Source organism: Aotus nancymaae, unplaced genomic scaffold, assembly GCF_030222135.1.
Source record: "Aotus nancymaae isolate 86718 unplaced genomic scaffold, 86718_ANA_hifiasm-v0.15.2.pri h1tg000057l, whole genome shotgun sequence".
Lineage (NCBI taxonomy): Eukaryota > Metazoa > Chordata > Mammalia > Primates > Aotidae > Aotus > Aotus nancymaae.
The window spans coordinates 40,049,744-40,121,832 of NW_026988471.1; positions in this window are offsets into that span (position 1 = coordinate 40,049,744).

The window sequence follows — 72,089 nt, forward strand, 5'->3', positions numbered from 1 at the left end:
TACAGAAGTAATCAAGTTAAAATGAAGTCATTTGAGAGGGCCTAATTTAATAGGTGTGGTATCCTTATAAGAAGAAAAAGATTCAGATACAGAGACACACATAGAAGGGAAGTAGATGAGAAGAAACACAGGGAGAAGATGGCCATCTACAATCCAAGGAGAGAGGTAGGGAAGAGATCCCTCCCTTACAGCCTTCACAAGAAACCAGCACTGCTGACACCTTGATTTTGGACTACCAGGCTCCCGAACTGTAAGACAATAAATTTCTGTTATTTAAGCCACTTTGTTTGTTTTGGTCTGGTAGCCCTAGCAAACTAATACAAAAAAAAAAGGAAAAAAAAAAAAGAAAATTTGAAACTGCTGACTAGTTTCCTGGAGGTTGCTGTAACAAATTACCACTAATTGGGTGATTAACAATAAAAACACAGTACTAGAAGTCAGGAATGTGAAAGCAAGGTGTTAACAGAGCCATATTCCCTCCAGAGGTTCCTGGAGACACTCTTTTCCTTGCCCCTTCCAGCTTCTGGCGCTTGTCAGCTTCCTTGGCTTATGGCCACATTGCTATAATCTCAGGCTCTGTTTCCACATCACCTTCTCATTTGTTTGTTTTTTCCTCGGTGTATCTCATATAAGGACTCATGTCACTGGATTTTGGGCCAACCCACATAATCCAAGATTATCTCCTCACCTCAAAATCCTGAACTTAATTACATCTGCAAAGGCCTCTTTTTGAAATAAAGTAAAATTCATAGGTTCTGGGGATTAGGACATATGCATTATGGGAACCCACCATTTAGCTCACTACTGGTGCTGTTTTTTAAATGAAAATTAAAAAATAAAAGACAGATTAAAAATATTTTTAATTTTAATTTAATTTAATGCTATTGTAGGTGACAAAGTTGGAGCATCTTGATATATTTGTTTTCTATCTGAAAATGCACTGACCTGTTATGAAATCCCCAGATGTTATCTCCCAGTATTATCACCCTTGCCAAAAGAACTCTTCATCCAATTAAAGAAAACTTTTTTTTTTAATTCCAACTTTTATTTTGGATATCGGGATATATGTGCAGGCTTTTTACATTGGTATATTGCACTCAGGTAGTGAGCATAGTACCTAATAGGTAATTTTCAACCCTATGTTTCTCCCCAGTCCCTCCCAACTTGAGTAGTCCACAGTGCCTATTGCTCCCATGTTTATGTCCATGTGTGCTCAGTGTTTACCTCCCACTTTTAAGTGAAAACATACAGTATTTGATTTTTCTATTCCTACATAATTCACTTAGGATTATGGCCACCAGCTTCATTCATGTTGCTGCAAAGGACATGATTTTATTCCTCTTTATGGCTGCATAGTATTCCATAGTGTATATGTACCACATTTTCTTTATCCACTCCACCATGATGGGCACCTAGGTTGATCCCACATCTTTGCTACTGTGGATAGTGTGATGATGAACACATATGTGTCTTTTTGGTATAATAATGGTATATTTTCCTTTATGTATCTACTCAGTAATGGAATTCCTGGGTGGAATGGTAGCTCTGTTTTAAGTTCTTTGAGAAATTTCCAAACTGCTTTCCACGGAGACTGAACTAGTTTACATTCCCTCCAAAGGTATATTAAGCATCAAAGGATATTTCTGATTGCTAATACATTCTACAATCATGTAAGTATGGGCATGTTCACCTGTGGGCTGACTCTGTGGAATTATAGACACATTACTTACAGCCTTGTCCTGATTTCTATAAAAGAAAAATACAATGATCTCCACTTAACTTTAAGAGTTGTCATTTGGGCCAGGTGCGGTTGTTCACGCCTGTAATCCCAGCACTTTGGGAGGCCGAGGTGGGCAGATCACTAGGTCAAGAGATCAAGACCATCCTGGCCAACATGATGAAACCCTGTCTCTACTAAAAATACAAAAAAAAAAAAAAATTAGCTGGGCATGGTGGCCTGCGCCTGTAGTCCCAGGGAGGCTGAGGCAGGAGAATTGCTTGAACCCGGGAGGCAGAGGTTGCAGTGAGCCGAGATCCACTGCACTCCAGCCTGGAGCCTGGTGACAGAGTAAGACTCTGTCTCAAAAAAAAAAAGTGTTGTCATTTGAAGTATATTGTATTAAATTATAAAAGAAAGCACAAATTAATACAATATTTAAAATTGTCTTTAAGTGAATTAATAATAACAAACCTCAGGCAGGTCTATAAATTAATATAATTAAGACACATTTTGTCTATGAATAGGAGACTATTTTAATTTTCCCCTGTGGTAGCCATGTTCCTTTTCTGTGAGTGTAAACAAACTTTCAAAATACACAAAATTACAGTAGCCTGCATTGATGCCAGCGACTCACATATTTTCAAAGTTTAGACTACACAGACAACTGATTTGTCCATTGGACAAAATTTATTTCAAATATCAGCCAAACTATATGTCCCTCCATTTTTAACTAAATATACTACTTGTTTAACTGATGTGATTTTGCACTTTAAGTTAGTAAGAAAGATAATGTTAATACTTAAAAAATACTGTCAAATTTATATTCTCCATTATACATAATATAAATGAATAAGCTCAATGTGTTCATGAAATAAAATGCTCAAGGTCCACATAATTGGCAAGTGCCCATTTTCCTGGTCTGGGAGATCTATGGACTTCAAGAAGAGTCTGTGAATGGGATTTATAATATGTGAATGAGTGTATTTTTTAGGGCTCTATAGTTCCCCTAAAATTATTTTTTAAATGTGTTTTTCAAATGAATATGTGCACTTGGAAAATGCACATATTCCTGGCCAGGGCTTTTGTTGGATTTTTAAAGATTTTGTGATTCAAAAAACTACCCAAAACTACAACCTAAGTTTCCTGTCTACTAGATGAATGCACTGATAAAACTAATCTGTTCTTTATACAAAACTAAATAAGACCCTTTAGAAAGAGAATATTTGTCCATATATCTTGGAAGATTGCTATTTGCAAATTTTTCATGCTTGGTCATGAATCACCTTTAAAATTTGCACTTAGGCAAAGCAATCACCAATCAAAATGCAAGCAGGGAGGCAAGAATAAAAATTCTGACTCTCAAGCCATTTCAACTCACTTGAAGATCATCAGTTATATGAAATATAAACTTCCCTCTCTGGAAAAAAATATTTAACCAACTATTTGAGTAAAATATGCCTTTGTTCCTGTTGGTTCCATGAGTAAATAACACCAACCCACACCTGTATGCATTTGGTCTTTTCTAAAATATTTGCATGCCATTATGTGGACACATTCTTCTTAGACTGCTTTGGGTGTCATGATTCACAATTTGATGTGGAGCTCAGAGCCAAAAGAGCCCTAAGTGATTCTTTTAAGTGAAAAACATTACATTTAACACAAATGCCATTCTTTATTATATTTTCTGAGTTCTAGATATATGTCTCTAGATGAGACAGAACTAAAGGCAGCTATAAAATATATACAGCTATTTTAATTGGTTAAGAAATTCTCTCTGAACAAAACTCAATTGGGTCTTTATACCTCAAAATCAAATTACTCTTCTCTCCTTTGTATTTCTAAAGTATTAATAGGAATGTTATTCACACCGTTTTTTGGCTGATTTAGAAGTTGCTAAAATCACAACTAATTACTAGATTTGTCAAGGATAGTCATTTGATTGTATAGGGAAATACAGAATTACCTCACACTGGGAAAGAAAGAAAGAAAATGAAGATTATATCAAAACTGCAGCATAGAACTCGATCAGAATTTTATAGCAGAAATGAAAGGAAGTTTGTCCCAACAACCATGCAGCAGAAGACACATGATAAGTTAGATTCATCCTCTTTACCAGGAGCACCAGGGACCAGGAATATATAAAGGAAAAGAGGAAAACAGAGTAGTCCTAAGTCAACAGACTTGTCAACAAATCTGTGAGAATTAGCTATGATTGCATAAAGGGAAGAAAGTAAAAATCAAATTAAGTTGAATGTGATGGATACAAACTAAGGAACATAGTCCAGACGTTAGGAGGAATGAACTGTATCTGTAGATTCAATATAAGTAGATCACAGAAAAAAATAGTGATGGATGAAAATATAGTTAAAGATACCTACCTACTAAAATATGTATTGAAGTGGCAACCTATGAAGCAAAAGAAAATTCTGGAGACTGAGGATAAAAGGAAAAAGACCTTAGCTAGGTGCAAGCTAGATAGATGACACATAGACAACAATCAGGGAGAGACTTTACAAAAAACATGGGCAATGTCTCATAAACAGAAATATATGAATAACCTTGGACCTGAGCTCTATGAAGAACAGTAACATTCTAATAGAAAAGAAATGGAACTGCCAAGGAAGATCCAAAGAAGAAGGGAGGTAAGAAATAAATTCTGTCGTTCTTTTTTGCCTCTAAGGTCAATTATAAGAGCCATGGGAGGAACCTAAAATAGAAATAAAATGATATACATATTCAGCCAACTGTGAAGTAAAAATATAGCTTTCAGTAAATGATCTGTTATGAGAGATGATACATTGCATGAGGTAATTACAAAAACTCCTTAATGCTTTGCATGTACTAGATAAGAAAGACACATGTAAAATGAAGAAAATGGAGCCCCAATTATTAAATAGAAATGAGCCTGAAAGACGTATTTACAGCAACGCAATTCCCTGCAAGAAAGACTATCTTCAGGAGCTCCAGATTATTGCAAACTAAATGATCACAAACTGATCAGAGATACAATTTCAACCCTAGCTCTTCAGGAATAAAAAATAGACACAAAATATACTGAGTCTTAGTTCAAGCAAATAAATAGGAAAATACTTTCTGACGAATGTACTGTCTTGAGGATCAGGATCAACTTAGTTAAAATTTAATCTACATAATATAAAGTTAAGATGTACATCCCCTACAACCATCTGATCTTCAACAAATTTGACAAAAATAAATAACGAGAAAAGGACTCCCTATTCAATACATGGTGCTGGGATAACTGGCTATCCTTATGTTGAAAAATTAAAAGGGACCCCTATCTTTCACCATACACAAAAAATTAACTCAAGATGAATTAAAGATTTAAATATAAGGTCTTAAACATTACAAATCCTAGAAGGAGAAAAAAAACCAGGAATTACTCTTCACGATATCAGCATTGGCAAATAATTAATGGCTAAGTCCTCAAAAGCAACATCAACAAAAGCAAAAATTGACAAGTGGGATCTAATTAAACTAAAGAGCTTCTGCACAGGAAAATAAACTATCAACAGAGTAAACAGACAACCTGTGGAGTGTCAGAAAATATCCCAAACTATGTATCTGACAAAGCTCTAATATCCAGAATCTATAAGGATATTAAATAAATGAGCAATCAAAACCCAAATAACTACACTAAAAATAAGCAAAGAATATGAACAGACATTTCTCAAAAGAAGACATACGTTTGGCCAAAAAACGTATGAACAAATGCCAAGTCCTCATCATTATTAATCATCAGAGAAATGCAAATCAAAACCACAATGAGATACCATCTCACGCCAGTCAGAATGGCTACTATTAAAAAGTCAAAAAACAACAGATGCTGGCAAGGCTGCAGAGAAAAGGGAATGTTTCTACACTGTTGGTGAGAATGTAAAGTAGTTCAGCCATTGTGGGAAGCAGTTTTGAGATTTCTCAAAACTTAAAATAGAACTACCACATGAACCAGTCATCTTGTTACTGGATGTATACCCAAAGGAAAGTAAAGCATTCTACAAAAAAGACACATGCAGCTTAATATTCATCACAGCACTATTCGCAATAAGAAAGATATGGAATCAATCTAGATGCCCATCAACGGTGGATTGGATAAAGAAAATGTTGTACATATACACCATGGAATACTATGCAGCCATAAAGAGTATGAAATCATATCCTTTGAAGCAACATTGATAGAGCCGGAGGCCATAATCCTAAGGGAATTAACACAGAAACAGAAAACTGAATATAGCATGTTTTCATTTCTAAGTAGGAGTTAAATATGAAGCACACATGGACATAGATGGGAAAAACAGACACTGGGAGCTAGTACAGGAGGAAGGGAGGGAGTGGGGGAAAGAGCTGAAAAATTACCCACTGGGTGCTGTACTCGCTACCTGGGTGACGGGATCATCTACACCCAAAATCTCAGCATCATGTAATATTCCCATGTACCAAAACTGTACATGTACCCCCAAATCCAAAATAAGTCAAAATTATTTAAATAAATTAATAAAATTCAACTCTTTCATCAGTTTAATTCCCATTCTATCATTGGGAAAATGTGGTTAACAATTTTTCAGAAGTGATGCAGAGAATATTTACAATTATTTTAGAGAAAGGGACAACTCTGCCTAAATACAGCTGTTCTAGAATATAACATATTATTAAGAACTATTTTAGAAGTAGAAGAAAAGACCCTAGTAGCGCCTGCTGCTCACTGGTATGCATTCCACGTTAATTAAATGGAGAAACAGATCTACTAGATTTATGGAAATGTCCCAGAGATAACCCATAATAACAACATGCACACACACATAAATACACACACACACACACACACACACACACACACACATATAGGCTGATAAAACTCTTCCACAGTTCAGTTGATAACAGAGGCATTCAAAATGTCCAAGTTAATATAAGACAGCAGCCCGAAACTTTAAAAATAAAATGGAAAGAAAGTGAAAGGGAAAGTACAGATTCTGATGACAGAGTTGGGAAGTAAAGCAGGAATTTAAAATATCAATTTCCATTGATAGCAGGGGTAAAATGAAGCGACAGCGATAGTACTGAACCTATTCATCACTACCATTTGACATTTGCCTTGGGCACTTTCCTTCTCTACTCACCACAGATAAAGAAATTACCAATTATGGCAGACAGAATTCTAAAAGTGAGTCCCCAAGATTTCCTGCCCTAATCTCCAGGTCTATAAATATACTGAGATGTCTCACCATGAATTTGTCACTTTACACAGCCAAGAAGATTTTCCAGATACAATTAAGGTTACTAATCAGTTGACCTTAAAATAGGTTTTTTAATCCTTGTAATAGAAATTACAAGGATTATCTGGAGGGACCAAATGTAATCATAGGAGCCCTTTAAATTCAGACTTCTTTCTGGCTGGTGGCAAAAAATGAAGTCAGAGAGATTCAAAGTACAGGAATGATTTGACAAACCACTGATGCCTGGAAGGTGGAAGGGGCCATAACAAGAAATACAGGTAGCCTGAGAAACTGAGACCATCTGCAGCTGACAGCCAGCAAGGAAATGGGAACCTCTGTCTTACAAACCCAAAGAAATTAATTCTTCCAACAGCCAGAAGGAGCTGAGAAGGGAGTTCTTTCTCAGAGCCTCCAAATAAAAACTCAAGCTAGTTTATACCTGAGCATAGACCCAGCTAAGCCCATCTGTATTTCAGAACGTTAGAACTATGGGCTAATAATTGGATTTTGTCTTAAGTCATTAAATTTGCAGTGTTTTTTAAACACAGCAATAGAAAACTAGTACAGCATAATTATATCACTACAGTTTTACTGTGGAATTTTTCTTTTTTAGGCAATATAGTAACATACATCTGTGTTTCATAAGTAAAGAGAGAGTTATATATCAAATGAATAATTTTAATTATCATTTTAAGTACAAACGACATGATGGTCCAAGCCAGTTCAATGACGGAATTGTTAACTAATGCCTTATAGTATTCTTATAAGAATACAGTATTCTTATGAAAAACAATGAAAACTGATTAGTTTTCAATGACTATCAATATAAAAGTCCCTTAAAGTGTCCAAATCATACTTTTCTTCCATTGAATTTTGCTAAGTATAATCATTTTGATGTCAGTTAATTTTTAAATTAATTTGAAAGTAATTATACACTATTTATTAGATATATCAGTAAGTTTCATCAAAAGCAGCATAGTGATAGTGTGATAGGAAGTACTTTTGAATATAAGAAGATACCAGCTTCAGTGCTAATTATATGAGCAAGCAACTTATGTGATCTTAGAGAAGCCATCTAACATTTGACCTCAGTTTTCTTATCTCTATAATAAGTGTAAACTAAATTTGCTTCTCAGATCCCTATGAGCTAAATTTTAATATTTATATTAGAAAAGAACAGGGTAACAGGTAAGATATATTATTGAACACAATAAAATGTCAGAAAAATAATAAATAGATTACTATAGCAGATTTAACATGTATATTTGAACAACTTTTCAAGATAAAACACTGTAATAACTGTTTGGAGCAAATTAGATCATTATGAAAGCTTAATGAAAACATTTAAAATAGGATTTTATAGAATCATTGAAACTCCTTGCACATTTTCAGTTTTAGGTAAAATATTTATGGGGAACAATAAGAATGTAGGCACATGAGGCAGAGTGAAAGGAAGGAAAATAATCAATGGAGGAAATATGACCCTACTTTGAGATTAACTAAGGTCTAAAATCAGAGAAAACCAGTTCAAAAGGGGAATGAGAAGAAAATCCTAGGCGAGGGATGTGATAGAATTTGGGATAAAATGCTGAACTAAAAGCAGGAAGGATGAGAATATTTCCCATACAAGAGAATGAGATATCAGAAAATAGGAAAGGCTTATTGGAATATAAGTAATAGTCTAGATTATGATATTCTGGAAAGGATCTTCCAGACTTCAATGGGCAATGGGAACTTTATCTATTATAACTCTATCTCTTCTAGGCCAACCTTCTGGAAAATATTGACATCAACAGATTTCCTCGAGCAAATAACAACTACCATAGATCCGTCAACCTGGTGCCAGCATTCAGAAAAAAAGTATATAAAAATGAAGTGCTTTTGAGGGAGCTGCCTGGAAAGAATGAATTTCTCAGAAGAATATCAATCACCTACTATTGGCAGGATCTGCCTATTTTGGAGAGCACTCTGGCATCTGTCAAAAATTGTAACATTAACCTCTCATCTTCCAATGGGAGAAAGAATATCTGTTGCCCTGCCACTCCTGGAAGTCCTGCCTCAGTGACAGAAGTCCTAAGAAGAAGGCTGCCATTTTACATACATCATTCACAATAAGATACCCAAAAAAGGAAAATGGTTAACAGAAGACAGCCTCTGATCCTGATTTAGTGAAGAGCAGAGTACACATTTCTAGTGGATACAATTTGCTAATTTCCTCCTGCTGGGTGTGTCTGGTTAACATGATAGAAGCAATAGCCTGAAAAAAATGTGATATCTGTGTTCATACCTATTACACAGATTAGTCAACACAGCAGCACATAGAAAGATAATAAAGAAACATATATTGTTAACATTTCTACATTGTAAAAAAATGCTGCAAGTGTAGAATTTCCCAACAGCATCAGGAAATTTAATGATTTTTAACAGGACTAAGTGTAGACACTGCATTCTCTTTAATATAAATTTTAGATTTTAAATCTAAAAAAATGGGGTTACAGAAAGTAAATACTATCCCTTTTGTAATAATATGACAAAAATTTTTCAGAAGGAGGGGGAGGAAAATAAAGATAAGAATAGGATAAGAACATTAATTGTATTTCCCTAGGATGGCATCAATAGATGGCGTTCAATGCAGATACATTAATAAACAGAATTTAAAGTATATTGTAAGGTTATAAAGAGAACATCAAGAAGGACTAAGAATGAGACTGAAACAATGAAATCTGGAAGACAGAGCGATGGAATATGTGCTCCTTCATTTTTTAAAGGGATGTGTCAGTACACACAAAATGTTGATATGATATTTTCTACTGTTGTTTGTTTTTCTTTTTTAACCCTCTCCTTAAAAAATAAAATACTGAAATTATTTTTATAAAAGGCTAAGAAATAAATATTACATTGTTTATATACAATTTTGTCAATACTGTTCCTAAGAATAATATCATAAGTAAGATTAATTTTTGAAGACAGGCTTTTAAGAAACATGACATAAAATTGGCTCTAAACAACCTTCTTGCACCCTTACTAAACTATTTGAAGAGATGGAAAATAAAAAGGAATAAAAGTCTTTTAACAGTCCTAAAAACAGGGGTTGATGCTAGAAGCAAACCACAAACTTAAAAATAAGAACAATATAAATGAGGAGATGCAATGATGTGGGAGGAGGTAAGAATTCAGGGAAACTTTACTGATGTCCCAGGAAGTATGTCCTCTGTGGTCATGAGGGAGCTATTGGAGGGCCCAAACTAGCACAATTGAGGTCACCTTCTCACAGCAAGCAGACCATATGCTAAATTTATAATAGTAGGGATAGAAAAATGGGTGCAACTGAGAATCACTTGAGCCCTGGAGGCAGAGGTTACAGTGAGTAGAGACTGTGCCACTGACTCCATCCTGTGCAATGGAGTAAGACTCCATCTCAAAGAAAAAAAAAAAGAAAGAAAAGAAAAACGGGTACAACCATTTCTACCTAAAGGACAACTTCTAATGAGTAGTACAGGATTACTCTGAGTTTGTGATAACTCTCTGTGGAAAATATCTCTAAGATAGTTCTAGGAATTAAATATAAACTACCTAATATCCTTTCTTCTTATTAGAAGCACTATGGAAATAAATTTTTTTTATTAGTGTATGTGGAGAGAATTAAAGATGCAAGCTTAATTGTATTAGTTACATTAGTTTCAAATGTTGGCCTACAGATGATAAAATGCTACTCCTTTTTTCCAACATAAGATAAAGTCAGAAAACAGGTACTTCATGGTCAGTGATACTCTCTGAGTAGATGATGAGAAAATGAAGCTCCTTGCTGCTCGGCCAAACTGAGTACATGGTTTTCATCCCCATGACCTAAGATGGCAGATCCACTTTCAGTTTCCCTATCCATATTCAATGTAAGGAGAAGAAAATGTATGGGAACAAAGGTAAAGTCATATCTCCTAAAACTAATAAAAAAATTATCTTAGAAAACCCCAGCATTTTTGGTTTATTTCCTTTTGGCTGTAGTTACAAGAAACGCTGAGACATGGTATTTCTCTTTTTTGCAGGGAGGGGAAGAGCATGGGAAAGGGGATATATTCCACCCTGATTGACAACCTAAAATCAATACTGTCAGTAAATAAGAAGTGGGGTAATAGATATTTGATAGAAAAATTAGAACTATCTTCTTCAGGCTATCGTTTGCTATACCACGATCAATCATTTACATACTTCCTTTCATTCCCATTCACCCCGTCCTAAGCTAGTTTCATCCAGTGACTCTCTCCAGCCAAAAGTTAGTGATTACTAAAGTTCTATCAGGTCCAAGAATAGTGACTTAAAGGTCTGAAAACCTGTAAATTTAAACCTTAAAGCTTATCTGACACCAACACTATTGTCGATGTCATAAAATATATAATAGTTTAGAAAAAGCAGAAAATTACAATTTTAAAAATGAGTCCCATTCAGAAAGGAAGGAATAGGGAATAAACAGCATTGGCTAATTTCTAGAATATATCAAATCCTGAGGGATCAGATGAGGAAGTACTTCCTAATCTGAAAGTGGAGGCTGTTCCTGGGGAATGAAGCTGGCAGTTCCTGGTTCCACTGAGGGGAAAGATACCTCTTGCCATCTCTACTATGGACACAGTGGCATCATGGAACATGCCCACTTTCAGAGCCCAGTTCCCCTTGGTGTTGGTTGGATATTTCAGAAGTACCTCAAAGTCTGAAGAGTCACAAGCTATTTCAGGCAAGGTCGGGGTTTTTTTTTGGCAAAAGAATGGACTTCTGATGATGTTGTGGTTAAAACATAGACTTATGAAGCTAAAGTTACCATATATCAAATCATGGCCCAGCTTTCTACTATCTCTGTAATCTCACTTTATTTTTTATAAAATGAGAGTAACAATAGTAGCCTCCTCAATGGTTAAAAGATTAAATGAATTAATACATGACAAGCAGTCACGACAGTGCCTGAATTAGAGTGAGTGCTGTATAAACTTCAGCTATTATTTTTATTCTAGTTATATTACAACAATCATCATTATTATTGTATTATGAGTAAATAATCACAGACAATGATCTGTGAAATAGTCTTTAAGATATTTGTCTTTTACATGTCGGTTTTTTCATGTTCAGCCCTTTGTCCTTTCAGCACAATGCCATTGCCTTACATTAATTTAAAACAACAGGTTTAGTTAAATGAGGAAAACTTTATGGCAGGCTCACAGTAATTGCATGACCAAATATGTTTAGCAAAATGTGCTTAAGAAAGAATTGGCACCACTATCTTACCTCCTACCTGTATTTCTACTTTGTAAATACTGACCACAGAATTAAAGAAGCAGTTCTTTTTAAGTTTTCCAAGAATCCAAATCATACAACTTTTGATCAATTTAAATGGCAGGTGAAAGATGAAAGCATCACTCCACAACACAGAATTTCATTCTATGTCTGCTTGACAATCCAATAGTTCTATTCTTACTTTATCCCTTTCTTCCAGAACTTTGTTTGTTGTGTCAAGAAATGACCAGGATTTTATCATATTTTGTTTTTCCTCACCATTCACCCCAAAGCCAAAATCTCTGTATACACATTATATGTGCCAAACATTGTATCATTTGATTTGATGTTTTGACACCATACAATAAAAGTTACTAGTTTTCCAGATGACAATTTTAAAGATATCGAAATTCGAGAAAATAATCTCACCTAGGGCCAAAAAAATAGGCAGTAGAAGAAAAGCAGATAACAAGTAATTGGGGAAGCTAGGAAAACAAGCGGATCACATACAAAGATGTTGACATTACCCAGGACTACAGATCTCTTGAAAATTACTGGACCCCATATACGAAGAAAAGGAATGTTGAAGTCTATAACCTTTACAGAGTGCCACAGCAACAGGAATGACCCATTTAATCATTAATTCAAATCTGCACTTCTGTAATTTTCTAGTAGTCATGATAGAACACTTCTTGCCAAGATTGGTATTTATTTGGGCTTCAACACTGAACATAATTTTCTTCCTTCTCTTCTTTCTCTTCTTTTCCTCCTTCCTTCATTCATCTTCTTCCTTGTTTCCTTCATTTCCTCTCTTTCACTCTTCCACTCTTTTCTTCTGTCTTTGTGCTTTGTTTTTTCTCTATTTTGTTAGGTGGCATCAGGTAGAATAACTCAAAACAAATTAATCTCCATAAGTTCCTTCTGATCAATCCTTAAATTGCCATCCTACTTCTTCTTCTTTTCAATTTTCTAGGTACCCCAGTCAAACCAAAGGTAAAATTTCCCAGACCTTATATTTCCCAGATCTGACACTGGTTTAGATTTGACAATATTTTGTTTATTTTATACAAACATTTGTTTGCTTCTTTTGCAAATGTCTCCTGATAGAATTTAAAAGGAAATCTAAAATACAGCAAAGAAAACATTAAACAAATATAGAAAAATGTGGGGAAAGAAATACAATAAATAAATATATCATAGATCCAGAAAGTATGATGAATTTACTGCATTAGTCCATACCACAGTTATTTATTGATTATCTACAGTGGAGATAGCATAGAAAACAAACCAGAAAAAAAAATCTTTCTTTCATGGAATGTACTTTATGGCAGGGGAAACCTGATCAAATAAGGTAGTTATACGTATAATGAATAAATCAGAGTAATATAAAAGATGACAAAGGAAAGCATCATTTTAGATGGAGTTCTCAGTAAGTCTCTTCTATTGTAAAGTGATTTGAGATGAGAACAGAATGAAATGAGAAGAGGTCATCTTTTGGGGAAACAGTGTTCCACACAAAAGTAGACACATTTGCAAAGGGCCTGGGATGAGGCCACATTTTGTGTGTTTCGATGGACAGCAAGAAAGCCAGAGTGAATGAAGCATGGTAAACATGGCATAAGATGAAATGAGAGAAAAAGGCAAGGTCTAATTCACCTTGTAGGCCACGGTGAAGATGTTTAATTTTGTTGGGAGAACAGGAAGCCCAAAAGGTTTGAAACATGGCAAAGACAAGATGTTACTTAAGGTTTTGAAAGTTCATTTTGGATACTGTGTGAAGAAAATAACAGTACAGGAAAGGTGAATTTGAAGTCTGTAGCAGCCAATTTAAGAAAGGAAAGACAGACAATATTAAATTATGTATTTAATATTGACAACAAGATAAAGATAGAAAGATAGCATTTCCTGAGCCTTCAAGCAGACAAGCACGCTTTAGAGGGTCTTATTACATAAAAACTGTATCTTAAACCACAGCTGTACCATTATTTTCTAAATGTCCCTGTAAATTCATTTCATGTAGGCCTTGAGCTATTTAGAAGACAGAATATTAAAAATTTATTTCCAAGAACTTCAACACCTCACCAGTTGTGTTTGGGTTATTTTCACTTTACCAAAATGTTGGAGAGATACATGGATTCTTACTGAAGATTTTCCAGGGGAGACAGAAGATTTTAGATTCTATGCTTCATAACACTAAATCTCATAAACATACATCTGACAAATCTTCCCAGATGCACCAGCACTAAGGATGCCCTCCTTCTATACCATTCCTGCAAAAAAATCTAACATCATTGGCTCCTATTAGCCCAACTCATACATTCATTGCCTAAGGCTTTATATTTCCAACAAATGTTATTATGCACAACAACAGAAGTTGATTCTAGTGCCCTCAAATTGAATAGCCTCTTATGAGCACCTAGTCAACAAAAGAACTTTCAGATACTGAAGTGCACTCTCTCTAAAAAGTAGTATAATGGGTTAAAGCATGTATTCCTGATTTAGATTTCATGGTTCAAATGAAAGATTTCCCTTTCACATGCTCTGTGCATTACAATCCCTCTCAATGTCTTAATTTCTTCACTTTTAAAATGGATATGGAGATAATGGACATAATCTTAAAATTGTAATGAAATATAATTATAATACATGCAAAATACTTGACAGAGCACCTGGCATATGCTAATGTAATGAATAAATATTATTTATATTTGTTACCATTTTTAAAATTTAGTTTATTGTCAATAAGTATAATTTATGTATATTTATAAAATCAAGAAGTTTCTTTGAAAATGCCACTGCAAAATTTTCTCTTATCATGAAAATTTTTATTTTTTGATACTTTGTTAAGATTGGAAGATATATTAACCTTCAGGATCAGTAGAAGACTCAATGCTATTCTGCTAATTGCCTTTGCTCATAAATACCTATTTGATATAAGATTATTTGAAGTTAAGATATGAGAAGGAATGTAGGGCTAAAGATAGTAAGCTGTTCCATACTATAAACTCTACAAAGCATGCCTAACAGGTAGGTGAGCCAGAAAACTAAGTTCAAATTTCAGCTCTGTCACTTACTATGCAATTTTAGTCTTGTTACTTAACCTTCAAAAGCTCTCAGTTTCATCATTTGTAAGATGTGGTTACCATGAGTAAATACCTTCCAAAAAATAAGAGTTCAACTCATAATTTCTAAACTAAATTGAATGTCATCTTTTAACACACTATCCACCCAGAATTTTTCACATTCTTTAAAAGCAACTTAAATTCTTTTTATCAAAATTATTTTCTCTTACAAGTTGAAAATAGTTTCTACAATAAGGGTTTTAGCTATTTTTATGTAGAATCTTTGAGGTCCTGAACCAAAACTCTGTAGACACATAGGGTTGCAGAGAGAGAAGCCTGCTGTTTGAGCTTCTTTTTTTCATTTCTTTCTGTAGACCCAAATGGGATATTTCCAGATTTTGCAAACAAACCATATGCTCCCAATGCCTTAATATTAAAAGCTGTCTCATCTTGCTTTTTAAAAGGTGATATTTATAGTTCTCTCTGTTCTACATGTGAGTAGTTAAGAATTTATCCATGATCATTAGCATTTATTAAAATATTTCTACCAGGTTTCATATAGCAAATTCTATTTGTAAGTTATTGCTCCTAGCTGCCATGTGTTAAAGCTGAAATTTCTGGGGATACCAAGAATTTCAGTAATCTTGATTTTTATTTTCTTCTTATTTTCTGTGGTTCATCATTAAATAATAGTACCACTTAGATTTTCAGAATATGAGTATGAACATGAGAGGAAGAAAGGAGAGAGTAGGATTAGTTTACTGGAAGACATGGGATATTAGTACAAGACAAATTGATGGAGGTAGACACAGCAGTTGCAAAATATATAAACTCCCATGCTAATTTATGTTTTTGTTTGAAATCCAAAAAAGTAGATGTTTTATATTGTAATTTTTTCCTACATGTTAATATTAAAATTATATTTCCTGGGCAAGCGACAACTCCTAGTTGAGGAATTTTGAAGTGTCAAGCTCTGAAGATTTGTTACAAATATTCCATTAAATAAATATTCCTTATACAAATAACTAAAGATTTGATTGTAATTCATTATGCACTTAGTATATTACACACTTAATTTATAACAGTAATAGTCCAAGGGTCTTAGAACCATCAGCAATATTTTATGTATGTACAGTACATTAAATTTTTTCAAAGTACTTCACTTACAGTTTCTCATTTGCTCACAGATTTTACCAAATTACCTAGACATGATTTCTATGTTAACTCTTGTCCTTATACAGGTCATTTCATAAACCATATTTGTCAAAACTGAGCACTTACTTAAATATTTAAAACTATGCTATTACTTTAGGAAAATGATAATGTCTACAAGATAAGTAAATGTGTGCATTCATGTTTTTATTTGAGTGTTAGTTGGTTTAGAACAGAAGTTGGCAAACTATGGCCAATGGGCAAAATTTGGCCTCTGTATCTGTTTTTGTAAATAAAGATTCGTTGGAACACAGCCATGTTCATTCACTGATACATTGTCTATTGCTGCTTTCATGCTACAATGTCAAGCGTGAGTAGTTACGGTATAGGCGGTATTATCCACAGAATTTAAATACTGTTTGGTCCTTTACACAGCAAGTTTGCTGAGCCCCAATTTAGAGGTGGCTGGATAGAATGAAAAGAGAATGACCTGGCAAATAAAATGTTTTATACTCTTCAGCTCCAGCAAAGCTGAAGTAGAAAACTATTGAGTATCCTAGCAAGAAACAGAATAATTTGACTCAAACGTCAAAGAAACTAAGCTTAATAAATAAACTATTAGTAAAGGTGAATCAACAAAGGATATTGAAGCAACCTTCTAGCAACAATAGGAACCCATCAGCACCCCTAGTCCTTCAGGGGTGAGGGGAGGAAAGAATGTTATTGGAGTCCAGTGAGCATGGGAGATAGAAAATAAGGGATTCCCAGCAGGAACTATCATCATGAAGAGACCTAAATAACCACTGCCAAAACTGGAGAGAGTGGGAAATAAATAGTCCTACTATCTCTTTTCTTCTGCTTCACTATTCAGCTGGTGTCATCCACTGGCCAAACCGACAATGAGAGAGTCTAGGAGACAGTGCCCAGCGTTCAGCCTATTGGATCACAGTTCATGTACAAAAGGACAGAAAATGACGTGAAAGTGAGGCAGAGAGAAACAGAAACTAGCACAAGTGATTAGCTGCTAAACTAGAATAATAGATCTTACTGGAGTAGTGTGATCTCTGAATTTCTTCTGTTTTGATTTAATCACCTAAAAAAGAGTAAAATAATGCATAAGAATATTGGATTAGAATAATAATTTTAAAATGAAGTGTTAAGAGTGAAAAGAACTAGGGAAATGAGAAAAATAGTGACAGATTAATGGCAAAGAGCAAATTTTATCATGCCTGATGCCATGAACAGACATATCATTTTAAATAAAATTATACGTTTAGTTTGGCTTATTTGCTTTTAAATGCACTTTTTACAGAAAATTCTAATTATACACTTATTAGATACATTTACTTGCATGATTCAACAAATCCAGGGCTATCAAGATAGCTTCGTCTATTACGTGCTATCAGTCCATAGTACCAACATCAGTAAAGTTGCGTAAGCCAGGAATATAAGGAACATTTTTGACATCTTCATCTCTCTTACAATTTGTCAGCAATATATATCAGTTTTATTTTCTAAATATATCATATATTTCTCCACTTCTGTCTATCTCCACTGCCAATACTCTAGAGCGACTTTCATCTCTTCCCAGAATTGCTTATTAACTGATCTCCATTTATCAACTCAGTCCTGCACAAATTGCAGAACATTTATTTTAAAACTGTCAAAACCGAAATATGTTCCTTAAAATTCTTCAGCAACTTTTGCTGCTTAGAATCTGAACCAAAATCTTATAAAATCCTGGGTTAAATCCTGCCTTCCTGGCAAGCTTCATCTCTCATAATTTGCATTTAAACCTTTGCCGCCCAGACACTCAGCTCCCTTAGCTCTTCACAGTTATACCACATTCACACCCACCATAAGGCCTTTGCACAGGTTGTTCCTTTCATCTGAAATGATGCTTTCCCAACACAGCCACCTGAGTTAGCTTTTTCTAATCCTTTAGCTCTCAGCCAAGTGAAACTTCCTCATGGAAATACTTCCTTAATTATTTCCAGATTATTTGGATTATTTTTTTATAGACCCATGCCTTTCGGTTTGCAGTTATACATAACCAAGGGGATGATTTGGTTAATATTTAGGAAGATAATGTAAGTTTCATAGAGCCCAGACATGTTTTTGATCACCAATTGATCCTTAGCTCCTAGCACAAAGTATAATATTGAACAGGTTCTCGGTAATTACGTGATACATGAATAGGTGTTTTTATGCAAGTGGAATATAAATGCTGAGTTGCTAAGAGATGGAATGTTCTGGTTTAAAGCTAGATTTGCAAATTCAAATATATTCTTCTATAGTCATCTTTGTGCTGCTGTTGAGGTTAGAGGACAAACAACAGTTTTCCTTTGTAAACTGGCTTCCTGCCAATACGAAGAACTAGAGAAAAATTGGAAGCGAGGAGAGAGGAAAGAGATATTCCCTGTTAATTTATATTTTTACTTTTAGTGGTTTTGAGATATGATTGACATACAAAAGTCTGTTTAATGCATACAATTTGATGTGCTTTCAGATAAATATACACTGTCAAACTATTAATGCCATAAATGTATCTATCTTCTCCTAAAGTTTTCTTTCACTCTTCCCATTTTTCTCCTTTTACGGTGACAGCACTTAATAATATAAGGTATCCTCTCTTGGAAAATGTTTAAGTATGTGCTTTAAACTGGGCCGATGAGAGAGCAGTGCATTTTGGGTACAGATGTTTTCCCTGTCAACATTACCATTTGTTAACTTGTGGAATGACTTACTCCACACATATTTCTTGTGATGTTTTTCATCACCACTGTAAAAGAGGTACAGCAATGGTCATTCCTAGAGAGTCACTGGTTTTACCACAAAACCCACCACTCTGAAAAAGCTGACCTGAGAAAATGGTTTTTTTTAAAGCCTGTTAAAGACTCAGTTATGGTGCTAGTTTTAAAACAAATGCCCTGAAATATTGGGCACTGGGATGATTAATATTAGGTGTCAACTTGATTAGATTAGAGAATGACTAGATAGATAATTAAGTATTGTTTCTAGACATGTCTGCGAGGGTGCTGCCAGAGGAGATCAACAGTTGAGTCAGTTCACTAGGAGAAGAAGACCCACCCTCAGTGTGGCTGGGCACCATCCAATTGGCTGTCAGTACAACTAGAACAAAGCAGGTGGAAGAAGGTGGAACCTGGCTTGTTGCGTCTTCTGGCTTTCATCTTTCTCCAGTGCTGGATGCTTCTGTCCATTCCTCCTGACCCTGGACATCAGACTACAGGTTCTTTGGCCTTTGGACTCTTGGACTTACAGTGGCTTGCCCAGGGGCTGTAGGACCTTTGGCCTCAGACTGGGGACTGCACTGTTGGCTTCCCTACTTTTGAGGCTTTTGGACTCAGACTGAGCCACTACTGGCTTCTTTCTTCCTCTGCTTGCAGATGGCCTGTGGTGGGATTTTGCCTTGTGATCTTGTGAGCCGATTCTCCTTAATAAACTCCCTTTTATATATACATATATCCTATTAATTCTGCCCCTCTGGAGAATCCTAATACAGGCACTGTTTTATGGAATATAGATTGTGTATTTAATCACCAATAAATACATAGTGCTCTTTTATCCAGAAGAAGTAAAAATGACTCTTCTTGCTATTACACCTAATAATTCATTCCGATAATTTTTATTCCTGACACAGAAATTTGGGGACTGCTGCTTTGGGGTCTTAATCATCAGAGGGAAAAGCTTTTATCAGGACACATAACAATGACTCCATTGATCTCAGAGTTAAGACCATCACTTGGCCATTTTGGGCTCCTATGTCAGTTAATCAGTACATAAAGAAGAAGATAATAGAAATAATGGTTCTTGATTACTAAAAATAAAATAGATTTTCTCTATATGATGACTTTGTCTGCACACTTGGGATTCTATCAGATGATTATTACTCCCATATCCAAAACTAAAAGTTAATGGAAAAATCACTGTGGGGGAAAAGTAATTTTTTTTTCCAGTTAATCTTCAGGTAAATAATCCCAATAATGGAAATTGTTGACTTAAGGGAAAATGGAATGACCTATGGAATGAATTATAAATATGTACTACAACTTTATGGACATTTATAGAAAAAAGGACAGCAGTAGCTATACACACCATCTTCTTTGCTTATTATATACATATATATTTGTCTATGTTAACTAATTCGATTTTTCCTATCCCCCCTCTTCTTATTATTTCAAATAAGGAGTATTGGAGGTTATTAATGTTACAATTTATTCTTTAGCTTTCCATACATTCGAGTAGAGCTGTGGCTGAATAAGAGTAATATCATTGCCTGGTGATGAAGACAGGTACTGGTGGAATTTTGTATCTATCCTGTTTGGAACGAGGATAAGTAGTACATCTCTGTTTGTACAAAGGCTAGCTGATTGTTGTTAAAGAGAAGCATACAAAGTTGTCCAAATAAATGTGTATAAATGCTGAATAACTAAAACAGTGAACTGTGCTTGTTTTTAAGCTCTTCACTCTGGTCCAAATCTATTCTTCTGTCCTCACTTTGTGATGTTGGGCTGAGATCCAGTGGTGTGATAGAGCCAAATCATACCAACACACAAGAGCCAATCGTTAAATTTTCAGGAATTTTGAGAGCTAGCTGTTAAATGGTTATTATTTTAAAATTATGTAAACCTAATATTAATACTAAATATAAAAAATGAATACTCAAAACATCACTAAGTACTACATCTTATTATTTACTTTGAGGTAATTTACATCAACTGTATTTGTATTGTATCTGAGTAAAATCTTTGTACTATTTCATCATATTGATATATTGAAATCAATTATGATGGAAATATGTACACCATAAAAATAGGCAAGCTCTAAAAAGAAAGCTTTTTCAGAATCTGTTAAACATATAGCAGTATACCACTAATTGTGACTCTGTAATAAAATTTTATTTATCAGTTAACCATCTTAATAGGTTCTGATAATAGATGCCACCAGCACAGGGAGAGTGAAAGGCGGGATGAGGAGAAGATAAATTTCCTTCTTCTTGTGTAATTGCTATTCTTGTTAGTAATGTAATGCCAATATAAGCACTTCACCCTGGCAGCAGCAGTTGCCTCTAATCTTCAGCTTATTTCAACACTGTGAGTACCACATTGGATTCCAAAGAGTAATAGTTTGAAATCTTACAGATAGGATGATAAAACTGTAGTTATATATCAGTGATATTGCAGATTCAGTTCCAGGATACCACGATGAAGTGAATATCACAATTGAGTCACACAATTTTTTTTTTTTTATTTCTCAGGGCTCATAAAAGTTATATTTACACTTTAGTGTAGCTATTAAATGTGCAATGACATTTTGTCTAAAAAATATATATTCCTTAATTTAAAAATATTTTATTGCTAAAAAAATGCTAATAATCATCTGAGTCATCAGTGAGTCATAATCTTTTTTTCCGATGGAGGGCCTTCCTCAATGATGATGGCTGCAGACTGATAGGGTGTGCTTGCTGAAGGTTGATGTGGCTGTGGCATTTCTTAAGGTAACAATGAAGTTTGCCACATCAATTGACTCTTACTTTCACAAAAGATTTATCTACAGCATGCAAATGCTGTTTGACAGTATTTGACAGAATCTCTTTCAAAATTGGAGTCAATCATCTTAAACTCTCCACTCATTTATCAACTAAGTTGACATAATACTCTAAATTCTTTATTATCATGTCAACAATGTTTGCAGCATTTTCTTCAGAAGTAGATTCTATCTAGAGAAACCACTTTCTTTGCTCATCCATAAGAAGCAAATTTTAACCCATTCAAATTTTTATCATGATTTTATAGCAATGCAATCATATCTTCAGGCTCTACTTTTAGTTCTAGTTTTCTTGCTATTTTCACTTCATCTGCAGTTACTTCCTACACTGAAGTTTTGAACCTCTCAAAGTCATCTGTGAGGATTAGAGTCAACTTCTTCCAAAGTCCTGTTGATGATGGCATTTTGGCTTCTTTCCGTGAATTGCAAATGTTGTTAATGGCATCTGGAAGGGTCGATACTTTCCAGAAGATTTTTTGCTTGTCCACCCAGATGCATCAGAAAAATCACTACCTATAACAGATATCGCCTTACAAAATGTATTTCTTAAATAATAAGACTTGAAAGTCAAAATTACTCCTTTATCCATGGGCTACATAATGGATGCTGTGTTAACAGACATATCACATGAGTCTTCCTGTACATCTCCACCAGAGCTCTTGGATGACCACGTGCATTGTCAAGAAGTAATATTTTGAAAGAAATCTTCATTCTGATTAGCATGTCTCAACAGCAAGCTTAAAAATATTCAATAAACCATGTTCTAAAGAGATATGCTGTCATCTGGGCTTCATTATACCATTATGGAGCATGGGCAGAACAGATTTAGCATAATTCTTAAGGGCCCTAGAATATTCAGAACGATAAATGAACATTTGCTTCAATTTAAAGTTACCAGCTCCATTAGCCCCTAACAAGAGAGACAGCCTGTTCTTTGAAGCTTTAAAGCCAGGTATTGACTTCTCTCTAGCTAAGAAAGTCCTAGATGGCATTGTCTTCCAATAGAAGGTTTTTTTGGTCTATATTAAAAATCCACTGTACAGTGTAGCTGCCTTCATCAGCGGTCTTAGCTAGATCTTATGGATAACTTTGCTGCAGCTTCTATGTCAGCATTTTGCTTCTTCACCTTACACTTTTATTTCATGGAGACGGTCACTTTCCTTAATTTGCATGACCCAATCTCTGCTAGCTTCAGACTTTTCTTCTGCAGCTTCCTCGCCTTCATAAAATTGAAGAGAGAGTTAGGGCTTTGCTCTGGATTAGGCTTTGTTGTGGCTGATTTATCTTCTATCCAGACTACTAAAACTTTATCCATATTTGCAATATGTTTGCTTTCATAACAGGCCGTTTTGCTTTCACATCAGGCATGTGTTCACTGGAGTAGCACTTTTAATTTCTTTCAAGAACTTTTCCTGTATATGCACAACTTGACTAACTGGCTCAAGAGGCCTACCTTTTGGCCTGTCTCAGCTTTCAACCTGCCTTTCTCACTAATCTTAATTAATTATTTCTAATATATCACTTCAACTGAGAGATATGTGACTGTTCCTTTCACTTGAACACTTAGGGTCTTTGTAGCATTATTCATTGGCCTAATATCAATGTTGTTGTGTTTCTGGGACTACAGAGGCTCAAAAGAAGGAGAAAAATGAGGGAATGGCCAGTTGGTGGAGCAGTTAGAATACAGGCATTTATTAGGTTTACCATCTTATATGGGTGCCATTCATAACACCTGAAAACGTTAGTAACATCAAAAATCAGTAATCACAGATCACTATAACAGATAAAATAATAATGGAAAAGCTTGAAATATTATGGTAATTAACAAAATGTGACACAGAATCACAAAGTGAGCACATGCTGTTGAAAAAAATGATACCTATAGACTTATTTAATGCAGGGTTGCCACAGACCTTCCATTTTTAAAACACACAATATCTATGAAGCATAATAAAATAGGGTATGCCTACACGCCTAATTCCTATTGAATTTTTCACCTTTGACCCAAATACTCAAAAAGAGACCCAGCCTGATTTTGACAGTTCTTACCTAATTGGGATTATTTTTTATCATGTTATATTTTTTGTTATTCATTGTAATTTGATATTTAGTATATAACATTTAATGGATGTTATTTGCTAAATATACTCATGCCACAAATTTCTCAAAGCTTTTTGGTCCTCCTTACTTCTTAAAATACATAGAATTATTCTATCTGTAGCTAATAACAGATGTTATCTTCAAATTGTTTATTTTTGTCATGTTCAAAATAGAGTCCATCAACAACTGCCCTTCATTTACATGAAAAAATATTTGAAAATTAATTATAACAATTTATCGATGTCAACAGATTTATATAAATGTTTAATAACCATTTCTTCATGAGTGAATATTTTAAATTACTGATAATTGAATCACATACCCACACAGTGAAACAATCACATCATCCTTATTGTGAAGTATAATAGTGAAAGTTAGGACAAATGGTCTTATTTTCTTCTGTTTTTTTCTTTCTTTTTTTTTTTTTGCTAAGATTTATACCTAGTTAGAGAAGATTTTTGTGAACTCTTATGTCCTATATGATGACCTCATTTATCTTTTAATAATCAACAATACAAAGTTAACAATAATCTTTTATTTTTGTCATACATGATGCCTTGCTCGTATAATATTTATTCAGATTTTTTCTGCTATAATGTCTTCCAGTAACAGAGCATTAGTGTGTATACATCCAATGTGTGTAAGCAGACTTTCTTCTTTTTCATATTGCTATTTATTACATTTAGTGATTAGCTATTCAGAGGGAAGCACTAGTAATAGTTACTACATTTTCGTATTTTAGAAATGACTACTGTTACACATAATGTAAATATACTTTACGAAAATAAAATAATTACAGCTTTCTGCAATATCTTGTACTTGTAAACATATAATGTAATTTACCCTTGTTTTCCTTAGACTTCATTTTGTAGTATTATTTTCCTTCTTCTGAAATGTAGAGTTTTATTAGTGTGATGGAAGACTCACTAATACATTCATCATTCATCACTTAACGACAGAGATATGTTCTAAGAAAAGCATTATTAGGCAATTTCATCCTTGTGCAAACATCGCAGTGTACTTACACAAACCTATGGTATAGCATACCACACATTTAGGCTTTGTGGACTAGACTATTGCTCCTAGGCTATAAGCCTATACAACATGTTACTATACTGAATTTTGAAGGTAATTGTAACACAGTGATAAGTATCTGTGTATCTAAACATCTCTTAACAAAGAAAAGGTACTGTAAAAATAGGATATCATAATCTTATGGGACTACCTTCATAGATTTGGCCCATCATTGACTGAAGTATCATTATGTGGTACATGGCTATATTAAAATAATTTAGCACCCATTCTTCTGACTTCAGAAAGATGTTAAACAAAACTACCCCATATATACAAACACTAATATATCAAGACACTGAAATTTTAACTCTCTAAAAAAGAAAATGCCTTACTACTGGCAGTTCAGGTAGATCAGGAGAGAGCTGGGTAAGTGCCTATAATTGATTTAAGAGAAGACTATAAAATCAAGAAGTCATAATAATATCATTTCATATATTAACATATAATATATGAGAAGATATAATGTTAAGAATTTTATTATGTTAACATTCTTATGTTAAGAATCACAAGAAGTGACTGGGAAATAGAATTAAACTAAGGTAATTAAGTAATCAAGTGACCTGGTCCATTTGTGTTTATTCAGGTTATTCAGAGATTCTCCAGGCATATCTAGTTAACTTGACCATACTTAATATTCATCAGTAAAATAATTTATTTCTAGTAAAATTCTTTTCTTAAAGATAAAAGAAAAAACCAGGATGTTATGAAGTTAAATGTCTTTGTGTTTTCTCTTGATGTTTTTAAATATGAAAACTTTCTTAAAATTCAGAGTAGATGGATTTATCATTTCTAGTATTTAATCATTGATTTTTTTGCCTAGTGCATTATTTTTAAGAAAAACTATCTTGTTAAAGTAAATTACATATATACTATGCAAATTCCCATGCAATAAATTCACACCAGATGTACATCAAAAATGGTATACAGTTTTTCAAGCTTCAACAAATGGGTGTGGTTGGATAACACTACATTCAGGATGTTACATTTCATCACCCTCAAAAAACTTGTCTCATGTCCCTATGCAGACAATCTTCCTCCTAACTCCAGCTGCTGGCAATGTTTAGTGAGTAATCTGTTTCCGTAGTTTTTCCTTTTTCCTAGGGTCATATCTATAGAGTTTGAAATTAATCCATGTAGTTGCAAACATTACTAATAAATTTCTTTAAGCTACTGAAAAATAATTCACTGTGTGGATGAGCCACAATTTGTTTATTTCATTCATCAGTTGAATGGCATGTGGATACTTTCCAGTTTTGGGTAAGTATACATAAAGCATCTCTAACATTTATATATGTTTTTCTGCATAAGCCTGTGTTCATTCTGTTGGGTAAATACTTAGGAGCAGACAGACTGGTTGGGTGATAACATGGGTTTAACTTAGGAAGGAACTGTCAAATTGATTTCCAATTAGGTATGATATTTTTCATCCCAACCAGCAATGTATGAAAGATCCACCTTCTCCAAATTTTTTTAGCACTTCCTATTGTCAGTTTTAATTTTTTGTTTGTTGTTTTTAAATAACCATTCTAAATATGTTTGTAGTTTATCTCATTGTGGTATTAATTTGTATTCCCTCAACACCTAATAACGTTCAGCATTTTCTCATATGTTTATTTCTACTTTCTGGAACATTTATCATCTGATCAAGCATTCATTAAAACTCTTCCCTATTATCTTACTGGGTTATTTGTTTTCTTATTATTGAGTTTTGAAACATTTTTAATATGTTCAAAATGCAAGTTTTTTTAATCAGATTAGTATTTGGAAATTATTTTCTGTTACTCTGTACCTAATATTTTAATTATCTTAACAATGTCTTTCAGAGAACAGATGTTTTTAATTTTGATAATATCTAATTCATCAAAAAAAGTCTTAGAGATTGTGTTTTTGTGTCATATCTAAGAAACACTGGTCACAAAAATTTTTGTATATTGTTTTCCTACCCATATTACAGTTTTATATTTAACAAATCTATGATGTATGTATGTCAAGTTATTTTTTTATTTTTTATATGGTATAAGGAATAGGTTAATGCTCATTTTGTTGGATGGATGCCCAATTATTCAATTATTTTTTGAAAAGACTATATTTTTCCATTTACTTGGCTTGCATTTTTGTCAAAAATCAATTTATCATATGTGTATGATTCTATCTATAGTCTCTCATATTTGCCTTGTATACTGTGCCATTGCTCATTTACTTAATATTCCCAGTAGCATTTTTGTGGATACTTTGAGATTTTTTTTCAAAGATGTAGTGTTTAATTTTATGTGTTGACTTGACTGGGCTATAGGGTACCCAGATACTTGGTTATACATTATTCTGAGCATTGTTGGGTGTTTGTGGATGAGTTTAACATTAAACTGATAGGATGAGTAAAGCATGTTGTCCTCCATAATGTGAGTTTGTCTCATTCAATTAGTTGAAGCCTTGAATAGAACAAAAAAAAAGTTGACCCTCTTCTGAATAAGAGGAAGTTCTTCCTGCCTGATATCCTTGAAATGAAGACATTGGGTTGTTTTCCCATCTTCATACTCAAACTAACATATTAGGTCTTCCTAAGCTTAAAGCCTGCTAGTCTGGAACTACACCATCAGCTCTCCTGCTTCTGAGGCCCTTGGACTCAAATTGGAACTCTACTATTGGCTCTTCTGGATCCCCAGCTTTGTAATTGCAGTTCTTGGGACTTTTCAGCCTCCATAATTGTGTGATCCAATTCCTTATAATAAATCTTTTTCTATATACACATAAGTGCTATTAGTTCTCTATCTCTGGAGACCCCTGACTAATACAATTGTAGACCCAATTGTAGTTCTAGAAGAACAGAATATTAAGGATGGGTTTTCTGAATTGATTGTAGAGTTTCTAGAGTTATCTCTCTAATCTGATTAGATTTAAAGACACTAATAATTCTATTCCCAGTAGTAAAGAGAGCACAGATAGCTCATCTGGCAAAGGAGATAATCCTAATATCACTATTGAACACTCAACAATCACAGATTATGAATTAATTGCTTATAAGAAGCAAGGATGTGGGTGACTGTGTAGCATCTGATAATTCCAAATGTTAATGAGATTGACTGGTTGCTCATAATGTCACTGGACAAAGTGAGCAAAGAAAAGAATATTGTCAGGAATTCAAATCTCCAGCTGAGATGTTGCATAAATTACCTGAAAGCTTCTATATATGCCCCGAAGGAGAGAGACCTTATCTGCTGAGTAGAGAGTAGAATGGTGGTTATCAGAGACTGGGGCTAGGGGAGTAGATGATGAAAGGGAGATGCTGGTCAAAGAGTACAAAGTTTCAGTCGGAGATGAGTAAGTTCTGGTTATCCACTGCACAGCATGGTGACTATCATTAATAGCATTTTTTGGTTAAAAAGCAACATTTTAGGATAAAATAAACGGAAGTAAATAAAACATATGACTATAAATAGGCATGCTTTCTCTTCTTCTAAATCTTCATTGTAGGAGTTTGAGTCTATGTATTCAAGAGTTGAACTATGTTTGGGTTTTGTCTGTCATTTCTATGATTATCCTTAAGAAGCTAACTCTTCGAATTCCTATAATTTTCCCTCGTGCTGACTGTAGGGATTGTGTTCTATCACAAGGTTTTGTTTTGTCTTTTTTCAAGGTTTCTGTTTCACCCTTAAGATTACATATTCCCTTTGAATTTGTGCCTTAGAGTCAGTCAGGTCAGTCAGTGTCTCTCTCTCTCTCTCTCTCTCTCTCTCCCCCCCCCCACTCCCACCATCCAGAGGTATATGCACTATATTTAATACACAAACTTGCAAGCCTGTAGGTTGTGAATGGGGGTCATTTTTGGTTGTCCTGGTGCAGTCTTGGATTCTGGCATGCCTGTGTCCCTAAGTCTCAGGGATATTCCTTCTCCTGCTCATCATGATAACCAAACTATGCCTTTTATATTTTTCAGAGCTTGTGCTAGATAGTTATTACTGCCCCTCCTTCATTGGTAGATATCTTGAATGGCTAGACCATTAGATTATTTTTTCTACCTCTCCCTAAGACTAGAGGATATTGCTTTTCATTTTCTTTTTCCCCTGCTGTAATGAATCTTCATTTGTAACCTAGGGGATTTAGATAGGCTTGTCTGCCCTTTGCTGGGCAGCTTCCTTTTTCTCTTGTTCAGAAGAGGAAGAGTTGTTTCAGTTTCCCCATAAAGAAAATAGGGACCCTGGGATGGCTGGTTTCCCTCACCAAAGGCTCATCAATAACGGGTACCTTTTGCAAATCTTCCACCCTTTCTCCAATCTTTTGAGCACATGGTGAGGTCTGTGGAGCATAGCCTTCCCTACAAGTGGATGCAAACTTCCTTGTGTATGTGTATCACAGGGTTCAATACATTATTATAGCCCACATTTAGCTTTAAAAATTAATTTAAAATGCTAGCTGAGATACTCTTAATTACTTCTCTGTCACTGATCTTCTTCCCATGCTCTGCTCCAAGTAAGCCAGTGTTCATTTATCTATTCCTTCTTGGAGGTGAAGTGCTTATTTTTCTTTAAATTTCTGGAAAGCTTTTTGCCCTATAACCTCATTATTAGATTCAAGACAAGCTACACATTCATAGAACATATAACTTTTGTTGTTATCGTTGTTATAATGAGAGCAAAGATCTTCCCAACTTTCTGTATCTAAAACAGAGCCAGGAGTCAATTGATTTGTTTTTAATGCCCAAAAAATGACACTTAACATTTAAAAACTAGAGAGTTTTGCTTTTATATAAAGATATGCAAAATGTATGCTCTGTTCTTCTATTGAAACATTAGAAAAAAAGACATATATTTAAAACAAGTTTCCAATGGCTGCTAGAAAATACACAAATTCATAGTTAATGCTGTGTTAGTCAAGTAATCCTATAATGGGAAGTAATCCACATGTTAATCAGTTTGATTTAGCCATTTCACAATGTATACAAATATCAGAACATCATATTGTGCATAATAAATATGTACAATTTTTCTCATTTTTTAAAATTAAAAATCTAAAAAATAAATTTATAAAAAACTTCATTAATGTATTTGTGGTATTTTAAGTTCAAATCTTAATTTACCTAATAACATATCAGTACTTTTATTCTTTTAGTTAGTCTAGAATTTCTAGAGACAAGGCAAATTAATGATGATAATTTATGCTATTAGGCCTAGTTAAATTAAATAATTAGCACATTGTTTACACAAACAATTAGCAATTCTGAAAACTCCAAAACCTTCAAGCATCACTATCACTTAATCCATATGATACAATATCCTTGAGGGTATGGGACGCAGATAAGGATGCCGAATGGAGTATTTAGGAGACTGCAGTAGGTGAAATTCAGTGCATAATTCTAGATTTCTGGAGAAGGCCATCTTCTCCACAACAGAGAATTATCCTTCATTAGAAATGTGAGATATACTGTGTCTTTGAGCCCTAGGAAAGATTGAATGCGTCTGAACTGTTACAGGAGGTAACCAAATTTTTTGCTACCTATTAGGACATGTATAATTAAACTATCAAATTTTATGACAAGCAAGGGCAGTATCAATCCATTGAGGGAAGTGATATGTATCAGCCAAGTTTTTGCTATAATCATACTACATAACAAGTAACAAGAAAATCCCAGTACCTTACAACAGCAAACACTTATTTTTCTTGACCATGGAATTTTTAGTTGGCAAAAATAACTCCAGGCTGCCAGTTAGATTTAGTTCTTCTTGACATGTCACTTATTTTGAAACCAGTAACTATCCATGACTTGCTCCTCTAATAATAAATAGCAGAAGTTCAAGGGGAAAGAGGGACAAATGGAAACACACAATGCTTCTTACAGCTTCAGCTCATAATTGGCACAATGTCACTTCTGCCTCTATTCCACCTCTGCTTCTGCCAAAGCAACTCACATGGCTAAGTCCAGAGATAATAGACTAAAGAAGCATATACTGCTGTGGGGTGCTGGAAGCAGAGCTTATGAAGAATTGAGAGAGGAAAAAGAAATGTAGATAAATAAATATCCCATGATACATTTAAGACTGGGCTGAACAAGATATAAAAGACATGACTAATTTCATGAAGTGATTCTGTCCCGCAGGTCAAATCCCTTGAATGCACCAATGCTGGTCCCTCACAGCCTATACTTTATGTTCTCATGAGACAATTCTCCATGACTAATTGGCAGGAAAGACAGATTTGGGCCTAATTCACAGATAAGTTAGTGTGACATATTACCACTATCTGGAAATAACTTGCTGCCACATTATAGCTAGACTCAGGGTTGGCTATAAAAATTTTACTCGACTTATATCACCCCTATGAGGGTAAAGGTGAGAACATCTTATTCTCACAAAAACTAAGGTCTTGTGTTTGTATATGAGAACTAAATATAATCTAAGGCACAGTTGTGAGTGTCACATAAGATGGACTATATCAAGCATGTCTTATGTGCCCTCTCAGATGCTCCTGGCCATTTTTTCTTCCGGACTCTTGATCATTGACTCCATTTCACTAAAACAGCAACTGGTTGAGTATTGGTCTGCTCAGTTTCACCATTTGTCTGACCAGATACCAACCAGGAGCCCCTAGATAATTCCCTACCACTTCCAGACTTGGATAAAGTTCTACACTGCAGACCATGGCACTTCAATCCTGCCTCTGTTTGTTTTCTAGGGATCCTTAACTAAGACAACTTTCTTACGCTGAATACAATTAAAAATTCATCTGACACCAGTATTTCTTACCTTCCCCATAGTTTGAGGAAGGTCTTATCTATGAAAGAAAAGTGAGAAAAGAATAGTTAATATGACATTTTGGGGAAAGAAGTAGAAAACTAGGGGGAGGAGATAGATCATTTTAGATAAGTTATACCAAATAATTATTCTCCCCAAGAAGCTGACACATTTTATGAATAACTCTATTGTGGCTGTATGTATATTCCCTCTTCCACATCTCCAATTGTTATTTCAAACAAAATTCTAGTTTTAAAAAATGCTCCTAATTATTAGTGAACCATTTTGTGGCACTATAGTATAGTATATACCAATAATAATGATGAATAGAAATAGTAATTAGACTTTAAACAGTATTTTAACCAACATAAATGTATATGTACATTGCCTTCAAATGTGCAGCAATTAATATTTAAATAGCATAATTCAATGGAATAACAAATTCTTTTTTTGCCTTTCAAGTTTTGTAGGATATCTTAGAGGGTGTCCTTAGAGGAAAATCATGAGCTTTGGGGTCTACCAAAATGAATAAGCTGTGTGACCTTGCTGAAGTCTTAGTTTATTCATCTGTAAAATTGAATTCTAGTAACTCCTTCACATCACTTTATTATGACATTTAAATGAGATAACACAAGTAAAATACCTAGAAGGTATAATTGCTTTTTATAAACCACTGAACATAATACCCCATAACTATTGTTAGTATAAGGAATCCTAGAGATGCTGCATTAGTCTGTTTCAACTGCTGAGAAAGACATACCTGAGACTGAGCAATTTACAGAGGAAAGAGGTTTAATTGGACTTACAGTTCCACATGGCTGGGGAAGCCTCACAATCATGGCAGAAGGCAAGAAGGAGAAAGTCACATCTTATGTGGATGGTGGCAGGCAAAGAGAGAGCTTGTACAGGGAGACTCCCATTTTTCAAAATTGGCATATCTGTGAGACTTATTCACTCTCATGTTTATAAAGCAAAGAAGTGGTCTTATGAAGATAAATAAAAGTGGTTTAATGTTATAAATAATGGCCAGGCTCAGTGGCTCACACCTATAATCCTAGCACTTTGGGAGACCAAGGTAGGTGGATCATGAGGTCAGGAGTTTGAGATCAGCCTGGCCAACATGATGAAACCTGTCTCTACTAAAAATACAAGAATTAGTCAGAAATGGTGGTGGGCACCTGTAATCCCAGCTACTTGAGAGGCTGAGGCAAGAGAATTGCTTGAACCCAAGAGGCGGAGGTTATAGTGAGCTGAGATGGCACCACTGAACTCCAGCCTGGGTGACTGAGCAAGACTCCGTCTCGGGAAAAAAAAAAAAAAGAAAGTTATAAACAGAGATCCACTATATTGAGAAAAAAAAAATACCTTTAATTTAGGAAGATATACAATTAGATTCCTGCATCCCACCATAAAACATATACCATGAAGTCTTTCTAATGTAATAGTTAAGAGCATGTTCCTTGGAACCATACTGTCCAGTTTCAAGTCCTGGCATGACTACCTTCTAGCTGTGAACCTACACAGTTAGGTAAACCTCTCTAAGCTAGTTGTGTCCTCCACAGTATGGTGCAGTTCTGAATGCCCAACTCAAGACTATTCAAAAGTCTCCTGGAATGACTCCCCGCACAATGAAAATTGAAAAGTAAAATTTCCGTTTTTCAGACTCTCTTGAAGCTGAACGTTTTGCATTTGGCCCAGCTTCCATCAAATCTGGGCAGGCTGAGATGGGCGTTGTGAAGCGGCAGGAGGATAACTTGTGTGGAACTACAGATATGTAGTCCACTACCACAGACTCTCACTGTAAGGTGAAGCAACTTTCCAGTGGCAGCCATGGCACAATCTTTAGGGGACAGTGAGCCCCAACTTTTCTAATTATAAAAAAGAGAGACTGAAGCATGCTGATTCATCAGCTCTTCTGAATAAGACAGGGAGAGTTTTTCTTGAGCCAAGCAAGATGGTGACGGCAGCAGCAATTCCCTGGCCAGGTCATTTTTGCGGTGTGGCTCTTGGATTAGTTCCAGAAGCTTCTGAGAAGCAGTCTGTGTAAACTGTATTATTAGCTGCAATAAATCCTGCAAAACTGAACCCTGACCGGTAAAGAAGAAGATGTAATAGTTGACATATAAGGGTTAATTAAGATATTATAGAGAAAGCACTTAATCAAGTTTCTGGCCCGAAACTGCATTCCATCAATATTGGCTATCATTATTCTTAGCGAACAACTTTCAAATTAATTAAATATCTCAACATATGCAATAAAAGTATAGTATTACAAAAACAGATTAATATCAACTTCATCTTCAGATAGGTTAGTTTAAGTGAAATATAAAGATTCATAAATTTCATTGCACAGCTTTTACTATTATTTCTTGGGGAAAAAACACTAAATGATGTACAGTGGCAAATGGAAAACTAGAAAATTACATTAAGAGAAAAAAGAGCACAGTATATAGACCTATAAAGTTCTCTGCAGAGAACTAAAGGCCCACAAACATATAAAATGTATAATAATGTAATTAGTAATCTGAAAATTATGTATTGTTTTATACTCATTAAATTTAAAAGGATAATACAGAATAAAACCCAGAGTGGGCAAGGTCCAAGAAAATATACACTTTATATATCAAAGTAGAATTGTAAATAGATACAACCTCTACACAGAATTACCAAAGGCTTAAAAACATGCATATATTTTGTCCTAGCAATTCCATGCTTAGAAATTTATCTTTAAGAAAATAGATTGGGCACGGTGGCTCATGCCTGCAACCCCAGCATTTTGGGAGGCTGAGGAGGGTGGATCACTTGAGGCCAGGAGTTCAAGATCACCCTGGCCAACAAGGCGAAACCTCATCTCTACTAAGAATACAATAATGATAATAATAATAATAATAGTAATAATAATAGCCAGATGTGGTGGTGCATGCCAGTAGTCTCAGCTACTTCAGACGCTGAGACAGGAGACTTCCTTGAATTTGGGAGAGAGAGCCTTCGGTGAGCCAATATTGTGCCACTGCACTCCACCTAGGTGACAGAGTGAGACTCTGTCTCACAAAAAGAAAAAAGTAAAAAAGAAAAGAAATAGTTATGTGCAATGGTTCAATCCTAATAAAGTTGACTGTAGTGAGTAACAAAAGTAAATTTTTATAAAAGTTTAATTGGTAATCAGTACAGGATTGATTGAGAAAATGGGGAGAAAAATCTATCAAGTAGAATACTATGCAGTCACGGAAATTTGACATATAACTTGTGTACTGGAGTGCTTATATCCTTTTATTACTGGATGTGTATTGGAGTGCTTATATCCTTTTATTTTACTTCTCATATTTATCATTATACGTTTGACTTATAAAATTAAAAGATATTGTAAATATAAAGTGGGGAGGGCAATAGAGATGTTTAGCTCCATATGTGATGTTTAGCTTCATGATTTTCATTTTCAGGTGTAAAGAAAATATATTACTTCTTTTGAATTGGAAAATATCTTTACATCATTAATATCTAAAAGATACAAGTCACACTAATCATTACATAGAGAAAACTATGCTATCAATGCACAATGCATTTAACAGACTGAGAAAGGATGCAAAATGTCCCCTGACACGTTCTCTTTTCAACTGCCTATGAAATCCAAGTAGGTAACATTAAATTATAAAGTAGTTCAGCCTTAGCCAGATTCTTAGATTTATATTCTCCCAACCTTTGCTTATCTTGCAGACATTTCCTACTCTGACCTTTTATTTATAGGAAAGACAAGAGATAGAGAGTCTCTACCTTGAATTTACAAAATAGGCCAACAGATTTGATCAAACAATTTCTGTAAGGCAGATTTATTGACAGCATAAAATATCTAATGTAGATGATGGAGTGATGGATGCAGCAAACCACCATGGCATGTGTATACCTATGTAACAAACCTGCACATTCTGCACATGTACACCAGAACTTAAAGCATAATAAAAAAAATTACTTTTCTTTTTTTACTTGTCTTCCTCCTAATTTGATTTGACAATTGAAACATTTATCGAAATTATTTAACTTTTTTTTATATTTTGAGACAGAGTCTCGTTCTGTTGCCAGGTGCCAGGCTGGAGTGCAGTGGCGCAATCTTGGCTCACTGCAACCTCCGCCTCCTGGGTTCAAGCAATTCTCCTGCCTCAGCCTCCAGAGTAGCTGGGACTACAGGCACGCACCACCACGCCCAGCTAATTTTTGTATTTTTAGTAGAGACAGGGTTTCAGCATGTTGGCCAGGATGGTCTCGATCTCTTGACCTCGTGATCCACCCACCATGGCCTCCCAAAGAACATTATTTTTTTATTTCTTAAATACAAAATTAGAAAACATTATGATTATATCCTATTCAGCTCACAAATGTATTATTTAAAGAAAAGTACTAAAATTTCTTGCTTATAATCACATTATTTTCTAGGAAATTACAAAAATAACTTAATTTTCTTACCAGATATTCTGTTTTGGTAATAATACACTACTAACACTTAAAACCAGACATCATGACTGAGCAAGCTGCATTGTCAACAGCAAGAAAGCTACCAGATACCTCTCATGGCATCTGTATATTGAGTTCTCAGGTCTGAGTAATTGTCTAAAGAATTAAGCAATGCTAGGGCTAGATTTATAATGTCTAAATATGTAGAGTAGCTGCTATTATAATAGAAAGCTGTCTTGTTAAGTTTTGAGATTAGCATTTCTAATGAGGGATTATGTAGCAGTGTTAGGAAAAAGAAGAGAAGTTATGTTTTAAAATGTCATCAAACAGAATTAAAAACATTTTCCAGTGAATAATTGCCAATCAGATTTTAAGCAAAGCATGCTCAGTAGCACAGTATAATTAGCTAACTTTATTAGCCACCGAACATCTAAATGTAAAAAAAAATATCAGCTACCAAAACAAGAGCAAGGAAAGTTAGTGAATACATCACATGGGCAATTATAAAATTGATTTCTACAAATACCACACATGGTTGCATGTAATAGTGATTGTCACCCAGCATGTCTTTACACTGAATTATATGTTCTGCCTCATTCCCAAATTCTGTCTAGGACAATGTTGGTTACATACAAATAAAAAACTGAAAACTATGCCCTATATAGATAAATACTTTCTCTGACTTAAAATCAAATCTCTACCAGCTGCAACATAAACTGTCACTAACCTAAAATTATGGAGCACATCTCATGTTCTAAAAAAGAAAATCTGGTTATAATAACCATGCCCAATATAATAGACATTTAAAATATAACTCATACTAACTTGAGTTTGTACTCAATCTTCTACAGCATGACATTTTCAATGACTGCTATCCTCTTGAGAAAAAGGGAGAGGACACACAGAAAGACATATAGGGAAGAGGGCCACATGCTTACTAAGGCAGAGATTGGAGTGATGGAGTAATACAGCTTCAAGCTAGGAATGCCATGGATTGCTGGTAAGCAGAGGAAGGTCAGAAAGAGTCATGGAACATATTCTCCCTCTACTTACTTGGCTTCAACATGCTCTTTTTTTTTTTATTTCTTAAATTAAGTCTAAAGACTTAATAGACTCAGGATATTTTCTGAGTTATAAATGAACATTATCTAAAATATAGTAAGACAGAACAAAGTATGAATAAATATTTCATTCTGAAGGTTTTCTTTTTAGCCTTTTGTTTTCCAAAACATTTGACTTTGACTAATACACTTTGTGGCACAACCCTGCATCTTTGCATTTTTTTCCAAGGTAATTAGATAATTGGGTAATTAGATAATTGAAGTGCAAAAGTCCTTTCAATATACACATTTAAAGGTGTGTATTGTTTTCTCTGAGCACAGCTTTAATTGCATTCCACAAAATTTGTTGTCATGTTTTAATTATCATTCAGTTTTAAATATTATCTGAATTATCTTTTAAATTCTTTTTACCTAAGGATTATTTAGAAGTGTGTTGTCTAATTTCCAAATATTTGAGGATTTTTTTAGATATCCCATTTTTATTTAGCCTAATATAATACTAATATATTCAGAGAATATTCTCTTTCAGTTCTGATCCTTGGAAGTTTCTTGAGGGATATTTTGTTGTCCAGAAAATATTCTATCTCAGTGAATGTTCTATGTACAGTGATTTCCATTCTCCACCACCACAAATAAGGAAGAAACCACTTGTCTGTCATAATGGGCATAGAGTCTTCCAGTTGTGCTTAATTTATATTTTACATTTAATTTATATTGTGCTTAATTTATATTTTACAACCAACCTCAGAAAAATCTATCCAGTAATCCTGCAATAAAGACTTAATAGACTCAGGATATTTTCTGAGTTATAAATGAACATTTTATAAAATATAGTAAGACAGAACAAAATATGAATAAATATTTCAATCAGAAGGTTTTATTTTAGTCTTTTGTTTTCCAAAACATTTGACTTTGACTAATATACTTTGTGGCACAACCCTGCATCTTTGCATTTTTTTCAAGCCACATATAATTTCTCTTTAGGGCAAGTTTTTAATTGGCTTAGTTTCTCCCAAAATAAAGTGATTTGATTCTATAAATATGAGACAGTTTGTTAAAATAATATTTATATCAAGAAAGATTACTTAAGAATTATTTCTTCACTAGCTTTATTATTATTAAATTATGGGGTTTGGGCCTAATCTGTTTTGCTGCAATTGACGATGTCAAATTTGCACTTTTTTTCTATTATATTTTTGGCCCACATGTTAGATACTTCGGTGGCAGGCACAGTCTTGCATAATGAGTCTTTTATAAGAATCGAGGCTTAGTATCTTCCTATTTTACCTCAAGGCAAAGTGGCTGGCCCTTTGTAAAATTATCAAAATATATATTTGAGAGTGAAAATTTCTTATTTCCAATAATACAGACTAGTGACAATAATATAAACATGCTCATTTTTACTGTGTTCTTAGAATATCAAATTATATAGATGTGGTGAGTAAGGCAACTAACTGCATATTGAATGGCAGGCAGATGAGGTAGAAGTCATTACAGCCCATTTACCCAGTGATGGCGTAACCAAATACAAGAGACTACATGTGCCAACTTTATAAGCCTCTTCCTATCAGGTAAAAATGATTAAGAAATATATTACTATTAGGGGATCCAAATTATGTAAATAATACACCTGTAAGCCACCAAACAACACGCTTGAGGCTACGATAAGAGTAAATTATTTTCACCACATATATCCTGTTTCTGTAGAAATTTTAAGGCATCCCTATTCTATTTTTCTTCCCATAGAGAATACACTGTGTTCCTAATTTCCAATTCATTTCTTCTAATTACCTTCAAAGGAAATTAATGTCACTGTTTTACTTTTATAGATGGTGAGAAAGAGAACTGACCAGAATAACTTATTGTTTAGGATCCAGCAATCATTCCAGAGGGATCAGCAAATGGAAGGGTAAACGAGCAGGCATCCAGGACACCAGCCTTTGAAAAGAGCTAAATGAGGTACAAGGAAGGAGTCCAGGAAGAACCACACAAAGGCTTTCAGTGTGGTGTCTGCAGGAGTTAATTTGCTTCCTTCCATGCCTGCAGTCAGTACCTTAACATTGGCTAGTCATTCCCAAATCCATTCTGAAAGTCAAAGAAGACAAGCCAAAAATACAGGAAAGTGACTCAACGTATAAGAGTGCTTTGTCAGAGTATGTCTTTATTTAGAAGAGAAAGATTGAATGGTGGGGGCCGGGTGTGCAGACTGAAATAATAAAGAAATCACTGGACCTTGGTATCAAACCCTCTCTTAGCAGCTTGAACCTTAGTTAAGCCATTTACAGTGCCTTCTATAAGCAGTATTCTGTCCCTCTTTGTTCAGAAACCTTATCTCTAAAAAAATACCTACTTCAAAGGTTTTGTATAAAAGTTTAATAATTTAAGTAAATCTTCTTGCACATTTTACAAAACAAAATAGATATCAATAGTCATTTCTATAGTTTTGGCTGTCAATCAAAAATGGTCTGTCAATCTGTACTCCTAGATATGGGATATCTCTTCACCTGAAGCATTTATCTCTTGCTGTCATCATCATTTTACCAAATGAGAAAAACTGCAACCTTTTGCCATTGTATACAGTTCTATTTCTCAGTGCTACTACTTCTCAGTCACGTATTATTTGGCAATGAAATACCATATAAGAAAAGTGGATTTGAGGACTTTAGTGATAACAAGAGTAATAATCATGGTAAACAATCTGACCTGTCCAAAATTGACACCCAACCATGGAAAAACTTATTTGAGCCCAGTGGTATGCACCAAATCACCTATGTGATGCATAAAGAAAGAATAACCACAAGTTATGCTATCATTTTGCATGGAGTAATTTTAATAATTAATTTACCTAGGTTATGTCACCTGTGTTCATTGCATTTATGTTCCTGTTGTGTTTAAACTCCAGAGTATTTATAGTTACGGGGGAAGAGCAGCGCTAACCTAATTATATTTACTCTCAGATGAATCTGTGAGATTTACAGCTCTTCAGTTGTGCTCTCAAAATTACCTTTGATTTCCAAAGCATACTGTTAAGATTTTCTTGTTTTGGAACATGTGTGTATGATAGTTTGAGCTTTTGATTTCTTTTGCATGTGCTTTCTGATTTCAACCTGAACATTTATAATGAATGATAAGAATCAAAAATATCCTTTTTAAGTCCTCAAATCCACTTTTCTTATATGGCATTACCAAATAATAATGGTATTACATATTTTGGTATGGTATTACCAAATAATAAATGACATTCTCTGAAAGGCAGGTATTTTTTTTCATTCCAGTACACACAATGAGAAACAGATGACATAACTTTTTTTTAAGCTCGAGAATAGACAGCAGATATCAGCAAATGGCCTTCAACTCTGTAAATCCTAAACCAATTTCTCATTCAAATTATCCCTTTTTTACAGATGTCACCATCGAGGAAAGTAACCTTCAAATGTCCAAGTCTCTCTGGGGACTCTCATCTTCATCTTTTTTTATTGGCTCTTGGGTACATTTTGGTACTTGTGACAGGTTATTTCCTTGTTTTAATTAATTTTTATTAGAGCATTTGTGATGTAATATGCTTTGGGCTGTTAATATGTTGCAAGATGTTCATTTACAATGTAATTGAACTCATATTTTTCTCTATCCCCTGTGCGAAGGTTAGGCTTTAAAATGTTGTGTATTAATACACTTCCACTGGTTGCCTAACAACTTAAACCCATAAACTGTATTTATTTCAAAATATGGTAATAACACTTGTATATTTTTTTGCAGGACAATTCCTCTAGTAAAATCTACAATTTCTTCCTAAGCATACTTTCATGGATGTCTAATATGGTGAATATCTCCCATAGCTAGTGAGATAAAACAGGAAAAAAAAAAAACACAAAGGAATCAAGTGGAAAGAAGGGCCTCAGAAAGCTGAGGCTAAGTTCTGACTGTCCTGTTTGCTAGCTGTGATTTAGGGCTAATCTCACTAAGCCTAAATACCTCATATGTTTGAGGTAACATATAACATCAGAAATGATAACACAGGGTCATTTTGAGAACCAAGAGAATCTGAGAATATGAAGCTCTTTTAAATTTTAAAGCATCATTCATGTGTGATTACTTATTGAATATTTTCAAAGACTGCATCCAAATGTGAGATGCCAAACAAAGCAAATCCCAAAATCTTCTTTTGGTAGCTTTTGCTTAATGTTCATGTAAAACACAGCATATTTTAAAGTGGACTTTAAAATATTCTCCATGCCAGTACTTTTTAAAATGTCCTCTATACCACTACTTTTTAAAAGGTCATGCATATAGGGATCAATTTCAGATTCTGGTTCAGTAAGCCTGGGATGGGGCTCCAGATTCAGTGCCACTCAAAGTGTGAACCAGGAGCAGTGCCTGTCATCAGACATGCTCCCAGTCCATGGCAATGACATGAGGGGCTAGTACCGGGATGTAAATCAACACACCGATTCCTTCCCAAAAAATGTCTGACTATTAAAAAATGTCAGCTGTATAAAACAGGGGATTTGGTGATACAGTTAATTTCCATCTGGCTCAAGCTCCTTATCCCCATGTGGACTGGAAAACAATTAGTTCTGTCAGGGACTTTGAGTAACACTGTTCTAGATTGATGGTGGGAGGAATTCTTATTTGTTGTAATATCGTTGTCCATGTAAAGTAATGGTGTTTTGGAGAAAGAGTGCTACTGGGGAATATTAACCAATATTGCTATTGGTTAGTCAGCAAAATGTTGACTCTGATATATCTGAGTCAAAACTCCTGTTCTGGACTTATAGCAACATGAGTTTTAGGCAAATTATTCTCTTCAACTGGGCCATTTGGAGTTGAATTTTGAAGGGTAATTAGAATGTTTTCCATGTCACTTTCTTTACCACTTCATTCCTTTATTTGGGGGCCCATTGGGCTTAGGACCTCCCAGGAGGCCCCTGGCAGTGGCATTGCCCCTCCATCTCCCGCACATAGGCATGCTGTGTCACCTTCTTCCTCCCTCCCCGAAGGAGTGCCATACACTCTGAGTCCTCTCCCCTGAGAAAACCTCTCCATAAAATCTGGCCCATTCTTCCTGATTTCACCTCTTCAAATAAACTTTGAAGTGACAAATCTATTATTAAATAAGACATTTACATTTTAACCAAATTATTTTGAAATCTTAAGAATCTCAGAGACACGAATTGTTTATCATGATGATCATCATTACCAAATACACAGTACTGCTTTCCTGTTTCAAAACAATGTTCATATGACTTTATGTTCAAAATCACAAAAACCAAATGTTGTTAAATGCCATAAAAGAAGTCCAAACATAATACTATGGAAGTTGAGCAGAGAAAGAGGTTATTCCTCCCTGGAAAAATCAGGAAGAATGCTTGGAAAAGTTAATATATGCACAGGATAGAATATGATGCTTATGGTTGGAATATTATTTCCTCAAAGTAAAAAGTACAAGATATTTTGTAAATCCATTGGGAAAAAGATTTAAACAAAATCTAGACTTTTTAAGAAACCCAGGGTTGTTGTATATATAGCCTTAGATAAGGGAAAGGGAAAGAAAAGCAGTGAAGAGGAAGAATAACTTTTACTCTAAATCATTGGAACCCTAATGTAAAATTTGAGAAAATGTAGTTTAGCACGTTGACATTTCTTATTTATAAAATAAGATATATTTAGAAGAAGATGGGGGAAACACAGTGAATGCTATTGCTGTGAGCATTGATTATATATGTCTCTTACCCAATGCAGGCAAAATTATAGCTCTTGGAAATCTGATTGTCCTCTGTTAAACACTGTAATTTCTAATATAATTGGCCAATAAATAACAACATAAATTAATTGTTGCATTTAAATACTAATGAGATTCAATTCTATTGAGCTTTAGCATATTTCACATAGACATTAACGTGCCTCAAATCAGGGGAATAAACTAAACCGCAGCAGTCTTGTGGACATTTTTAGCTTGTAAAGAGCATATATTTGTGGAAATATTTAAATAAGCCTGCTTTATAGGGAAACTTGGGTGTGTTCAAACTACTGAGTATTTTTTTTTAGTAAGTTTGGATTTTATATAATTGGGTGGCTCATTAGGCTGTGATTAATGCTGTGCTTATTTTGTATGCAATCAGAAAGCCAACATTTGCATGGACAAAGGAAAAAGAAGAGAAGCAGTAAAGGAGATAAAAAAGGCTAACAATGGAAAACTAACATGGAAACCACCTACAGAATTGTTTTAAGCATCTCTATAAGGGAGGGGAACAAAAAAACTATTATTTAATTAGCATATTTAAGACTGAGAAAGTTTTTTAATAAAATAGTCTTGTTCATCACAAATGCGATTTTATTTTAAATGCTAGGGTTTGCATGCAGAATGTGAATCTGAATTTGATTATTCTACATTTATTTATACTTAAATGTTTGAAAACTCTCTAAAAAAGTCACCAGAAAATAAGAAACTCATCACATGCAACTTAATTTATATCTTAATTTTCATAAGAACCTTCAAAAGACTATAGCCTATGCAATTTTAACTCCTCTTTTCCAAAAGTAATCAGAGAGAGCACAGGAAATACATTAAGATGGACTCAGTCACAGTATAAGAAACACTTTGGTCTAATAATGGTTTTCCCTGCCTTTTATGTAGCACTCAGCTACAGCTCCAGCTTCTTGCTATGACTATTTTATTTACAAAATGCGTATTAGGATTTTTATTGACTACAAGTACAACATAAGTGTAACTGGAATCCAAAACTGTATCTTTTCAAGGTCAAAGACTAACTTAGAGGCTGCTAAGTCAAGATAAAACTTCTTTTTATCAAAGTAACCTACTTTAACTTATTCATTGAGTTATTAAAAATGTATTTATTATTATAGCCATGAAACATGCAGTCTTAGATTTGTGGTGAATATTATTGTTCTTCAATAGTCCAAATCTTTCCAATATAAACAATTTGCTATTAAATAACTGATAAATGATGAGTCAGGCTTTGCTTGAACTCTCCTAGTGAAAAGAAACTCATAAATCATAAAGAGCAAATTCTTATCTATTAATCTTAATTTGAAGGCCTAGGGGAGTAAGCAAACAAAAGAAGACAATTTTTTTACTTCTAGATCTTAAATATTCAACTTTGTAAAGACTGCTTGATAGGATCTTAGAAAAGGATGTTTACCAGTTCAACATAACAATAGTCGAGATTATATAATCAAGCATTCTCAAAGTGTCTACTAAAGATGGCAGTGAAAGAGAATGTTAATGTTTATGAGGTTAATTGCAGGTCTTCATATTATCAATCCCTTTTTTAAGTGCTTGCCATATACCAGGTATTGCTTAGAGCATGAGCATCCACATACATGCTCTTTGCCTTCACAGAGGATTTGGCACGAGCGGCAGAAACTTTACACAGATACTTAGTTGCATGTTGGATATGCACTATTAAGGAATTGTATTATCACCAGCTTTCTCAATAACTACAATAAAACTCAAGCCCCTTCCCATGTCCAGCCTCACCTCGTGTCATGCTCTGTACTGCAGCAACAGTGACCTCTTTGTCCCACTTGAAAAATTTTTTAAAAGTTGCTTCACCTTTCTGGAATATCCTGTTCCCTGACATTTATATGGTTGGGTCTTTTTCATGGTTCAGATCTCAGCTTAAGAGGATCTCTCCAATTGCCTGTCTAAAAGTAGACCATCTCTTCAGTTACTGTCTTATGGGGCATACTGTTTATTTTCTTCAGAGTACTTACCTGAATTCTATAAGAACGTTAATTTTTAATTTGATTCTTATTTATTTTCCCCAGACTAGAATTCATTCTTTCATTTAAAAACATTTATAAAGACACTACTATGTATCAGGTACTGTTCTGGGTCTTGGGAGACAGCAGTGAACAAATAGACTTAAGTTTCCATCACTCTTGGTGTATATATTTTAGAGGCAGGAGATAAATAGTAAACAAATGAAAAAAATTATGTATAATATGTCAAGAAAGAATAAGAAGCACAAAAAAGTGGAGTGATATTCTATATAAGATAGCCAAGAATGTGCTCTTTGGTGAGATGACATCATATCCATGAAGTCCATGAGGGCAGAAACCTTGTTCATCCAAGCAACCGCAGTGCCTGGTACAGTGGCTTGTCCGTAGGAGATACTCAAACAAAATTTGATAATTGAATGAATAAATGAGAGAATTAATAAAAAATACAATCCCTAGCACATAGTGGGTTATATCCTTACATGAATCTCCCACTAGAAATACAGAATTAATTAGGCTGAAGAGTGTGGAGAGTTGACTAGAAAATACAGACTAGAGACAGAGAAAGTCAATATGAGGTAATTGAAGTAATACAAACAAGAAATTAATATGGCCCATATTAGGGGCAGTGGGGATAGAAGGTAAAAATGGTAAAGCACAATGAAAGCAAATGCTGAGGCAGAGTAGAGAAAGTAGGGAATAATGAGCCCTATACTCCTCACTTAAAATGCTGCATACACAGTTGCACTGATTGCTCATTTTAGAAACACAGAGGTAGTGTATAGATGGAAAAGAAGGTAAGTTTAGTTCTGGATATGTTAATTTTGTAGTACCTTTGGCTATTCAAGTAAATGTGTTCATTTGGCTATAAGGTCTAAAGTTTGGATGAAGGACTTATTATACTTTAAAATCACCAGTTTATAAATGACAGTAGATTATGGGAGTGGATGAGATTCACTAATACAATGAAAAAAGAAGAAGATCATTAAAAAAAAAAAAATCCTAAGGGATGCCAACATCTAAGGGTTGACCAGAGAAAAACTGTATATTATCATCTAAAAATGGAGCAGAGAAATAATAGAAGAATCAAAAGAACATCCTGTCAAGAAATGTAACAAAAATGTATAGACTATAAAGAATATGTGTGGATGCTATCTTAAAGGAGTGATCAATGAAAACATCACCTGCAATACATGTCAACATTATGTAACTCCTAATCTCATGCACCAAGAGAAAAAGGGCATATTATATCTATGGTATCATCCCCAACAACATGTAGCATCAATCATATCACAAAGACATCAAACCAGTCCAAACTGAATACACTCTGCAAAATAGCTGATCAAAACTCTTTGAAGTTATCAAGGTCATCATGAAACAAAAAGGATGAAGAACTGTCAGATTGGAGGAGAGCATGGAGACAGGACAATTCAATGCACTGTGGCATCCTGGACTGGATCTTGGGACAGAAAAAGGACTTAGTTGAAAAACTGCAGAAATCTAAATGAATTTTGTTGTTTAGCTAATAGTACTGTACTAAGGTTACTTTATTAATTTTGATAATTGCTCAATGCTTATATTAGATATTAAGATAAGGGGAAGCTGGGTGAAAGGTATACAGGTATTTTTCTGTTCTATATTTGCAAATATTCTCTAAAACCATCTCTAGAATAGGATTGCTATAGCTTGAAACCCGACTCTGATCCAACTGCACGACCTCAGGCAAGTTAATTTATCTAGCCTCAGTTTCTACATCTAAAAAAGAGAATAATAACACCTTTCTTTATGGTCTCATGAGGATTTATTAGGATAATACATATTTATCTTTATGTTGTCTGGCTTTAGAGGTTCTGTTTCCTAGAGATTAGCTGATTAAAAAGGTTAGCCAAATGTTTAACGAACAAATACTAAAAATTAGTTCTCAACTGAGCCAAAGCTTTTCTGGAGAAAAGCAAATCTGAAACGTTCTTCGATGTTTGATTATTATTAACATTTTAATATTATTAAAAGTGCTGAAAATCGAACTTTATTTTTTTTTATCTGGAACACAAAAACAGTAATTCTCAGCAACACTGGTTTCTAGATTGCTTCTGTAGTCCTTATATTGCACATTTACAACATTAAATGTATATTCATTTTAAACTGAGATTGTAGTAAAGAATTTTTTGCCTCACTGCCCACATAGAGGGTACCATTGAGGAGATATTGCCATAAACTTATTAAGTTTTTCTTTCTCTAGTAGAAAATGGCTAAAGAAATATCTCCTCTTTAAATCTCATACTTGAAGATTTTATTGATTTTTATGACAAAATAATATTTTTATAATCTTCTAAATTAAAGCTTAAAGATACTATCTAAATATTTTCAAAAGGAAACTTAAAATTGCCTCCTTCAATTTTTAATGAAATATTTTAGGATATATTTATTTTTTTCAGGAATCAATCACATAAAAAGATAATAGATTGTCGTGGTGATTTCCAACCAGCACAAGTTACATTTTATCGGAGTTTTCTCACCCATTATTTTTATAGGCAAAGTCGCATTTAGGGAAGGGTGATGATACGTCTGGGGAATCATACACTGAAACATTATAATTAACTTGCATTTTAAAGATATGTATAGTGTCTAAGTTGTAACAATTTGAAAGAGATTTGTATTCTATAATTTTAACCCTAATAATTAATATTTAATAAACTTTAATTCTGACATTATTGGTTAGTACCACATAACATTTTTATTTCCAGTATTTGTTCACGTACAACATTTGTTTACATACTTGCTACTTCAAAAAATCTCTTGAGGGTAAAAATATATTCTTCACCTTGGATCTAGAAAAGTGACAACCAAGCAAAGCAATTGACTTTCAAAATAACGTAATCATCTGTCTATTTCTATTCGCTTTTCTGCTCTCATTACTCCTACTACAACTTCAGAATTTAGCCTAGAGTAGAATGATGGGAGGATTTTTCAGCAGATAACATGTAAGAATACTTGCTCTCTCAATGCACTTGAATTTGGTTGCTTCTTCAACAGATTTCTGGAAACACATTTACACATTCTCTGTAAGGTACTATTTGTTGTAACTCCTGCTACATTGGTTGGCATGATTATCTACAAAGTTTTTTTTGTTCAAGCAGAATGTTAATTGTAATAGCAGTTAAACATCTTTAAGCATATGACACACTGGTTGCTAAATCTCTTACGTATCTTATAGTTTGTTCCTAGCTGAAGAAGAATGATGAAAGAAACCCACAATCTTTCTGCTTGTGGCATGTAATCTCATTCCATTACATGGTGCTATAATTACTTTCAGAGCACACAACTGTAGGATGGGGATAAAATATGATATGCTTATAATTCATAAATCATTCAAAATCCTCACCATTTTTGTTCAATGGCAATGAAACTGTATGGCACTTTTCTTATATTCTCTTCTATAAATATTTCTTCAGTTAAATTCACTGCGTTGCTGGCTGCTTGAGACCAAGAAATCACGCAGCAAGCAAGTTAAGTAGATGCAAGATTAAATTCATCATTCCCACTGAACTGTGAGATTTATAGGTGATTTTGTATTGTTTTGACAATACAATGCTTAAATGTGCACCTCACAAGAAACAGAAATAGTTAAATGACTAATATCACTAATTTTCAGCTATACGGCAAAATGTAATTCAAGAAGTTTTTCAGTAATAAGATTTTAAATTGTACCTAGAATTCATACTTTGAGCTGATCTCCAAAATCCTTCATGTTTATTAAAAATGTTTGATAGCTACAGCAATCATTTCAACCTGTCATTTAAATTTTAGCCACTCCACATGTAAAGCTACAAGGAATTGTCTCCTTAAAGCACTCTTGTAAAATCTATTTTCTTGAAATTTGATTGATGAGAAGAAAACTGTTTTTGAATATTTACTTCATTTTTCGCCAATGACCACTGTGCTTCACTTAAATTCCCTATTATTCTTGGAGCAAAGATGACTTAAAATGAAATTTTTCATCTAAGGTCATTTTGAAGGATTTTTTTTCCTCATAAAATTTGAGCTAGAATTTTTGTTTCTAATGCATTTTTGAATGGCAGAAGATATTTAAAAGAATATTTTTTGACTTACAGCAAAATTGAAAAATAAATGAAAAAAGCTTAAATACAATTTATACATATTATTTACAAATTATTAATTTTAAAACACAAAACAATTTTATAAGATTGCATGTAGGATATAATATAATCTCCAGTATTTGGCTTTGAATTGTATATTATTAACATTTTTGGTTCAAGAGCTGTGTATGCTTTGAAATGTTCCCTAGCTAATTATCAGTCTTGTGCTGATTAACCATGTAAAAGCTCTTAGTAATTATTTCTGTATACAAAATTAATCACTTTAATTACTAATTAATGATATTCTTGTAATAACAAATAAACTTTTATACTTAAACTGACAGCAAATTTCAGTATAAAAAGCACATAAGAAAAATTGCAACCCAATTTACATGTAGAATGCTTACTTACACTTGAAAGTGAATGTTAGCTGGGCTCAGTGGCTCACACCTGTATTCTCGGCAATCTGGGAGGCCAAGGCAAGAGGATTACTTGATCCCTGGAGTTCAAGACCAGCCTGGGAAACACGGCAAGACCTTGTCTCCACAAATAATACTAAAAAGTTAGCTAGGCACGCCTGTAGCCCTAGCTACTTAGGAGGCTGAGGTGGGAGAATTGCCTGAGCCTACGAGGTCGAAACTTCAGTGAGCTGTGAATTTTGCATCACTGTGCTCCAGCCTGGACAACATAGTGAGACTCTGTCTCAAAAAGAGAAAGTGAATATTCAGGTATTTAACATACTCTAATTTATTTCTATCAGTTGTGAATTTTACTAAGATACACTATTTAGATAAGATGGTGGGCATGTTATGATTGTTCCTCTGCTCATCGGTGATGATGTGAACAGTGAAAGTCAGCAAACTACAGCTCCAGAGCCAAATCTGCCCCATCTTCTGTATTGCATTTCCCATCAGCTAAGAATGGTTTTAATTTTTTTCTTGTTTGTATCTTAATTGATTAAGTATTGACATAATATTCTTAATTTTATGTATTTGCCAGAAAACCTAAAATAATTACTATCTGACCTTTTACAGGAAAGTTTGCTGTCCCACCCCCCTGCCCAATTTTCAAGATTACAGGGTATCAGTAATTATGTTACAGAGCCCTTTTAGTCTTTCAGTTATTTGGCCTTATAAAGGCCCAAACCAAAAATGCAAACTTTAGCCTAATATCAAAAAGAGATGCCAAAGCTAATTTGAGATATGAGCTACTTTGATCTTTCTGATAGCATATGCATGTTATACAGTTTTTTACCTAGGGAGAGGGTCGGTAGCTTCTATCAGGTCAGTTTCTAATACGGATCTCTGTCTACCCCAATATCAAGGCTCTTCACTACACATATAGTCTTTCCATAGACATACAGAGCATGGCATTCCCAAATTAGTATTTTCATACATTCAAGAATGGTTCTTAAAATGCTATTTTACCTTGAAATATTAGGTGAAATCTGGTGGTAAAACTGATGACTTTATCAGCAGTAATTAAGAATCCTAAGAGTCTGTTCCAAACTGTGAAGCCATCAATTTCCAAAGAACAACTGAAGAAACATGCAACATCTTTCCCAAACACAATCCTTTTCACTTGGGCCTTGCTTACATGGGACAACCAAGTGAAAAGAAAGCCAGATCTATAAGGACCATCCATAGCCTTAAAACACTACTCTACTTTAATGTAGAAATAGACTTGCCCATTTGTACCTGCATTACTACCATCAGAGCTTGGTTTGAAGGTCACATATACAAGAAAATGTATGTATCTCATATGTATTTAATTAAATAATCTGCTCCTTTACTTGGCACCAGTTAAATTGGGACCAGCCCTTTGCTTCTTGTGAGATCACCCATCGATTCCAAGTACTTGTCTTGCCAATTACTAACTTGCATGCTGTTGTGCTCACTGTCCTGGAAATGAAGTGAGTGATGCTGAAAGCCAAGAGGGAAGGACTTCAGCAGCATCATTTCAGAGACCCCAAAACTATGCTCTTCATCATATCATACAGAGTAGTAGCCAGTAAGCCATGTGTTTATAATGAAGAAAATGTCTTAAAATGAAGAATCAGAAGAGTAATTTAAAATTATATTTGCAGGCAACTTAAATTTTAGTTTGAGGCTTGTATGCTAAAAAAATTATTAATAATAAAGATCTTTATTTTCATGCTGAAATAGGTTTGATGCCAAGTCCTGTAGAGGTAGTTGTCACATACTTAATACAGGTCCTAATGTCCAGATTTGAAGTTCTATTTTTCATAATAAAAGCTGATAATCTCTATGACTTATTGTGTGTTTGTTACTATGCAAGGCACTGATAATTGACTTACATACATTACTTCCTTGAATTCTTACATTTTCCTTCGTTCTGACCTTCTGTTTGCTTAGGATGCTCTATACCCTTCTTTAAATTCCCACACACCCTAGGTCCCAGTGCAAGCATAATTTTCTCAGGGAAACTTCTCAGATTAGGTCGTGTTCACCTATTTTAAGATATTTTAGCACTTTTTCTTTTCTTTCTTTATTTATACATTTATTATACTTTAATAATAAATTCTGAGGTACATGTGCAGATTGTGCAGGTTTGTCATATAGGTATACATGTGCCATGGTAGTGGTTTGCTGCATCCATTGCCCCATCACCTAAATTGGGTATTTCTCCTAATGCTATCCCTCCCTAATCCCCCCACAGCCTGCTATTACTTCCCTATCCCCCAGGCCCCAGTGTGTGATGTTCCCCTCCCTGTGTCCATGTGTTCTCATTGTTCAACACCTGCCTATGAGTGAGAACATAAGGTGTTCGGTTTTCTGTTCTTGATGGTTTCCAGTTTCATCATGTCCCTGCAAAGGACATAAACTCATCTTCTTTTATGGTTGCATAGTATTCTATGGTGTATATGTGCCACATTTTCTTTGTCCAGTCTATCATTAATGGGCATTTGGATCGGTTCCAAGTCTTTGCTATTGTGAACAGTGCCACAATAAACATACGTGTGCACATATCTTTATAATAGAATGATTTATAACTTTTTTTTGTGTATACCCAGTAATGGGATTGCCGGGTCAAATGGTATTTCTATTTCTAGATCCTTGAGGAATCGCCACACTATCTTCCACAATGGTTGAATTAATTTACACCCAACTAACAGTATAAAAACATTCATTCCTGTTCTGTGAAGGGGGTCAATGGTAGCTTGATGGGGATAGCATTGAATTTATAAATTACTTAGGGCAGTATGGCCATTTTCATGATATTGATTCTTCCTAACCATGAGCATAGAATGTTTTTCCATCTGTTTATGTCCTCTCTTATTTCCTTGAGCAGTGGTTTGTAGTTCTCCTTGAAGAGGTCCTTTACATCTTTTGTTAGTTGCATTCCTAGATATCATATTCTCTTTGCAGCAATTATGAATGGGAGTTTGCTCATGACTTGGCTCTCTGTTTGTCTGTTATTGGTGTATAGGAATGCTCGTGATTTCTGCACATTGATTTTGTATCCTGAGATTTTGCTAAAGTTCCTTATCAGTTTAAGGAGATTTTGGACTGAGACAATGGGGTCTTCTAAATATACACTCATGTCATCTGAAAATAGAGACAATTTGACTTTCTCTTTTCCTAATTGAATGCCTTTTATTTCTTTTTCCTGCCTGATTCCTCTGGCTAGAACTTCCAATACTATATTGAATAGGAGTGGTGACAGAGGGCATCCTTCTCTAGTGCCAGTTTTCAAAGGGAATGCTTCCAGTTTTTGCCTGTTCAGTATGATATTGGCAGTGGGTTTGTCATAAATAGCTTTTATTATTTTGAGATATGTTCCATCGATACCTAATTTATTGAGAGTTTTTAGCATAAAGGGCTGTTGAATTTTATTGAAGGCCTTTTCTGCATCTATTGAGATAATTATGTGGCCGTCTTTGGTTCTGTTTATGTGATGGATTACATTTATAGATTTGTGTATGTTGAACCAACCTTACATCCCCGGGATGAAGCCTACTTGATTGTGATGGATAAGCTTTTTTATATGCTGTTGCATTCAGTTTGTCAGTATTTTATTAAAGATTTTTGCATCGATGTTCATCAAGGATATTGGCCTGAAGTTTTCTTTTTTAGTTGTGTCTCTGCCAGGTTTTGGCATCAAGATGATGTTGGTCTCATACCCCTTTTTGCATTGTTTGGAATAATTTCAGAAGGAATGGTATCAGCTCCGCTTTGTACGTCTGGTAGAATTCGGCTGTGAACCCATCTGGACCTGGACTTTTTTTGGTTGGTAGGCTATTAATTGCTGCCTCAACTTCAGACCTCATTATTGGTCTATTCATGGATTCAATTTCTTCCTGGTTTAGTCTTGGGAGGGTGCAAGTGTCCAGGAATTTGTCTATTTCTTCTAGATTTACTGGTTTATGTGCATAGAGTTATTTGTAGTGATCTCTGTTGGTAGTTTGTATTTCTGTGGAATCGGCGGTTAAACTTCATATGAAATCAAAAGACAGCCCATATAGCCAAGACAATCCTAAGCAAAAAGAACAAAGCTGGAGACATCATGCTACCTGACTTCAAACTATACTACAAGGCTACATTATGGCACTGGTACCAAAACAGAGATATAGACCAGTGGAACAGAACAGAGGCCTCAGAAGCAATGCCACACATCTACAACCATCTGATCCTTGACAAACTTGACAAAAGCAAACAATGGGGAAAGGATTCCCTGTTTAATAAATGGTGTTGGGGAAACTGGCTAGCCATGTGCAGAAAGCAGAAACTGGACCCCTTCCTGACACCTTACACTAAAATTAACTCCAGATGGATTAAAGATTTAAACATAAGACCTAATACCATAAATAGCCTAGAAAGAAACCTAGGCAAATCCATTCAGGACATAGGCATGGGCAAGGACTTCATCACTAAAACACCAAAAGCAATGGCAACAAAAGCCAAAAAAGACAAATAGGATCTAATTAAACTTAAGAGTTTCTATACAGCAAAAGAAACAATCATTAGAGTGAACCAGCAACCAACAGAATGAGAAAAATATTTTGCAGTCTACCCATCTGACAAAGGGCTAATATCCAGAATCTACAGAGAACTAAAGCAGATTTACAAGAAAAAAAAACCCCATTCAAAAGTGAGCAAAGGATATAGACACTTTTCAAAAGAAAATATTTATGTGGCCAACAAACATATGAAAAAATGCTCATCATTACTGGTCATTAGAGAAATGCAAATCAAAACTGCATTGAGATACCATCTCATGCCAGTTAGAATGGCGATCATTAAAAAATCTGGAGACAACAGATGCTGGAGAGGATGTGGAGAAATAGGAACACTTTTACACTGTTGGTGAGAGTGTAAATTAGTTCAACCATTGTGGAAGACAGTGTGGTGATTCCTCAAGGACCTAGAAATAGAAATTCCATTTGACCCAGCAATCCCATTACTGGGTATATACCCAAAGGATTATAAATCATTCTATTATAAAGACACATGTACACGTAAGTTCATTGTGGCACTATTTAAAATAGTAAAGACCTGGAACCAACCCAAATGCCCATTGATGATCCATTGGGCAAAGAAAATGTGGCACGTATACACCATGGAATACTACGCAGCCACACAAAATGATGAGTTCATGTCCTTTGTAGGGACATGGATGAACCTGGAAACCATCATTCTCAGCAAACTGACGCAAGAACAGAAAACCATATACAGCATGTTCTCACTCATAGGCAGGTGTTGAACAATGAGAACACATGGACATGGAGGGGAACATCACATACTGGGGTCTCTTGGCGGGTGGAGGTCTAGCAGAGGGACAGCAGGGGGTGAGGAGGTTGGGGAGGGATAACACTGGGAGAAACGCCTGATGTAGATGACGGTGGGGGGATGGAGGCAGCAAACCACCATGGCATGTGTGTACCTATGCAACAATCCTGCAAGATCTGCCCATGTACTCCAGAACTAAAGTACAATTTAAAAAAAAAAAAAAAAAAAAAAAAAGCATTCCTAATGATTACCACTGTAACTGGCTTGAGGAGGTATCTCAATGTGGTTTTGATTTGCATGTCTCTAATGACCAGTCATGATGAGCTTTTTATCATATGTTTGTTGGCTGCACAAATGTCTTCTTTTGAAAATTGTCTGTTCATATCCTTTGTCCACTTTTTGATAGAGTTGCTTTTTTCTTATAAATTTGTTTAAGTTCTCCACGGATTCTGGATATTAGCTGCTTGTCTGATGTGTTGATTGCAAAAACTTTTTCCCTCTCTGACCACTCCTATTCAACATAGTATTAGAAGTTCTGGTGAGGGACATCAGGCAAGAGAAATAAATAAAGGGTATATGAATAGGAAGAGAGGACATCAAATTGTCCCTGTTTACAGATGACATAAATGTATATTTAGAAAACCCCCTCTTCTCATCCCCAAATTTCCTTAAGCTGATAAGCAACTTCAGCAAAGTCTCAGGATACAAAATCAATGTGCAAAAATTGCAAGCATTCCTATACACCAATAATAGACAGAGACCCAAATCATGAGTGAACTCTCATTCACAATTGCCACAAAGAAAATAAAATACCTAGGAATACAACTAACAAGGGATGTGAAGGACCTCTTCAAGGAGAACTACAAACCACTGCTCAAGAAAATAAGAGAGGACACAACTGGAAAAACATTCTGCTCACAGTTAGGAATAATCAATATCATGAAAAAGGCCCAAAGTAATTCATAGATTCAATGCTATCCCCATCAAGCTACCAATGACTCTCTTCACAGAATTGAAAAAAATCACCTTAAACTTCATATAGAACCAAAAGAGAGCCCACGTAGCCAAGACAATCCTAAGCAAATAAAGAAAGATAAAAACAAAGCTGGAGGCATCACACTACCTGACTTCAAACTATATTACAAGGCTACTATAATCAAAACAGCATGGTACCGGTACCAAAACAGAGATATAGACCAATGGAACAGAACAGAGGCCTCAGAAGCAATGCTACACAACTACAACCATCTGATCTTTGACAAACCTGACAAAAACAAGCAATGGGGAAAGGATTGTCTATTTAACAAACGGTGTTGGGAAAACTGGCTAGCCATATGCAGAGAGCTGAAACTGGATCCCTTCCTTACACTTAATACAAAAATCAACTCTAGTTGGATTAAAGATTTAAACATGAAGCCTAACACTATAAAAACTCTAGAAGAATACCTAGGCAATACCATCCAGGACACAGGCATGGGGAAGGACTTCATCACTAAAACACCAAAAGCAATAGCAACAAAAGCCAAAACAGACAAGTGGGATCTAATTAAATTTAACAGCTTCTGCACAGCAAAAGAAACTATCAATAGAGTGAACCAGCAACCAACAGAATTTTAGCACTTTTCCTAATCAATGTTGGAGCAACAAATCAAACTTCTCTAATTATCCTGTCACCTATAGAAGCATTGTTTTATGTGGGAAGGACTTAGGCTTTGCCACAGGTCTGTTTGGCATATAACACTTCAACCAAAGCATCTTTTCCCATCAAGTCCTTGGCGTTCAAGGGAAGAAAATATAGAGAGGCTGTCAGGGGCTTAAATGGGAGTTCTCCCAGCACTGGCAGAAGGTAAGCCAACCTGCAGGGAAGCTCTAGAAAACTACACTACACACAAACGTACATGCACACACATGTGCATGTGCACGCACACACACACATTCATATACCCACACTACACATGCTACATACATATACCTCTACATTACTCTGGACATCCACTCTAGCTCAAGAGAATTAATGACATTCCTGTCACCAACATTTGGCATTTGCTGGTGTTATCCCATCTGGGAAGAGGTAAAATCAGAGAGTGGGAAAAACCCTGGGTCAAAAGACTTAATTTCTTCATTCCTTCTTGTCACCTAGGCAATTTTCCTATCACATCTTCTTTGCTGGAATTTCCTTATATATTGGAGGGAGATAATAGTTTTTGCCCTTTGTAGGCCACAGTGTGTTTTAAGGATCTGGAAATACCTTTAAAATAAAGTTTGAAAACTGAATAATAATATGAGAATTTAAGTGTCATTATTACTCTCACTATAATCCCATTCTCAGTCTTCTTTCTCAATAGTTATAACAATTTGTTTTACAGGCATGTTTCAATGATATGCTTCCAAAAGGTATGGAAAATAAGACTTTAGATATGTGCAAATATGTTGTGTACATAGAAGCATATACAATTGACAGCTGACCAACTGGCCATAAATTAAGGTATCAGTCTTTATTGATAGTATGAGCATAACTGATGTCATTCTTGTATTCTGAAAAGGGTTCTATGAGAGCAGATAGTAAACATAAAATGCTGCTGAAGTATTAATTCTTATACATACCAAAATTCTAGATGGTGGGCACTTCTCTGTAATTTCTATCTAGATATTTGTCCCCTACTCAAACTGGGAATGGGAATATGAATCATCAAAACTGTTGATAATGCATCTCAAAGCAACTTTGAAATCTGTATTTCTTTAAACTCAGAAATCTCAGCTTAAGGAATTTATCCTAGGTAAAAAATTAAGGATGTAAACTGGATGCAAATAAAGGCACAGTACTCTCTATAACAGGAAAAAAAGGAAACAATATAAAAGTGTAGCAATAGCAGGAGGGTCAAATACATCAGCGTATGTTCATATAATGAAGAAAAAGGAACAAAACATTTCTTTTGCTTTAATTTCATATTGTTAAACATGAAACATTAAAAATAAAAAGCAAGTAGCCTAGATATTTCAACATAATTGAAATATAATTGATATATAATAAACTATACATATTTAAATGTAAATTGTATGTTTTTCATATATATAGTTGTGAAACCAGCCAGCACTGTCAAGATAATGAACATAGGTATCATGCCCCAAAGCATCTTTGTCCCTTTTGTACTCCTAATCTCCCTTCTTATCTTCAATCCCAAAAAATTACTTTCTGTTTATTTTATATTCATTGCCATTTTTTTAGAATTTTATATAAATAGAATCATACAGTATATGCTTATTGGCTAGTTTCTTTAACTTAGAAAAAATATTCTAATACAAGAAGAGATTTATTCATCTTTCTGTACATTCATTTCTTTTTATTTCTGAAGAGCATTCTAAATGTGTTTATCTGGCCACCTATTGTGAATATTTAGGTCATTTCCAGTCTGGGGCTACTACACAATGAACTTCTATAAATATTTCTGTGCAGAATTTGTATTGAATATGCCTTCATTTTTCTTCAGTCGATGTCTAAGGACAGAATGGCAGGATCAGAAGGTAAGTGTGTATTTAACCTGTTAAGAAATGTCCATCCTGTTTTCCAAAGTAGTTGTACCTTTTCACATTCCTACCAGCAGTACATGAGCATTCTTAATGCTCTATGTCTTCTTCAACAGTGAGTACAGTAATTCTTAATTGTAGCTATTCATTGGTACTTCATGGTTTTAATTTGCATTTATCTAATGATTAATAATAATGGACAATTTTCAGATACATACTTGCTATCTGTACATCTTCTATGTCTTTTGAATATTTTGCCCATTTATATTGAGACATGTGTCTCTTACTATTGAGTTGGGTGGGTCCTATGTATATTTCAAATACACATCTTCTGCTCCTGCTCAACATATAATTTTCAAATATTTTCTTCCTGTCTATGACTGGTATTTACATTTTCTTAACAAGAACAAGTCTTTTACTTTTTATGAAGTCCAATTTATCAAATTTTCCTTCATGCCTTATGTTATAGTTAAAAAACATTTTCAAAACCAAGGGTCACTATTTTATTTTCTACAATATTTTTAGCTCTTATATTTACCTCTACAACCATTTTGAGTTAATTTTTACATATGATGTGATATATAGGTTGAAGATTATTTTATTGAATATGGCCATCCCAGTATTCCAGTACTATTTGTGGACAATATTCACCTTTTCCTATTGAATTACTTTGGTACCTTCATCAAACATCAACTGACCATATACGTGTGGTTCCATTCTACGTCTCTTTCACTGTTTCATTGATCTGCTTGTCTACATCCATTCCAACACCTCACAGTCTTATTACTGCAGGTTTGTAGTAAACCTTAAAATCAGATAGCACAATGTTTCCAACTCTGTTTTTTGTCTTCAGAGATGTTTCGGTTACTCTAGGTTCTTTTAAATTTTATATGCACTTAGAATTAGCTTGCCAGTTACCACAAAAACACCTGTTACAATTGTGATTGAGGTTGACATGTTGAATCTACAGATCACTTGGGTGAGAATTAACATCTTTAAAATATTGTCTTCTGATGCATGACTATGGTGTATCTCTCCATTAAGAGTTCTGCGATTTCTGTCAGCAACATTTTATTTAAATTTTACTAACCAACTATCTACATCTTCCATCAAATATATCTCTAAGTATTTTTTATTATTGATATTATTTTTAATGCTTTGATTTCCATCGTTTGATGCAAGTATGTAGAAACGCAATTATTTTGTATATCAAACTAGTATTATCAGTTCTGGTTGCTTTTTCTGTACATAAGGTAAGAGTTTTCCACAGAAACATCATTTTGTCCTTAAATAATGATAGTTTCCCTTTGTCCTCAGACATCAGACTTCAGGAATCTAATTAAGAAAGGAAGTGGAAAGAAAGAAGGAAAGAAAATATTCCCCAATGACTCAGAAATAGGGAATAATACCTCACTTTTCCAATTTGCCTTTATTTCAACTGGCCAGCCCCATTTCTCTGAGAATCAGATCTTACTTAGCTCATCGGTATGTAATAAATTTGAGTTTGTTGAAGGGATTTGCTGAGATCAATTGATATAACACATGTGAAAACATTTTTATGCGTAATACTTACCTATTATTAATAGTATTTTTTAAATTAGAGATTCTTTGTGATTATTCTGTTTAGTTAGTATTTTATTATTTGCATGTTAATTTTAAGTTGCGAATTTGGTGCACTTTCTTTATCAAGATTTTTTATCATATTTCACAGCATGAACTTGGAAATATTGCCATAGAAATGTCATACCATTTTCTCATGTTTATTTTATTAAAAGAAAGAGAAAATATTTTAATGAGGTAAAAGTTTAAAATCATCATTTACTTTTTTGTGAAGTTCATATTTTCAATTAGAAAAATGGGGCTGTCAAATTGAAAAAGCAATTCTTGAAAAGTTTTAGTTCTTAAAAATGCCTGACTGGGACTACTGACTGCTAATGCTGACAACTTAAGGAAACTCCCAAGAAATAGTAAACCATGTGGACTCTTTCCCTTGCTCCAGGCTTTAGGAAAACACTGCACAAAGTCTCTCAAAAGCCAGGGCTGCAGCTTTAATTTCATTTGGCCAGTTCCCAAACAGAAAGGCAACAAGACTTCAGGAAAATAGAGATAAGGGATGGAAGAAGAAAGTGAAAGGGAAATGGAGAGAATGAGAGAAGAGAAACTGAGTTTAATGGGGACTTTCGCGTTGGTTGTATCTATACTTTCACTAGCTTCACCTCTTTTAGAACTTCATTTCTGTAAAAAGCAGGAAGCATGGCTGACTCTATATATGCTTTACTGATTTCTGTAAAATAATAATGATGAGAGAAAGATTTATTACAACTTTTCAGCAAAACACACGCTTTGGAAAACAAGACCAATGTCAATGTGATGGTAAACAAAATGTGAGTTGCCTTCAAGGGAGCTCATTTTATATCATGATTAAAAGAAATACAGAGCTTTTTCCCATTGGCTTTAATAATCTATACCAATCTTTGGTAACTTAAGTGATGTTTTGGTTTTCACCATGTGAAGCAGTTATATTTCATAGTTAACAAACGGATGAACAAATCCTACAGAGTCAGTTGGGCCGGGTGCCCTCTCCCTCTGCTGATTGAATTAATTTACTGCTCTAAGCCTTCTATGCCCACTCACCATTATCCCCCAAGCACTTTCTAAAGCAATTGTGCTTTCATTTAAAGCCTCTACTGAAACAAACTTTGGTGATAAAAATAATAATTTCCTTCAGTTCAGCATCCTGAGTTGTTTTCATCTTTAGCAAACAACTCTCCAAAACCACTTTTACTCTCTAATTTGTTCAGTTTCATTCTTATTGGAAAGCAAAGGACAGAGACATTTTGATAGTTTGTTCTGAAGTTTCTAAGTAAGATCTCTTTTTGATGGGATTGATTTGGAAACCACTCTAACTCACTAGGGAGGCCTTCACTGCATTTACTTGGAACTGTTTTTAACATGACCTTAAAAATAATTCTTTAAATTTTCCACAGTAAGAAAATAATTATAAATTCTCTGAATACCATTTTTTTTCCATTTTTGGTAGAGAAAAAACAGCTCTCTATTCAACTCCTCTTTTTTCTTAGCAGTTTTCTGTATTGCCAACAAAATTCTAATTGTGATGTAAGTCTGCCATATTTTTAAAAATGTAAAAATCCACATTGTCTGGAGAGTTTCCAAAAGAAAATAAAACTTCTCCAGTTTGGAAAATAGCCAGCAGAATGTAGTTAAAATTTGAGAAAACACTTTAGGAAGATTTATTTTTTCAGAAAGTCTTATACTTAAAAGTTGGAATACATTGTCTAATTAATGTTTAATGCTGGCAGACAAATGCAAAGGGGAAAGCAGCCAAGTTTCAATGGCCACTTCCCTAAAGAGAAACAGAAACTTCATAATCAATCAACATGAAGCATTTATTGTGCAATCTATTATATGTCTATCACTATTCTATGTGTTGTGGGGAATACAGAAGAATGAGAAACCAGAAGCTTTGACTCGTCGGAATGACAACATCAAATGATCCAGAGAGCTTGTCTTTTTTAAATTATTGTTCTTAACTGACATGCAATAATTGTGCATATGTATGAAGTACAGTGTGATATTTCAGGATATGATAATGTGTAATGATCAAATCAGAGTAATTAGCATGTCTAACACCTCAAACATTTGTATTTTTTGGTGTTGGAAACATTCAAAATCCTCTCTTCTAGCTATTTAAACAATACAATAAATTATGTTTAACTATAGTTACCCTTCGGTGCTATAGAACACTAGGATTTATTCCTCCTATCTAGATGTAATTTTGTATATGTTAACCAGCTTATCTTTATACCAGTGTCTACTGATCTCAACTGGCTCTGAATCTCAGATTTAATTGAGGCACTTCTGTGAAAAGATAACATTTGAACAGATGTTTGAAGATCTGTTTGAAGATAAGTAGAGTCTGGATAGATGGAGGAGACAAGAGGAGAGAACATTCAAGGAAGGAGGGACAACAGGCTGACTCAGGGTCATTATTACAACCTGGTTAGAGTTCTGCATGTTTGCCATGCAGCAGTGGGATGTTAAGTTGTGCCCATTACATTGAATCCAGAAGACATGGAAAGACGTTGTACTAAGACTCAGAAAGCTACTAAATTTTTTGGAGTGAAAACTGGGCAATAATATGGGTCATTTAAGGACAAATGCAGTAAAGAATTATTGTAGACAGAGAATAATTGAAACAACTTTGTAGTAATCCAAGCATGAGGGAACACAAGCATAACTAAGGCTATGGCTTCAAAAACAAAGAGAAGAAGATAGAAATGAATGACATTTTGAGTAAGAATATTATTTTGACCCATTAGGTATGAAGAATTAAATAAAAGAATTATTTCAAGATGATTTCATGGAATACAGCCTAGAGAAAAAGGTAATTCTTTTGGCAGAATCAGGAAAGTTTGGATGAAGAATTGTCTTTTGGATGACAAGAACTGTTATCTTTAGGATGAAGAGTTCCCCCAAGCCAGTGAGAGGGTGGGAGTAAGAAAAGATGGATGCAGCTGAGGTGGTAGGAGAGACAGAATAGACACTATGATGGGTTACCATTTGTAACAATGATTTTAGGGTGCTAAAATCATTGGGAAAGATACAGGATAAAACATTGGGAAAGATACAGGATAAAAAACATTTGGGAAAGATACAGGATAAGAGTAGGAAACAGTGGAATATTCCAGGAAGCATGAAGCCAACCAGCTGCTATACAGTGGATTTTTCTAAAAGAAAAACTCTATACCATTCCTTTTTGCTTTTCCATATACTGATATTTTATCAATTATTCTTACTCCTGTGGTTTCTTCCATGCCTACCACAAAGGGTTGGTAACTAGGTCATATATAAATAAATGTACTTTGTAAATTGTAAGGGGCTATATAAGTTTGTATACCACAACATCCTATGTTATCCTCATACTAACTTTTTAAAGCCACAATATCTCTACTCCTTAAGCATGAGTTGCACAAAGTGACTTTATCACAAGGGTAGTGTATGGAAAAGGAAAAAAGAGCAGTAACTTTATAGTGGAGAAAGCTGCTGACAAACACTGCCTCAGCCAGGTGATCAAGGTAAGCATCAACAGCAATATGTTATTTTGATAGTCCATACCCTTGATAACCTTACTATAATGTAATGAAAACAACACTTTACCTCTGTTGTCTTCCTCCCAAAAACTTATAACCTCAGTCGAATCATAAGGAAAAAAAATCAGACAAGTCCCAGTAAAGAGACATTCTAGAATATACTCGACCTGTACTCCTCAAAATTGTCAAGGTCATCAAAAGCAAAGAAAATCTGAGAAACAGTCACAGTCAATACTGTGAATACTAAATGCAATGTGGTATCCTGGATAGGATCTTGGAACATTTAAAAAAAAAAAAAAAAAAAAGGCCAGTAAGTAAAAACAAAGAAAATCTGACTACTAAAGTATAGAATTTAGTTTAATAGCAATGTTTTCACATCATTCTGACAAATGTACATACTAAGATAAGATGTTGATAGTAAGAGAAACTAGGTGTGGGATACAAGGGAACTCTACTATTTTTGCAAATTTTCTGAAATTTAAAGTATTATGAACTAAAATTTTTAGTTAATTTTTTAAAATAATATAAGAAAACAGCATAGGGGGCCGGGCGCAGTGGCTCATGCCTGTAATCCCAGCACTTTGGGAGGCTGAGGCAGGTGGATCACCAGAGGTCAGGAGTTCAAGAGCAGCCTGACCAACATGGTGAAACCCCATCCCTACTAAGAAGACAAAAATAGCAGGGCATGGTGGTGTGCACCTGTAACCCAAGCTATTTGGGAGGCTGAGGCAGGAGAATTGCTTGAACCCAGAAAACAGAGGTTGCAGTGAGCCAAGATTGTGTCATTGCAGTCCAGCCTGGGTGACAGAGCGAGACTCTATCTCAAAAAAAAAGAAAGAAAGAAAGAAAGAAAAGAAAACAGCATAAGAAAAGAAGAAGAGTAAGAGAAAGAGAACTTTGATGAAATTTAACATTTTAAAAAAATTAACATAAATTTCCTAAGAAATTCTATTCATGCTCATTTTGGTCAATAAATCTCACACACTTCTTAGGTAGACCTCTCAGGTAAGCCACAAATGTTGGGAATTTGAAGTCAAATAGGATAGATATTTTGAAAATTTGATCTGGAAAAATGAAATGGAGCTTTTTAAAGTTACATGTCTTAAAGTATTTGCTCTAAAATGACATCAGTTTTAGAATTTGATCATATAGTTTACTATATCTTTGTGAATAATACTTATATTATAAATGCTATTATGCTATTTTTCTCCTACCATGTCAATAAATGAGATGGGAAAAGCATTTTTCAAAATCTAACATTTTAATACATAATTAAAGTTTACTATTGTCTACCTTACTGTTGGATTTGAGATAAGTCATTTGTGCTTACTTTATTATTCAGAATAACTATAATTTTAGCTAATAAAAGTAATTTGTCTAAGAATAATTTCTAGGAATTAGCCCAAATAGTTAAATAGTCCATCTAGAAAGTGTTCCTTTTCTAGTTACTATTTTACTCTTTTGTTTCATCTTGGAATATCTGACTCATTAATGATATCTTATCTTTCACTTGAAATTTTGTCTGAATTTTAGATACTGATCTTCAAGGTCTGGGTAAACAAATGACTGCCAACTTGGATGAGCATATTTCTAGCCTGTCAAAGTACGCAACGAAGTCTGGGTGGCCGCAAATCAGATGTCTGTGTAGTCCCAGCTACTAGGGAGGATGAGACAGAAGAATCGCTTGAACCTGGGAGGTGGAGGTTGCAGTGAGCTGAGATCGTGCCACTGCACTCCAGCTGGGGCAACTGAGACTCCATCTCAAAAAAAAAAAAAAAAAAAATTAGATGTCTTTGGCCTCAACCCTAAATCACTATAAGTAGTGGGTTTCATTGAGTTTGAAATGAACATCAGGGCATATGCAAATTTTCCTTCCAAACAGAGTGGAACTGTGACTGTTGACTAGGAAGTCTGAGACTGAAGAGTCACAGCCAATAAGTCATTATTTAAAGTAAGCCTTGTAACCCAGTTCATTAGCAACACTTTGCTTCCACATCTTTTTTGGGAACTTCTCAAGCTCTTCACCTCTTAGATTAATAAAACTGTAAAAGATCTTAATGATTATTAATTCTGTCTTTTAACTTTACATATAATAACACTGAGAGATGGAAAGATCAGATATCCTATCTGAAGGGCAAGCTGAGGTGGGATGGAATCTCTACACCCCCAGCTACTGCCTCAGTGTATCCTCTTTCCATCTACAACCACAATTGTATTAAGTTGTATTTGGAAGACGACTATTGCATGACTGACTCTGAACCACCATGTAGAGAATCATAATGCATGTTGGCGTAATAAAGACTTGGAAAAATCTTTTCATTAAAAAAGTCACTTTGTTTAAACTTGAATTTTCCAAAATTATTTAATATTACAAGAAACCTTTTTTTGAAGTATTACCTTTCGCCACTTTGAAAAACACCCTTGGGGAAAACTTTATCCTACATTGTTCAAAATCATGAAATGAACCGAAGTAATGAAAATCATTGCCTTTATAATAGAAACACCCAACCTTGCCATCTTTCAAAACATTTCTCTTTTCTTTGGCTTTCAGTAGCCATGACATTTCAAATTGCCTGACTGGGAGTTTTAGTTTTTAAACAAGGATGAACACGTGAAAAGGATTAGGTATCATGTGCTATGCAGGGTGAAGGAGGCTGAAATAACCGAATCAGTGGGAAAATAATCAATAAAAATCACATGATGTACAAAACATTTTTTCGTACCCATTTTTTTCTAACCTCCCTAAGTAAAGGTCATTCTGACTGCCAGTTAATAAAGTCAGCAACTGTTCTTGGAAGAAATTTCAGGAATGTCACATTTTGTGCAGCACAAGAATATAATAAACTTAATAAAACATAGACTCCATGACCCCTTTATGGGTAGCAAAAGACATTATTTAAAAAATAAGTAGACTTGAACACAGTAGAACAGGCTAGAAAATAATCAGAGTACATTATTGCATAGTAATAACTTCAATAGCTGCATTATGTCTTGCTATTTAATTTCTTTCTGTATATTGGGGTAAAACAATGCTTGTCAAACAGTTATTAGAGCATAATTCAGATATAAAAACATATTTTAAAACCTTTGTATAGCTTAAATTATTGTTTAAAAGCACAAGTATTAAACTATTTCTATGGAGAAGAACACTACCCTAAGAAAAATAGCTTGCACAATATTACATCTGGCTGGATTCTATTCTTTATACTGCATGCCACAAAAACAGAAATTACTGGAGTACTAAGTAGGGCATGTTCAGCAGTGTATAAGAGAAAGCAATAAACCAAAGGACTGAGCCAGCAGTAAAGAGTTTTTTTTTGTTTTTTTGTTGTTGTTGTTGTTGTTTTGAGACAGAGTCTCACAATGTTGACTAGGCTGGAGCATAGTGGTGCAATCTCAGCTCACTTTAACCTCCACCTCTCAGGTTGAAGCGATTTTCCAGCCTCAACCTCCCGAGTAGCTGGGACTATAGGCCGGTGCCACTACACCCAGCTAATTTTTTGTATTTTTTAGTAGAGATGGAGTTTCACCATGTTGGCCAGGATGGTCTTGATCTCCTGACCTCGTAATCTACCCAACTCGGCCTCCCAAAGTGCTGGGATTACAGGCGTGAGCCACCGTGCCCAGCTGAGAGTATCTTAAACAGCTGGAGCTGGGCTAACTAGAAGGAATGTCTTAATGAAAACAGAAGTTGGACTGAAGCAGGGGATTCAGAAAGTGTTGGAAGACCTAGTTCACATTATTTGTATAAACTAAAGCACAGAGTTCAGGATTAATGCTAAGATCTAAATTTAAGGAGAAACTTTATAGGAACAGAGCACTGAAGTAACACACAACAGAGAGAGTTAAATACAACATCAATGTAATTCCAAATGTGAATAGATTTTAAGGAAACCATAATTACAAGAAAATTAGGTGGAACTAAAGCGAGTTCAAGCTAAACACACACACACACACACACACACACACACAAACAAATTAAACAGCTGAAGCTTGATGGCATTCAGCCAACTAGGAAGAAAGGGTCTGGAAGAAGTCAGGAGACTTCTGAAGTTGCATCTGAAAGTAAACGGGCAGCAGGCAAACATTTATGCATTCCTTAATTCTATTCACACATTTATTTGTTAATATCCTGATTAACTCACTAATTTAAAAAATACTCATTGTCCCTAGTGTGTGCCAGGCACAAGTTCAAGATCAGAATTCTCAACACCAAAACTACTATTTCTTAAAATAGGCATTATAAAATCAGCAAAGGTTTCAGGGAAAATCCTAGCATTGTTGCATATAACATTAGAAGCAAAAAAAGAATGACATGCTTCTTGATATAGGCATATTGATATCAAAGAAAGAATAAAACCATAGATTAAAGCTGAGGGAGAAAACAAAAAATGTGAAGAACAGATAAATAACTAAAGTAAGTATAACATTTGGGGGTAATTTGTGGAAGATTTATGTAGTCCTATACATTTCACCATGACTCAGTTCAAAATGATATTCATAAAGGTAACACTGACTCATTTAAAAGGTGTGGTATTGTAAGAGTAACTTGCATATCTTAACTATGTAACATGCATATCATATGTATTACCTTATTTAATAGTTACTGTAAATATGCTACCCCTAATTCATGTTTACATTGCCTCTTATTTACAAAATAAATAAATAAATAAGCTGAGTGTTAGAGATGTTAAGTAACTCACCCAACTATCTCATTACTAAATAGAAGGAGTTAACATGTGAACCTAGGTTTGTTTGACCAGAGTTTGTTTACTTAATAACTTCTCTACATTTAACATAATCTATTTTAAGGAATAAAATTAAGTTATATACTCCAAAAATATTACACATGGGGGCCAGTTCTGGTGGCTTAGCCTGCAATCCCAACACTTTGGGAGGCTGAGGTGGGAGGATCCACTTGAGGTTAGGAGTTATAGAAATATTATACATAGTACTATTGTCAAGGGGGATTATCATCCATCTGGCTCTAAAAGGTATGAAAACATAAAACAGAAAGTAATTTTAGAGAGTATTTGAAGCCACCATTAATGGTGTCATGGGAGCTGAAAGGTAATAATCACGGTAAACTGCAATAATTGGAAACATATGGAAAATGTGGACTTGACTCAGGTTTTGAGGACATGTTTGAGTGGATGCAGAGGTAGAAGGAGAACACATTTGGATTGAGGAAAATGTGGAGGTGATGTGGAAGTCAAGAAGCAAAAGCAAAGTCTCACCAGAGACAACAATAATCATCCTGTGGAGGGAAGACCGTGAAAAAGCAGCATCTTGTGAATAGACACCAGCAGGGAATAGTGAACTTGGAATTTAGAGAGGTAGAGAGGATCATATTACAATCCCCATAAAACCCAATCAAGAAGCTTGAACATCTGCTTGTAAATAATGGAAGACTAATAAAATCTTATGTGAGAATGTTTTCATACTTCTAACTCACCCAAGGCTTCTCCAGTCTCCAAACTCAGACAAATGTATCATTATTAAGGGTCATTAAATTTCACTTCTCAATGACTAAAAATATCCCCTGTATATAACAAGTCAGAGAGATACTCTCAGTTTTTCATAGAATCTGTTGATAAGAGGTCTTGCAAGCAAAATAGAAGCCATTTAGTTCCAAAGTTTTGTTCCCTTTTCTAATGGAGACTTCCAGCAAAATGAAATTTTGAATCTCAGTAAAAGACTGAACCTATTAACCTCAGTTTATAACAGCTGCCCAGATTCCATGAGTAAAATCAGAAAGTATTATCTTCAGTCCTGATCCAGCATTCTGGTAAGATTGATATGGTCTACTTTAATAGTTATATCCTTCTTGGCACAAATGCTGATCTCTCAGATATCTAAAAACTGTCAGCCTCTGAGGTCAATAATTATTACCTAATCATCAGCTCAAAAATATTTTTAAGGTACTATAATGTCAGGAATAGCTATAATCTTGCTATGGTTTCATTCAAAGAAAATTTGGCAGAGCATTTCCTTTCTAAGCACCATTTGCCCAGAGATAGTTGCCTGAATAGAAACAAGAAAACAATCTGATGACATTCATTTTATATATTATCATAAACTAATAATATTTTATTTAGCTGACATCCACAAGCCTGATACTGTGTTTGACACTAGGGATACGTCTATGAACCAAAGAAGACAGAAAGACAAACACTAATCAAATAACCTAATAAGGACACGTCATTTTTAAATTGTGACAAAATTAAAGTTGATTATTCGAAAAAGGATAAAATTTGATAAATTTCTGGTCAGATTGATCAAAAAAAGATAAAACATAAATCACTAAGATTTAAATACATTTAAAATTAATCAGATATCATGAATAACTTTACACCAATATACTCAAAAATTTAGATTAAAAGGATGAATTCTTTTAAAAATTATGATTTAGCAAACTACTGCACAATGAAATATAAAATATGAATCTATTTTTATATCTATTTTTTTAAACTGAATTTGTTGAAGAATCATCCCACAAACGACATTCTGGTAAATTCTATCACATCTTTAAGAAAGAAGTGACATTAATCTTATTCAATCTCCTTTAGAAAATAGGAAGAAACATTTTTCAGTGTGTGTTATTGATGTCAGCAAGCCACTGATATCAAAACTAACAAAATAGTTGCCCAAAAAAGATTATAGAATAATACATTTTATAAATACAGACACAAAATTCCAAACACAAAATATTAAAACTTGAATTCAGCAATTTACAGAAAGGATAATGCATCATGAACAAGTGTTTATTCTATGGTTGTTTAATACTTTTTAAAAAACATTATAATTCATAACATATTAAGAGAGCCATGCTCATCTTAATAAAAGGAGGAAGCCCTTAAAAAAATTCAACACCTATTTATGATTACTTATATAAGTTGTGAAAATGGATTTGATAAAGTACACCTATAAAAATTTATAGCTAATATCACAGTTACTGTGAAATATTGAAACATTCCCCATACTGGGAACAAGGAAATGATGTTTACTCTCATTATTCTATCATTTTACTGGAGCTCCCAGCCAATGCAATGAGATAAGATAAAGAAATAACAAACAAAGATCTTTTAAATGTTAAAATATTTCTATTCACAGATAAATGAATTTTTATTTAGATAATATTAGGGACTCTACCAAAATACTGTGAGAACTGTGTTAAACTGTGTTTCCAAAAATAGTCACTCCAAAATTTCCACTGCCATATGCTCTTCTAGAGTCTTGCTACTCCCCCATCTGGAGGTGGAGTCTTTTCTCCATTCCTTAAAACTGTCTTTAAGAATAGAATGCAGAGAAAGTGACTTCTGAAATTAGGTCGTATCAGATAAATACAGCTTCCACTCAGCACACTGGTATGTTCTCTCAATCTCTCTCTCTCTCTCTCTCTCTCTCTCTCTCTCTCTCTCTCTCTCTCTCCCTCCAAACATATATATAGAGAGAATTTTTTTGTTAACAAATTTAACAAAAGAAATATAGACCTCTGCACTATGTATTTAGAAAGCTCAGACTGCCATAAATACAAGAAACAGGTGACTTAAACAACAGAAATCTATTTCCTCACAGTTTTGAAGCCGGGAAGTTTGAGATCAACACAGAGCAGTCCATGTGCTGGCACAGTCAAGTTCTTGTGAGGGTCCCTTTCCTGGCTTAGAGATGGTCAACCTTCTCAATGCCTTCACATGGTTTTTCCTTGGTAAGAGCACTTGGGTGAAAGTGACCATGCCTTCTGGGAGCTCTTTTTATAAAAACAATACTAGCAGACTCAGGTCTCACTCTCATTACCTAATTACGTCCCAAAGTCTGGTCTCCAAATACTATTCCATTGAAGACTAGGGCTTCAGCATATAAGTTTTGATGGGATATAAACATTCAGTCTGTAACACAGTAAAAAATACTAAAATTGAATAGAAAAATAAAAGAAGACATATATAATAATATCCATGGATTAAGACTGTATTATGCTAAGATTTTTATTAATTCTGCCCATACTTATCTGTTAATTCTATGCAATCTAAATCAGAACGTTTATCAGGCCTTTTTGTAGGAACTAACAATTAGGAATGTGTAAATGCAAATGACATAAAATGGCAAAATCTATTTTGAAAAAGAAGAATCACGTTGGAGTACCTACACTAATAACAAAACCACTATAAAACTATAGTAATCAAGACCATGGTCTAAATATAGACATAAAGAATAGCAACAGAATGAAACCAGAGCCCAGATATAGACCCACATGGTCATTTAATTTCTGAAAAAGGTGCCAGAGCAATTCAATGGAAAGAGAAAGACTTTGCAACAAATAGTGTTAAACAATCACTCAATATCTCTATGGAAAAAAAAGAAACTTCAACCCCTGCCACACAACACACAAAAAAATTAATTTGATATGGATCATAGACCTAAACATAAAACCTAAAACGATACAATTTTTTAGAAGAATGCATAAAAGA